The 63,997-nt window shown below is 45.8% G+C and overlaps 2 protein-coding genes across 7 annotated transcripts in view; both read left to right on the forward strand.

The window, feature by feature from the left end:
• The window catches only part of LOC107213207 (1,25-dihydroxyvitamin D(3) 24-hydroxylase, mitochondrial), an 8,968-nt gene extending 3,287 nt beyond the window's left edge, over positions 1-5,681 (forward strand). Inside the window, exons 6-12 of the mRNA XM_015647332.1 lie at positions 66-177; positions 1,518-1,663; positions 2,467-2,633; positions 2,821-2,899; positions 3,297-3,491; positions 3,572-3,683; positions 4,521-5,681. Of these exons, the coding sequence (XP_015502818.1) occupies positions 66-177; positions 1,518-1,663; positions 2,467-2,633; positions 2,821-2,899; positions 3,297-3,491; positions 3,572-3,683; positions 4,521-4,534 (825 nt within the window). The 3' untranslated portion in view covers positions 4,535-5,681. The remainder of the gene's footprint in view (positions 1-65; positions 178-1,517; positions 1,664-2,466; positions 2,634-2,820; positions 2,900-3,296; positions 3,492-3,571; positions 3,684-4,520) is intronic.
• A 17,092-nt stretch (positions 5,682-22,773) lies between these two features.
• Positions 22,774-60,509, forward strand: BCAS1 (brain enriched myelin associated protein 1). 6 transcript variants are annotated; one of them, XM_019008714.2, is made up of 15 exons: positions 22,775-22,923; positions 23,492-23,652; positions 26,946-27,018; positions 27,110-27,191; positions 33,030-33,544; positions 37,927-38,079; positions 38,565-38,609; positions 40,934-41,074; positions 44,011-44,046; positions 44,302-44,502; positions 48,730-48,897; positions 51,458-51,523; positions 55,475-55,615; positions 55,728-55,976; positions 59,450-60,509. In XM_019008714.2, exons 3-15 carry the CDS (start codon positions 26,950-26,952, stop codon positions 59,522-59,524), a joined length of 1,941 nt encoding a protein of 646 aa, XP_018864259.1. In that variant the 5' UTR covers positions 22,775-22,923; positions 23,492-23,652; positions 26,946-26,949; the 3' UTR covers positions 59,525-60,509. The 6 variants fall into 6 exon arrangements, with proteins under 6 accessions (XP_018864262.1, XP_018864259.1, XP_018864261.1 ...); XM_019008716.2 differs by having other exon boundaries at positions 33,033-33,544; XM_019008717.2 differs by lacking the exon at positions 40,934-41,074 and having other exon boundaries at positions 22,774-22,923.
• Positions 60,510-63,997: the final 3,488 nt, after the last annotated feature.

Genomic DNA, 63,997 nt, shown 5'->3' on the forward strand with positions numbered 1-63,997 from the left:
AGGGATTGCAAATAGATGGACTAAAGAGATTAAAGAGAGGTTTCCCCACCTCTTTCCCCCCACAGATGATGGCCACTTTCGGGATGATGATGGTGACCCCTGTGGAGCTGCACAAGGGGCTCAACACCAAAGTCTGGCAAGCTCACACCAAAGCATGGGATGATATATTTAAAACAGGTCATTATTTAACCCAAATTGATCTCCTTTCCTTTTATCTCTGTCTCCTTGCTGCAACTGGTTTGTTCACACTTGCTGCTGTCCTGTGCTGCTGTTAATTCCCGCCTTCAGCACGGATTAAAACATCTTTGCCGTACCTAAACTCGGATTTATTCCCATGTGGGAGCAGTTTGCAGTGACTAACACCCAGCTTGTGGGGCAATATTCAATTCCCAGGGAAATCCCAGGGTTCTGGGAGCCAGCAGTGTCACAGCACCACTTTAAACTATCATAAAAGTCAATTAAAAATGCATAATCTCTTTAAAGGTGAGGGTATGAACAAAAAGGGACTTCCCTCAAAGACTCATTTTCTTGAGAAACAAGAACTGTACATGCAACAAAATCCTGTCTGCTAAAAAGAAGTTATAGCTTTTCTGAGCAACCTGCAACATAGCTGGAAATCTTAAAACCAGAAGTAATTAAAATCACAAGGTGCAGTTTGACTTTTTGACGACATATTTTGACTATTTAAAATGTGTTGGCCTTCCAAGTTTAAAAATTACTCTAATTTCAGATGTGAAGTTAAATTTGTATTTTTAATATTTTTAAATGTCATTGATTTAAACAGTGAGAGGCATAACTAAAAGTTGAGAAAGACTTTTTTGAAAGGTTGTAACACTGAGATATTTCCCTTGGGTATTTGAGTCCCAAGCCTTTTCATCCTGCCAGCCACACACTCACTCATTTTATTGTTTCTTAGTTTATGAGCTTTGGGAAAGACACTTTAAACCAGCTTTGCTCAGAAAAACCAGTTTGACACCTTCACTTAAAATGAATTATTCCTTACAGGAACTGGTTTTAACAGCTGGGATGCTCACGAGCAATATCTGTTTATTTTTATTTTAAAAACCCCAGCATGCTGAAATTTGGCATCTCTTTGTGCCTTCTCCTGGTAAATCCAAAGTTTACATTTCCCCTTGGGGGTTCTGGGTGCTAAATCCCTTTGATTTTTTAACACCTTGATCCCCTTTGAAAACCCCAGGTAATAAATTTTACACGCTCGTGTTTGCTTGCTGAATATTTCCCTCAACGTGTCACCCATTTCCTCCCTAATTTAAGAGACTAGAATTCCTAAGAGTTCACAGAGCTCCTCTGTTGAAAAGTGATTTTTGAGACTGCGTTTTTTGTTTGAAAAGTGCAAATACCATTCTTTATTCCCCATAAATGCACTCATTATTTACCCACCGCTTGGAAACAGAGCAAGGCTTGGCGCTTCTTTCAAATCCCGCCCGAGGAACGCGGGTTTGCTGTTGTTTTTATGGGATTTTGAGGGATTTTCCCATTAATCCTGCCCTCCTCAGCCAAGCACTCCATCGACTGCCGGCTGCAGAAGCACTCGGCCAACCCCCAGGAGGATTTTCTGTGTGACATCTACTCGGGGGGACAGCTGTCCAGGAAGGACCTGTACGCTGCCATCGCGGAGCTGCAGATCGCTGGAGTGGAGACGGTAAAGCTCGTTTTCCAAGGCTTTGGTTCCTCCCAATTCCTTCCTTAGCTCCAGATCCCTGTGTAGAGATGGTAAATCTCATTTTTCAAGGGTTTGGTTCCTCCCAGTTCCCTCCTTAGCTGGAGATCCCCATGTGGAGATGGTAAATCTCATTTTCCAAGGCTTTGGTTCCTCCCAATTCCTTCCTTAGCTGGAGATCCCCATGTGGAGATGGTAAAGCTCATTTTCCAAGGCTTTGGTCCTTCCCAGTTCCCCCCTTAGCTCCAGATCCCCGTGTGGAGATGGTAAAACTGTTTTTCCAAGGCTTTGGTTCCTCCCAGTTCCCTCCTTAGCTGCAGATCCCCATGTGGAGATGGTAAAACTGATTTTCCAATGGTCTCAAATCGTCCCAGTTCCCCCCTTCCTTCCACAATCCAACCACTGGCACACCTGGAAATGAGTTAATCCTAAAGTTGCCTCAGCGGCCCAAGTGGAAATGGATTTTTACCTGGAATCCCTGGGTTTGTTTTTTTTTACCTGAAATCCCTGGGTTTTCTTTTTTTTTTACCTGGAATCCCTGGGTTTGTCTTTTTTTTACCTGAACTCCCTGTTTGTTTTTTTTTTACCTGAACTCCCTGGGTTTTTTTACCTGAAATCCCTTAGTTTTTAATTCTGGAGGACAACTGAGACTGCTCATAATCCACCAGGCTGTCAAAATTCCATAAAGCTGTGCCCAGCCATAAATGTTGCTTTGAACTTTGGGCAACTTCTTCCTTCTGTCCCTACAAAAGGAGGACTCAACCTTTCTTTTCGCTTTGTTCCAGACAGCCAACAGCTTGCTGTGGGCTCTGTACAACCTTTCCCGCAATCCACACGTCCAGCAGAAGCTTTTCCAGGAAATCCAGAGAGTTTTGGATGCTCAGAAGAGCCCAAATGCTGAGAGCCTGAGGAATATGCCTTACCTAAAAGCCTGTCTGAAAGAATCCATGAGGTAAAATTCCCAAATAACTTGCAAAACAATCACCAAGTTTTTTCCCAGCTTCCTTGTACAAGGGAGAAAATTGTCCAGAATTATCCAGCACACAGAATTTTGTTCATCTTGCTGTTTGAGGGGGAAAATGAGAGATAAAAGAAGGAAAACTGCTGGGAATTTCACCCATTGTTCTCTTTCCCTGCAGGTTAAGTCCATCAGTGCCTTTCACCACTCGCACCATAGACACAGAAATGGTTCTGGGAAATTACGTCCTGCCCAAAGGGGTAAGTCAATTAATTCAGTTTACTGGGATGTTTTTCCATTTATTAATTGCCCTTTAAACCACACAAGTTGCTCATGTTTCAATTTCAAACTGACATTGCCAAAGTGCCAGCCCCAGGACAAGGAATGAGGGATTCACCCCAAGGTCTCCCATAAACACAAACCCACACCTGCCTGTGCTGCTCTTGGACAGAAATATTTGCCTGAAATAATTTTGATGTGCTATTCCAACTCTTTTTTCCCCAAACTTTCCCATGATTGTCTGAGGAAACCACGACCTTTTCCATGTTCCAATTAATTTGTCGGGATTCCATCACCTCTCCAGGGGAAGCTGCTGTGCGATGTTTTTCCATCCCGGAGCCGATTCCCTCGGTGATTCTCTCTCTTTCTCTGCTGCAGACGGTGCTGATGATCAACAGCCATGCCCTGGGCTGCAGTGAGGAGTATTTCAGGGGCTGGGCTGAGTTCAGGCCCGAGCGCTGGCTCCAGAGGGGCTCCATCCATCCCTTCTCGCACGTCCCCTTCGGCATGGGGAAGAGGATGTGCGTGGGGCGCCGCGTGGCAGAGCTGCAGCTGCACCTGGCCCTCTGCTGGGTGAGCCCCCCAAAAAGGCAATCCTGGGGGGGTTTCTCTCCTCCAGCTGGCCAGATCCTGATGGGAATGTTTCATTCCAGCTGATCCGTAAATACCGGATTGTGGCCACGGACCGGGAGGCGGTGGAGACGCTGCACTCGGGAATCCTCATCCCCAGCAGGGCGCTGCCCATCGCCTTCCAGCCACGAGCAGGTTTGTGCTGGGGCTCTGCTGCTCACTGCAGCTCCCTGGGAACCTGCTCTGGGGCTTTCCAACCAGTGGGACTGCGAGAGAGCAGGTGTTTGTCTGCTCCTCCTTCCCACACTGCCACACCAGCCTCATTCTTTATTTTAACAAATTAAGTGCTGCCCCAGTTCAGTATTTTAACAGGAAATATCCTGTGTTTTGTACAGCTCATGGCTCTGGAGTTAATTTTATATCCACATTTCATTATAAATTTATATCCACATTTTTTGATTTTATACCCACATTTTTTCTGCATGATGCAGATCACAAAGGGGGAAATGAACATATACCCACTGCTGCAGGAAATAACAGCCAGTGTTTTGTTAGAACTTCTCCACTGCATTCCCAGAAGATACTTCCTGGAAAAGTGCATTTGATCTTGAGCATCAATTTGAAGATTAAATAAAAGATACCTTTGTGAAGGAACTTCTCACTAAGAATTCAGATAACAAAACTTCATTTGAGGCAGGACAAAGAAAAACCTATTTGTAAATGGTCATGCAGCGTTGCAACTTTCGTATTTTGAATGTAGGATTTTCCCTCTCACAAGTTTATGCAAACAACTAACAAAATAATTTACTTGTGCAAAAACCTAAATTGAGAAAACAAATCTCTGATCTAGAATTAAATCCTCCAATTAGAAATCAAGGACATTTCAATACTGGGGAAGATTTTTTTATTATTTTTTTTTGCCAGCCAGCATCTCCCAGTATAATCTGAATATTCACTTCTTTAACTGAAGTTTGCTCTGTGCTCTTTGCTTTGATATAATCACTATAAAGATTGTTTTTTTGTTCAATACAGGTTGCAAAAAATAAAGGACAGTCCTGCTGCTGCCTGCTCCTAAAAGGGAGACAGTGGGAAAAGCTCTGGAGGCTCCAGCAGAGAGGGAAGAACAGCACCACATCCCCTGAACAACTGCTGAGCCTGGAACAGCACCAGGAAAAGCTCCCAGACTGTTTTATTGGGAAAATGTGCTCAAAAGGAGAGAAAAATACCAAGTGCTTTCATAGAGCTGTGGCAATCCAGGGATTTAGGGCAGGATGAGGAGTCCTGGGGGTTGCTGGACAGCCCAGTTTGGGGAGAGCAGCCTCCAGTTGGGGACCAGTCCCGGCTGGAATGGTCCTGGGAGCTCAGAATGGGAGAGCTTGAGGGAGGGGAAACGGCCTCAGACATCCCAAATTAGCAATGCCAGGAGAAGGGAGTTGGGAGTCTGGAAAAAGGCTAAAAACAGGGTTAGAAAACTGGGCTAATTAAAGAAATACATTTCCTTGGCATTCTTCACTGCCTGGATAGGAGGGAAATCAGGACAAATGCACCTGACAGGATTGACTGCTTTGCTCTGACAGTTCCAAGCTTGTGCCTGACACACCCTCTGTTCTTCCCCATGGATTTCCATCCCTCCAGCTCCTCCACAGCCCATTCTATCTTTATTTTATTGTAAAAACTTAGTGGCCTTTCGCTGCATGAAAAGGCCTGACCCAGAAATGGAGCCACTGGAATCCTATGGGTTCTGCCTCTGCGGAATGAAGATTATCCTAACAGGATAGTGACACGAGATTAATAACATAAAACTGTGTTTCCAAGAACAATTCCACAGGAAATGAGGACCCTAAACATTTCCAAGGGGTCTGTTTCTCGTGGAGAATGCAATATCCAAAGGTTCAAATTGCCCTGCATGCAATACTGGATTTTGGCTGTTATGGTCACTGGTTTTACACTTTTGCAGTTTCAAGTACAGCTTTATCTCTATATATAATCCTGAATTTATTTTTTTTTTTTACATGCTGAAATGATGCAAGTTCTTAGTATTTGTTGGTCTCTTGTTTTTCATTTGTTCTCCTCTGTTACACTCAGACATGTAAATGCATCCCTGTAACAATGTATAAAACAGTTTGTGCATTATCTGAATATTTCTAGGCAGTTTTGTAAGAAAATAAAGAGTTCTATTTTTTTTCTCTAGAATTAGTCTTGCATTATTTATTTTAAAGTCTTTGTAGTTTTACAAAAGAGGCTTCTGCATCCTTTTCTCTGCCTGCCATGCACATCCCAGGGCTGGGAATGGGACATTTCTCAGCCATTAGGACAAGATAAAATCCAGAGAAAGTTCTGAGGAAGGAAGGATGAAAATAGCTTGAATTTTTTCAGAATCAGAAGAAATTATGCATATTTAAGAAATGCCACTCTTCCTGGCGGGGTGAGGGTGCCACTGAGAGCAAAGAGGATGGGACATCAATCCCCAGGGAGATTTGTGTGAGGGCTCTACCCAAAATCCTGGGACAAAAACCCACACCAAGCCCCTCTTCACAGCATTATAAACCCATATGAGAGCCAGTGGAGCTGTGCTAATACAGCACGAGCACTAAGAGAAAGAGTTTGTTCAATTCTGAGCATCTCTGGCTGCTCACAGTGCTCTGATGATTGAGCTTCCAGAGGCAGCCGGAGCACAGCGCTGTTATCTGCTGAACTGACCTTGGCAGCCTCGTTATCAGCTCTTTCGAAACCCTCGATTGCTCCTGGGCACTAAATCACAGCCTGATATTTACTGGACTGCTGAGGATTTTTGCTATTTAAATGTAGTGGACTCAGAGATGCAGCCGGGTGTTGCTGTGAGGGAGGTTTTGATTGATTTTCTACGAGCTCAGGTACAAATCTCTGCTCTCTGCTGGGTGACCAAGGGTCCAATAACCACTGACCTGGAAAATTGAGTTCCGGAATCTTTGGAGCTTTTTCAGGTTCCTGAAGTTTGCAAAGAACTTCATTAATCTCCTACCTCCAAGTAAGTGTCCAAAGCAATTTACTTAGGAAATAGGTAATTATCAAACTACACAGATAATGAATGACCAAGCCAGACTTCCACATCCAGAAACCAGCAGAGCTTTCTTTCCCCTCGTATTTCCAGAGCAGAAACCCAGCAGGATGCCCTGAGATTAACAAAAATCTGGGAAACCTTTTGCCCAGCAGGATAAACCCAGTGCAGTCCTTTGAAACGAGTCCCTCAATCAGAATTTCCATTTCAACACCACTTCCCTGTGATCATTTCCTGCAGTCACTCCTCAGAGGAAGGATCAGAACTTTAATGGAATTAATTCCCTGTCTCAACAAGGAAGGGAGTGAGGTTTACCTGTCCAAAAGGAAGTGAATCCTGTTCAGGTTTTGGGCATGTTGGAATTGGAAAGGCAAAGCTGGAGCCAATAATCCACGCTATTTTTATGGATGAGAAGTCTTTAGGTCTGACAATCTGGAATTTTTGATGTGTGCTCTGCTCCTGACAAGCTTCTGTTCCTCAGCTCTGAGTCAGTCCCTGCAGAGGGATTTGGGCACCTTCCCCTGCTCTCACCAGTGACAGAAAATGCTCAGGTTTGTCCCCTCCAGCCTGAGAAGGAACTTTGTGCTCAACAGCCAGAGGCAGAATTCACATCTCAGTCTACACTTTAATTAATGGTGCAAAATAACCCAAAATCAAAAAAACGAATTCTGTGCATTGTTCACAGCTGAAGTTCATTTCAGGACAAATGTTCAGAAAATTCATCCCATCTCTCATTTTAAAGATGTGAAACTTCATTTTTAATTCAGTGGTGCTGCACGTGGGTGGGTGGGTTTTTAATGCATTATCACTCCTCAAAAAAAGAGAAAGTTGGACAATTTTCAGTCCTCTGTGGCAAATATCTTGAAAATTCATGGAAGAGTTGTAGCTTTAGCAGAAAAAAAGCTGGTTTTGGCTTCAGATAATTGAAACAAGAGGTTTATTGAGATTGAGGCTACCAGCAGCTCATTAATCCCTTACCCTGGATGTGTGAATTCCCCGGAGACCTCAGGCATTGATAGCTCAAGGTGTGGGTGGCTGCATTCAATTTATTTTAATGTCTCCTTTCAGGCAGGGCTTGGAGAAAAGTGTGAATGTTATATTATGAAATTGAACATGGTGCCTGTTCACTTTTATTTATTCTTGGGTGTTTTTGAGAATCAGAGTTGAAGAGAGTGAAAATCAGTTTTTCTTTCTTGTCTGTTCACCTAGAACTTCATGAATGCCTCATCCAATTCCTGCATGGATTTTGTCTCCTACATTCCCGTACTCCTTGCTAGCAGAGAATGGACTACATCGAATTTCAGCTCTTGTCCACGGCTTTTATCTCAGTTCTGTGATCTCTGAGGCTTTGGAACAACCTAACAAGTTAAACTTCATCTGGAAGACTTGGATCCAGGAGGAATTTTAGAGAACTTTACATTGTAGGCTTTGGATGGAGCTGAACATTTATGGAGCAATAATTCCTGACAGGAAAAGCAACAGTGAGGCCTCCCTATAAAGCAAAATATTTTTCTCTGAGGGACAATGTCAAAACAAGTGTGGAATGGAATGTGGTTAATAATCAGGGAAAATTATCCTGTGCTTCCTTGGGCATGTTCCTCTCAACAAGTTCCAACTCTTTGCCTCTAATTTTCCATGTGTTGAGTGAGCTCCAGACAGTGGGAAGGGAAGGGAAGGGAGAAGGGAAGGAGTCAGCTGCTGGCAGGGACAACAGCAGGGCAATAAAGGGGAGCCAGGAGTACAAAAATTACCCCAAATTGAAATCTGCACGTCCATGGTACTTTAACCCTCCACTATCAACTCAGGTGTCCTGAAAGTGGAATGGAAATCAGAGTCTCATCTGATTCATGCTGCTGGTGAACTGTGCTCCACAGAAAAACAGGAGATAGGAGAGGAGCAGGGGAATGCTCCAGGCCTTGTTTACCTCTCTGCAGATGGGCTTCCAGCAGCACAGAGCTGGCTGAAGGGGAAGGAAGGAAAGAAAAAGGTTCTCCAGATTTAATGGAAGTGATGGGAGGAATGTTTGAGAAGCCTCAGGCAGAATGGGTTGCACTTGCCCAGACTTCCAAGCTCCCTGAAAAAAGCCCTTCCTGTTATCTCAGTTCCACCACGGGAATCACGGGCAGTTTTGCAGTGAGGTCAATGCCTGGCTGAGGCTCTGTCCCATTTTTCTCCAGGGCAAAGGTACCCAGATATCTGCCAGGGGTCAGCCAGGAGCCAGCTCAGCCGTGGGCAAAGGCCACCCCCTGCCCAGAGCTGGGATCAGCCTTGGTGGCTCTGCAGGGACCTCCAACCTGAGCCTGCAGACCCCAAACGCTCCTCAGACTGCTGGGCTTGAACATCTGTGCCACAAAAAGCACAGCAGAAAACTCAGCTGAACAAATTCTGGTCATTTTAAATGGGAGCTGAAGTAGAGCAAGGAAGAGTTTGGAAGCGAGGTTCTGGGCAGTTTGAGAGGATAACTGGGATCATCCACACCTTTTGCTCTGCCAGGTTTTGGTGCTCTGGAAGAATCCTGTCTTCCCTCCGAAGGAAAAGCTTTAATGCACGTTGCTCCTTATGACATTCAGTATTTCAACACAAGTGAAAGGCTTCAAAGCACACTCCTCTAAAATGAAGGGAACAGAAGAAAACAGGAGATATTTGAAATGCTATCAATGATAGAAAGGTCTCAGGTAATTCAATAATTCTTATTGGGAGCTTCCACTGCAGCTGGGGTGGCACTCAGTGCTCTGGTTTAGGTGACAAGGTGGAGATTGGGCAGAGGTTGGGCCCTTGCAGATCTTTCCTGATCGAAATTAATCTGTGATTCTGTGATTTGGGACATACAAAGGGAAGCTGGCTCCATAGGAGATCAGGCATTTGGTTTTCCTACGAAAATTTAATATTTCAAAGTTCACCTCTAAGTGCTCATTCCTGGAAGGGCTGATAAGAAGTGCAGGCTGAGGGAAACATTTGCAGGGTGGTGAAATATCATTTTATCAGATTTATTGGTTCCATCAGGAGTGGTGCATCCTACCTGCCTATTAAATACATATTTGTGTGCAGGCTGAAAAGGATTTTTGGGGACAGAAAGAGCCATAGAGTTACAAAGAGAATTCAAGCCCGTAATTGTAAGGATATTTCCTTTATTGACCTGTTTGTAGATGATGCTTTCATTTAGACACCTCGAGCAGCAGTTGATGGGAATCAATGGGAGTTAAATTCCCCTGAAATGGAGAGAGCTGATCCCCTGGAGCTGCTCACACCAATCCCAAAGAAGAGGGTAGCTGGGGGAATGTTTTAGGTGTGGTTTGCTCGCCTGCAATAAAAGCCCTGTGGAGATTGCACCCCAAGGAACTTTGTGGTTCACAGACCGATTATGAACCCTTGTCCTTCACCCCCTTTCGTGAGCAGGGATCCTGGGACTTTGATCCAGACAAAAACCTTTTTGTGCAGGGCTGGTTTTAGTAGGATCACAGGGCTGCTGTGACTCAGCTCTTGGCTGCAGAACTGCTGCAGTCAACAGCAGCCCTGTGGCACCAATTCCTACCTGGGGATGAGACCCTGGAGCTGGAAAGGGCCAGACCACCCCCATGTGCAGCCAAAGGAACCAGGAAGATCCCCAAGGTCTCTCTTAAGAGAACTTCAAGTACTGAATTATTTAGCTGGAGATGCAGTCCCTCAGGTCCTTAAATATTAAAGTGAAATTAAGCCACCTAAAACCAGCAGGACTTTAGTTTTTTATTCTAAACACTAAAATTTCACTTTGGATACACAAGAACCTCTCAGGACTTCCCTTCTGGTTGGAAGGAGAAAAGAACTAATTGCACAAGGTGTTTTTTGTTGCTGAACAGTAGCAAAACAACTTCCCAGCACAGGGCCAGGCTCTGAGGGAAGCCTGGCAAGGAAGGTGTGCCCCAAGACATTTTCCAGGCAGGACAGAAGCTCCAAATGCAGTTGATTCATAACTCTTGCAAATCCCCTCTTGCCCAAAGGCAGAATTGAAAGGGAAACTCATTGCTTAAAGAATCAGAGTCAGCTGGGAGCCAACAGCAAACCCCTGCAGTGGGGAAGTTTTATTTGTGTGTGGATACAAATGAATGGAATAAAAGTTTAAAAATAGCACATTATGCTGCCTGCAGGAGGGGTTGTTCAGGGAGGGACGTGGCTGATGCCAAATGTTTGATGTGTGCTTTGATCCAGCAGCAGGGCTCTGGGCAGGTGCCCTCAGAAACACAGAGCACGAAGGGGTTTTTATTGCATATTTTACATATTCAACATCCCCTGGGGAAGCTGCTGCTTCCTCCCAGCCCCTCTGGGGTTGTGCTTGGCACCCAAAGAGGTGCCAGACTGGAAAACGTTTGTTTTTTATCAAAACATTCGTAAAAAAAAAAAAAAAAAAAGAAGATTTGTGACAGGGAGAGAGAGGAGCTTGCTATTTATAGAAGTCAATGGCATCCAGGGGGAAAAAAAGAAACAATAGCAGGAGCAACTGGAATTTCTGGGGGAAATCAGAGCCCCTGGGCAAAGAGAGGAGTGGAAATAGCATTTTCCTGAGGGAGGTTAGAGCAGTGTCAGTGCCCTGCTGCCCCACACTGGCTGAAGGACAATGGGAACCAGGTTTGACATTTTTCTAGACAATCCTGGAATTTAAAATTCTTCTGCGCTTGAAAATCTGATTGAAGCAAAGGTGGCTCTTTAGCAAGAGTTTGGGAGAGGCAAAACACATCAGCTGGATGCAAATCTTATGGGAAGGAACCTTTTGGAAAACTTGGGGTTGTTTTTAAGATTAGCGGGGCTGCTACGAGAGCTTCCTCCAGGACAAAGATTCTTCTTCCTGCCAAGCTCCAAACCTGCAGTTTTCAACATTATTATGTCAACAACTCTTCATTTTCATTTTGAAAGGGCATTTCATGAAAGCACCTCAGTGTCACGGCATGTTTTGATTTTTAGAAAGCAGCTCCACCCAAACACCTTCAGGCACAGCATCATCAGGCAGTGCCATTAAATGGTGTGAAAACCTTGCACTGCCTCGGTCTGAGCAGAACTTCTGCCAAAAACTGAACATTTTTGGTGCATGGATAGCACTTAAAATTTCAGCAATATGCAGCCATTTCTGCCTTGCTGCTCTTGTCTGGGCAGACAGAGTCAAGTGATTTATGTTCAGTTGTTAATGCAGAGATAGAGCTTTGCTTATCTGGCACGAGAGCCAGGCTGTAATCAGTGCTGGGGAAAAGCTGCTCCTGAGCCACTTCCAGCAGTCTGTGCAGGACTTCATCACCTCAGCTTGCACAGAAATCATAAATATGACATTAACAGTCAAAGATTTAAGAGCTCAGGGAGCAGCACATAACTCAAAGTTAATTCTGCCATTATCAGAAGCAGGTGGACTCCGTCTCCTCTGCTTCCTCTCAGAGTTCTCTCGATTTGTGCTGAACCTTTCCACATTTATCCCTGCTTAGGAACTGAGGCTCCATCGATTCTCACCCTCAGGGCTCAGCTCAGCCTGTCAGAATCCTTCCCCTTCCCTCCTGGAATCCCCCACCCACCCAGCTTCTGTCATTCCCAGAATTTGGGCTCTGTTTTCTCAGCCTGCCCCAAATCTTGCTTTGGGCAGGGGCAGGCACTGCAGGTAACACTTTCAGCTCATGTCCATCACCAGCCCATCCTTGATCATAGAATAAAACAATTAATAAAACACATTGAAACATCCTTGAGCTTCATTTCCCCTCATCAGCTGAAAAGTAAGGGAAAAAAAATATATATATATATTAATTTAGAAATATAGCTACAAGAGATATTGTAAATATAACAGATGATGGGGTTTCTAACACATTCATTCCACAGCTCCTGAGGAATTCGGACCTGTCAGGGATCAGTTAGTTAGTATAGTATGTGGGGTTTTTTACTAAAAATAGTTAAAGTTTCATCAGGGTTGGACTTTTGTGTGTCTATTTTTGGCATCCCTGGGTAGGAGAACGCACTGGCTGAACCTGCACTCCCACCCTGTGCTCTGCTATTAATAGCAGGGGGTTTAATGAGTAACCAGTGCCAGGGCATGGGGTGAGGGGGGAACCTGGAGACCTTTTCCACCAGAGACACAAAAAGCAGCACAGGACACGGCCTGGGAGGCTCCAGGATGGGAAATGTCCCCAGCTGGGGACAGAGCAGCCCCAGCCTGAGTGCCACAACTGGTGTTGCCACTGGTGACCTCCCAGCTGTGAGGGAAGTTTGGGAAAATTGGGATTGTTCAGCCTGGAGAAGCTTTGGGGTGAACTCACTGTGGCCTGAAGGAGCTGCAGGAAAGATGGGGAGAGAAAATTTATAGGGATGGAGGGACAGGACACAGGGAATGGCTTCAAACTGACAGAGAGGAGGGTTAGGTGGGATATTGGGATTAATTCCTCCCTGGCAGGGTGGGCAGGCCCTGGCACAGGAATTCCCAGAGCAGCTGGGGCTGTCCCTGGATCCCTGGCAGTGCCCAAGGCCAGGCTGGATGGGTTGGGAGCAGCTGGGACAGTGGAGCTGTCCCTGCCAGGGCAGGGGTGGGATGGGATCAGCTTTGAGATTGCTACAAACCAAACCATCCTGGGCTGAACTGTGGCCAAAACACCCCCAGATTCCCCCTCAAGCCCCCAGGGGATGTAGGAAAGGGCAGCACAGGGCTCAGGGAATCTCCTGGGAGCAGGGATGGGGCTGACATGGGATGCAGGCTCACGGCTCTGCACATCTTCCCACATTTCCCAAATATTGCCACGTCAGGAACTGTCCTGAGGCTGGAAAGCAGGGCAGAATGGTGGTGTCAGAAGAAGTAAAAGATCATTTTAAGATACTTTGTGAAGAGAATGAGGGTCAGGATGTGAGCCCAAAATGTCACCACGGTGCAGCAGGGGCGAGTGAGTGCCGGGCTGTGGGGAAGCAGCACTCTGCAGCCGTGTGACCTCGGGGTAGAGCAGGAAAAACAGCAGGAACAGCAGCCCAGGAGAGCTGCAGAGCAGTGTGAGACACCCTCATGAGTAATGGCACTTTTACTTGAAAGGTTAAGTGAGAAACAGAGCGGAGTGGTCATGGCTCTGTTCCAAGGATAATATTTGGACTAACGCAGCAGCTTTGATCATCCCACCACACATCATGTTATTGGTGAGAAACACCAGCCTTTTTCGAAGCTCATGTGGATTTCCTCTCTTTTTGATCTCTCAGCACCCTCAGCTTTCCTGTAAATTAATCCATATTTATGATAACATGAGAAATAAAGTGTTCTTTGTTTTTACATTTTCCAGACTGGACGGGATTGAGGCAAATAATAAAACCAAGCAGAATGACTGGTTGCTCTTCCCTGCTCTCACAAGTTAAATATTCTCTGTCACAGGCACACTCAGAGCAAGATTTCCACCAGCTCTTAGCAGTTCAGAGCACAACAATATTTCCTGCTCTGGCAGTGATGGTTAGAATGGCAGAATAATGGCTGGCTGTGCTGGAAATGACCATTTCCCTTTTCTAGAGAGATCATTAAAGCTCCATTAGCATTCACCTCGAGGAGTTTGTTCTAGCAGAGAAGCTGACATTAATTTTGTGTGTTAATTACAGGGGTTTTTTCAGCCAGAACTGTCAAAAAGGAAAACTGTGGACATTTGGTCCAGCAGGGCTTGAATCGAGACCACTTTGTTTGTACAGAGGACACCAAAAATATTCAGAGATGTAAAAGTCTTTGTAGCCACTGTTTTTCCTTTGCCATGAAAATGTCTAGAGAAATTATCTCCCAAATTTCTTCTCTACAATTTCACTGAAAATTTTTAGCTAGAACTGCTTCTGTGTTGAATTTCTTTCTCTTTTACTCTCCCTCTCTGTCTCACCCAAAGCAGAAGTATCCTAAACCCTGAGTTTGCTTCTGCATTTTCAGTTTTTCCCCCACCCACCCATCCCATCTCCACATTGCTCAAACTTTCAAGCCTGGGTTTGCTGCTGCCAACAAAAGCATTGGGATAAGTCAGTGCTTTGAAAAAGTCTCACTGAATTTTCTTTAATATTCTTGGGCAACCTGGTAGGAAAAAGCCAGTAGCAAAGGATGATTGGCTGGGAGGAACATATTGCAAAAGGTTGTTCCTCCTTCTTACCAGCAATGAACTGCGTGGTCTGGACTGGAATAAATTCCTCTTGGAGAAGGGATGAGTGAGTTTGCTGGGATTATCAGGCTTGCCCATGAGTAAGAGCACTGCCCTGGCTTTCAGCAATTGCTGATCTGAAGGAAAATAGTTCCCATCTCTTTTATTGGACACCATTAAGGATGGAAATAAAGCCCATTGGAATTTGAGGTGTCTGAATCTCGGAGCTACATCCTCAGTAGTGTTACAACCCATTCTGTCAGCTGGGTGATCCACCAGAGCTGCAGAAAGCTCACAAGGAAGTATAAATATATATATTTTATCATGGTGTGGCTTCTCTAAACACTGCTTTCAGCAGAATTCCCTCTGGGACCAGGCTCAGCCCTCAGGAATGCAGAGCCTGGAGCATCAGGGCAGCCTTGGGAAGGCACAGGGAGGCAGGATGGACCCTCAGCAGCAGGAACAGCCCAGTCCTGGCTGTTCCCAGCCCTGAAAGATCTGCTGAGTGAATGAGCTGCCCCAGCTTTGGGGAAAACACGGCTCAGCAGCAAACCCAGCTCACCCCGAGCGTGCAGAGCAGATCTCCAGCAGGAATCCCTCCTGTGATAAGGGAGAGGCCAACGAGGGCAGCCCATCCCAGCCCTGGGAGTACGTGACCCACCCCGTGGGGTTCAAACACCCCTGCCCTCCTCCCCTGAGCTCCAGCACCAGCCAGCAGCTCCAGAAAAACTACTTTGGTCATGTCTTCCCCTTAATTGGAAATCTAGAAAAGAATATCTATAATAGTGGGGTTTTTTCTCCCCTGAGAGTGGCCCCAGACTGTGTAAACTTTCAGGTTAAGTGCTCAATTAAAAGGTCAAATTATCCAAATAGAAAACTGAAGTGTCAGGCAATAATTGTCCACTGGACTCCGTTACCTGAGGAGTTCATTGCACACTGACCTGCATTAAACATTACCCAAACTAGTGGTACGTGTAGTACTTCCTAGCAGTTATTTATAACTCCTCAAGACCTGGAGTCAGGGAAGTGCCAGGGTCGCTTTTCGGAAGTGTTTTCACGTGAAATTTGCAGGATACACAAAAACAATAAAGATGCTTTTAGAATTGCCAAGCAATTTTTTCCTGGGGGAAAAAATAAAAGTCTCTATCTCTCACCAGCATTACAAAAAGTGACATTTATGTAACAGAATATTTAAGCTGTTACTAATACTTGCTGAAGAAGTCTCATTTTAAGGAATGCACCCACAATTTTCCTTTGGGATTTCTGTTCTGACTCAACGCTTCAAGCTCATTCTTTATTTTTGACCAAAAACTCAGCTTCTGTTGATGCCAGGTCTGCCTCCAGCAGGGGATGGTGACATATGGAAATCATTCCCTCTGTGATCCCTGCTCAGCACCATTGGGAAGGAATTCCTGCCTGGGAGGGGCTGGGATGGAATTCCCAGGGAAGCTGAGGCTGGAAGTGTCCAAGGGCAGGCTGGGCAGTGCAAGGTGTCCCTGCCATGGCAGGGGTGGAGGGACGAGCTCTAACATCCCTCCCAACCCCTGGTTCTGTGACTGTGCACCACGTTCTCCTTGCTGCTCCCTGTGCACGTTAAAGGTGCTTTCCAGAGCTGACTAAAATGGGTGGGTTCCTTTTCCTGGGGTTTGGACGTGTTCAGATGAGACCTGGAATGATTCTGCCTCTTGCACTCGGCAACCCCAGCGCTGCCACATGATGCAGAGATCCCCTTGTCCCTCGTGTGTCCCCTCTGGAAGTCACATGCCAGCTGCAGAAACATTAACCACGGTGTCCTCTGCAAACCCAGACCCTGCTGCTGCTGGGGGATGTGGGCTAGCCCTGATATGAGCTAATCTCCTCACAGAGTTACAAACTGATAGTAGGAACACCAAAAACAAACAAAAAAAAATAAGCTGCTAAAATATCTATGTCTCCTCTTGGAATTGTGTGAGCACACATCATCTCAACACAATGGTAAAAAAGCTTCCTGAGTCACTGCTGGGTTTGTTGTGAGGCTCCAGTGAGTGAGCCCTGACATATGAGTCACCTTAAATCATTAACCGCACCTGAAAACACCAGCACGGACTCTCTGACCCCAGGGAACAAATTTAGCAACACAAAAACTTGATCTGAGAAAAAAAAAAAAAATAATAAATGAAGCTAACTTTAGAATGAGACTGGCTCAGAGCAAACAGTGGCAGCTGTGTGGTTTGAGACACAGCCTGAGTCATGTGCTGGCATTTACCCTGCCCTTTCTTTTCTGAAGAAACATCTTCAGAAGCTTTCTCATGCCTAAATTGGGTTTTTGGTTCAAAATGGGAACAAAGGGATGAAGCTGGAGCAGGAATTAATCACACCAGCCAGCTCTCTAGAGAGAGAAATTTGATAGTTAAAGAAATATTTAAGTTACTCCTAATTACCCAAATATTAATGTTCAAATCAGCTTTTCCACGGTTTGGCTTGCATTTCTTTATTTAAAACACAATCGCCATGATAACCTAAGGATTGTGTATATCCTTAACCTGTTGACACCCACATGTTATTTTCTCAGCTGGGACTCAGGATTTTAATTTTAATTTCTAAAAACAAACCTGCCCACGAGTCTGTCACGACAAGAACAGCTGTGGTGCAGCCAAACTCTCCCCTGGTCACCACAGCCCGGCTGTTTTAACAACACCAGGACAACAGCACGGAGGAAACAAATTGTCCAGAGTAGAATTAAAGAGTAGAAATGTCACTTGCAGTCTGAGCTGCACAAACACAGCTCATCAGCCAGCTTTGTCCTTGGTGGTGAGAACTGAAAATTCCTTTGCAGGAGGGGAGGAAGTGGCTGGAAGTACCTGGAAAGGGTTGGAAGGCACAAGGCTGCTTGAAAGCGCCTCCTTTTGAGTCCCAAGCGCTCAGAAATTTCAAACTGAGGTGAATTATCAATTAATTAATTGCTCATTGTGGGTAAAACGCTGGGCTCAGCTCAGAGCGCACTGAGCATCTCCTCGCTGAGCGCGGCTTAACTCCGCCACCTGCTGACAGCTGCCGGGCATCCCGGACCTTCCCTGGGCATCCCGGACCTTCCCTGGGCATCCCGGACCTTCCCTGGGCATCCCGGACCTTCCGTGGGCATCCCGGACCTTCCCTGGGCATCCCGGACCTTCCGTGGGCATCCCGGACCTTCCCTGGGCATCCCGGACCTTCCGTGGGCATCCCGAACCTTCCCTGGGCATCCCGGACCTTCCCTGGGCATCCCTGAGCTTCCCTGGGCATCCCGGACCTTCCCTGGGCATCCCGGACCTTCCCTGGGCATCCCGGACCTTCCCTGGGCATCCCGGACCTTCCGTGGGTATCCCTGAGCTTCCCTGGGCATCCCGAACCTTCCGTGGGCATCCCTGAGCTTCCCTGAGCATTCCGGACCTTCCCTGGGCATCCCGAACCTTCCGTGGGTATCCCGGACCTTCCCTGGGCATCCCGGACCTTCCCTGGGCATCCCTGAGCTTCCCTGGGCATCCCGGACCTTCCGTGGGCATCCCGGACCTTCCCTGGGCATCCCGGACCTTCCCTGGGCATCCCGGACCTTCCGTGGGTATCCCGGACCTTCCGTGGGCATCCCGGACCTTCCGTGGGTATCCCGGACCTTCTGTGGGCATCCCTGAGCTTCCGTGGGCATCCCAAACCTTCCCTGGGCATCCCTGAGCTTCTCTGGGCATCCCGGACCTTCCGTGGGTAGCCCTGAGCATCCCGGAGCATCCCGGAGCATTCCGCAGCTTCTCTGAGCATCCCAAAACATCCCGAAGCTTCCCTGAGCATCCCGGAGCATCCCGGAGCTTCTCTGAGCATCCCTGAACATCCCTGGCCATCTCTGCCAGGTGATGTTGAGAATGTGGTCAGAATTGAGGTGTCATTGCTTTTTACAAGTGGGTAAAATAAAGGGAAAGGTTAAATGTGACATGGGAAGTGCAATTCCCAAGCCTTGGCCATGGAGGACAGGTCAGGTCCTGCTCAGGAGTGTCACTGCTGGGGAGGGGCCCTCAAATGAGGTGAAACTTCCCCATTAAAACTCAAAAAGTGATATTCGGGGTTGAATCCAGAAGCAACTACTCCAAGCTGCAACATCCCTAAAAATCTTCTATTTTTTTATTTTTTTAGCCAATTTTGAGTTCAGACGTGATGAGTTAAAATGAGAGGTTTTATTTCCTTGCCTTCTTAAGCACAGCTCCCACTTCTGCTTTTGAGGATTTGCACTTTTAAATGTTTAATTGAGTCACAAAGTTCCTACCTGGCAATTTTATCCCCTTCAAAACTGTAGGATATTGCTGGATTTGGGTATTGTTGATTTTACTGCCAGTGAGGTAAGTTAGGCAGCAGATCCTCGAGTTGCACTATGAATTCTGAATATTTGATAATTCCTCTTTGCCTCTTTTTGCAATACTGACAATTTTCTAACCCTGATAATTATTCCTTTAAACCCAAACCTATCAAAATGCATTCAAAGCCAGGCACCACTGATTCAATAAAACAACAAAATCCTCAGGTACATAAGGTTTTTTTTTCATGAAAGAAGCAGTTTCACAAACCCAGGAGGATTCTAAAGATCCCTGTGCTGCATGAAATTCCTGTTTTGTCTCTCCCGTGCTGGTGTCACCTGAGGGTGCGCTGCTGTAATGTCACTGCTCGCCAGGGAGCTGTGCTGGAGGACAGGGCTGCTCAGGGAACGCTGGAATTCTCCTGGAATAAAGCTTTGGCTCTCAGCAATGCAGAATTGCTGAGTAATCCAGAGGGTCACAGAGCTCAGACCAGGAGTTGGGAAAGGGAAAAGGAAAAGGGAAAAGGGAAATGGAAAGGGAAAAGGGAAATGGAAAGGGAAAAGGAAAAGTCCAGGGGCTGGTACAGCTTCTGTCCAATATTCCAGTAGCAGCAATAAAATGATATCAAATTCTTATCCCTCACAAAGATTAATATTTCCTCCTGTAGCTGAAAAGCTTTTATCCCTTCAGTGGGCTGGATGAGGGATATCCATCCTTGTGAAGTTCAGCAAATCGCATTTCTCCAGGGAGAAAATCTGGCTGCAGCTGTCCTGATGCTGCAGTGACCTGAGGGGTGTCTCCTGTGTGAGGAGGAGCTTTAACCCCGTGCTGTGGGACAGCTGCAGGAATTCACAGCTGCAATTGCAGGGACCCTTCTCCAGGGTGATCCCGGTGAGCAGACAGGGACAAGGTGCACTGAGGCCATCGAGGCCTTTTCTTGGGAGAAGTGCACACAAAATAGAATAAAATTTGGACTTTTCCCTCAGCCCAAAGCCACGAGGGTGGGGAAACAAAGGTTTCAAACCAGCACCTGGCAGAAGGGCAGGAGTGTGGACATTGCTCCATCCGTGTCCAGCTGGCACCAGGAACCTGCCAGGACAAACCTGGCTGTGGGGACTCTGCTGTTCCCAGCTCTGCACATCCATCAGAGCAGGCTCAGCCTCGTGCCTGGCTCCTCCTCAGGACAGGAGAACATCCTACACCTGATCCACAAAAATCCCCCCAAAATCATCACTTTCCCTGCTGCAGGTCCATGCTCATGCGCTTGCTGCTTCCTCACCAAAGGCAGGAATTAAATACAAGGCAGGAATTAAATACAGAGTTTACAAGGCTTTTTTTCACTCCTTCTTCTTTGCAGCAGCTGCAGCTCCTCAAATTTTCCATATTTCAGGCTTGGGAAGAGGAAGGGTGAAGCACTGACAGGGGAAAGCAGATCCAGGGGGTTCAAAGCAGAGCCAGCTGGGGAAAGTCGTGACCCAGAAGGAAGGACTTGCATGAAGGAGGTGAATATTTAACATAGTATTGTTATCATTGCTGCATATTTGATAGAGACTTAAAATGCTCCTACAGGAGAGTAATTGTGGTTCAAATGCCTGTTCCACCCACTGAGGCACCACGTCTACAATAACTCTCTGTCTCAATCCTGACACAGGAACCTTTTATCTGTTCTAGAAGCTCCCACATGGAGAAATAGCTGGTGTAGAGTCTGTAATTCTCCCTCTTTGAAAAATAAAATAGTGGCAGCAGGAACCTGGGGGGGTTTTGTGATGGGGGAAGAAGAGACAATCAGATCAGCAGCTCCCTCCCCACATCAACACCGTGACTCACAGTCTGCAGGAACTCGGGGCTGAAATAGCATTTAGAAACGCTGTTCAGGCATCTCTGGGAAGCAGAATGAGGGAATGTTTCCCATTGAGCTCCAGCTGGAGCGTGTGAGCCAGAGGCTGCTCCCACCCCGGCGTGGATCTGCAGGGATTGCTCTGGGTTTGGTGGAGCTGCTGCAGGAATGAGCTGCAGCCTCAGCCAGGGCCTGCTGAGAGGCACGGGCAGCATGGAAACAATTAGGGGTGGTGCTGCTTCCCCAGAGCTCCTGCACTGCAGCAATTATTCTCTCCTTTTCACTACCCAGTCAGACCACATTGGTCTGACAGATCCAACCATTAATGGGAGCTCAGAGCCAGCGGGGAAATCCCACTTGCTGAAAACACAACTCTGGGGCAGCCACCAGGAGCCACCAGCTGTAAAGGAGCCAGATCCAATAAAGCCTAGAACTTAAGCAGAACTTAAACAAACAGTTTCCCCTGGAGCTCCGAGCCAGGCTTTTCAGGTTTGCAGGAGCATGAGTTCAGATGTGCTTTCCTTTCTCAGCTCACAGCAGCACCTGCTCCCCCAAAGAGGAGGATGTTTGTGGTGCTGGGGTGATGGGGATGGCTCCACCTCTGCACCAGCTTTCCAGCTCGTGTCTGTCCCAAGGACTGTGGATTTTGTAAGGGATATCAGGAATTCAGGAGTGCCAGCACCTTGTGTTGGGGTCTGAGCTCCAGCATTGGTCACTGCACTGCCTCTGATTTTTTGGAAACCTCCTCCAAGCGGGTTGAGCTGCCAGGGTGATCCTCAGAGGTGTCACTCAGGGTTTCAGGAATGCAGCCCCACTTGAAGGACCAAACCCTGGGGATCTCAGAGGCCCAAGGGCTGGGCTGCATCTGGGATTCAGGTGGCTCCCGTTGCTCTCCCAGGATCCATCAATCCATGCAAATGTTGGGCTCTCTCATCTGAAAGAATCCGTGATTCAGTCCATCCGTCCTCCTCAGAGTGAAACATCAAAGCTGAGTCAAAACCTCATTTATATTTTGCTCCAAACTGCCAGAAATCCACTGGAGTTATGCCTAATTTTGCTTTTTGCTCAGCTGTTCTCCTGCAGGTTCCTTCTGTCCTCCCTTTCCTCGTTTTGCTGCTCATCCCTCGTGCTCTGCTGAATGAACCTTGACAGCAGCAGCCAGATGGAAACCCTCACCTCCAACCCACACAGCAGCCCCCTCCAGCCCACGTGGGCCAGAAACACATGCAAATATAGCCAGGAGTCATCTGCTCCTCCATTGTCAATATTTGAATGCTCTTGGCTCTCGTTCTGGACAGTCATAAAAGAAGCTGGTTAATCATTGATAATTGTTGGGAGCTCTGTGCCATTCATGAACAGGAAGTTTTGTGCAGCTGTCAGATGCACGAGCTGAGCATTTCCTGCAGGGGAGGAAGATTTATTTGGTGACAGCTTCATTGGAGATTTTTAGAAAGAAAAAAATAGCATTTTGGGTGCTGAAAAATCATGAAAGCAGAACAGTTTCCTTTGCTTTGGAGAAGATTTTCTCTGACTGCCACCCAGCTAAATAAGTTTGGTAAAACAAAACTCATGGTGTGCCCCTCTGACCTGTCCTTGATGAAAACATGAGGTGGCTTTGAAATTACTGGAAAAGAATATTAAAGAGTTGAAAGCCACCTCAAAGGATGGATGGTTCATTGTCCACTGGGAAAAATGATTCAGGATAAGGCTCAGGGTGATGGCTCAGATCAAGAAAAAGCCATTTTTTGAGGAAAAGGAGCACTGTTATTCTTATATTCACAGGTGAAGGACATGATAATCCAAATTACCTCCTTCATGATGAACATTAAGGTTTTGAGGCTGAATTTGAAGACATTTGAGGAGCAAACAGAACCATGGAAGGTGAAATACGGTGCAAACATAGAGTGAATGTAATGATCCAGAGGTGCCTCGGAGCAGGCTGGGGTGGCCAGAGAGAGCAGAAAGCACCTGGAGAGGGCTGGGGAGGGGCACGGGGCTGCTCCACCCTGGCTGTGTTTGCACCCAGTGTTTGTGAGCACTCCCTGGGCTGACTGTGGGACACAGCAGGGACACAGCAGGGACAGGGACACAGCAGGGACAGAGCTGTCGGGGCTGGCTGAGCAGCACCTCACCTGGATCAGCTCTGGCTCCCAGAGGCTGTCCCAGCCCCTCTCCCCAGGTAACTCCTCCATATCCTTCCTATCCTCCATATCCTCCATATCCTCCATATCCTTCATATCCTTCCTTCCCTAATGTGCAGCTCTGCTGCTGCTGGCTTGGCTTTTCCTGGGTTTTGTTTTTGCAAAAGCATTTTTTGCATTTGCTTTTGGCTGCTGTGCTCCAGCAGTGCTGCTGGTGCTCTCCTGCTCAAGGATCTTGGGATCCTGCAAGTCTCGTTTTCTTTATTTGTGTTTAAAGCAGCTGCTCTGCCTTTGTCCCCGCAGTGTCCTGGCTTTTCCTGCAGGAGGACAGCAGAAAGGGAAGCCCAGCTTTGTGGCAGAGCCTTTCCCCTGGCCAGGATTGACTGTTCAGCTGGTGCCATTGCGGAGCTGTCCCCTCCCTGAGAGCCCAGGGCGTGAATGTTTGAACTATTTTGCTTTTCCCACTTGGCTGCAGTGTGGAGTGGCTGAAAGAATTGTATAAAACTGTCCCAAGAGCCTTAAGGACCGTGAGGCAGCACGTCCTGCGTGCCCAGCCCCTGCCAGGCTGGATTCGAGCTGTTCTTGGGTGTTTCTTGTTTGCTGTAGGTGACTCATCCCAAACCTTCCTCCTGCTGTCCCTCCTGCTGTCCCTCTGTGCCACTGCTCCTCCTCAGCTGTGCCCGGGCTCGGAGCCACCTGGCTGTGCCCTCCTCATCCCCAGCACGTGTCCCAGTGCCTGTCCCTGCAGGACCAGAGCTGCGCTCCAGGTAAGCTGAATTTCTAAACTCTGTCCCATTATCAGCCCTTCCTTCACTCCAATCACAGCTGAAAATTCTGCTTTGCCACCTGCACATGGCCATGTCCTCAAGCTCAGCTGGGTTCCAAGGGCAGGAAAATGGATTCTTTAATATGACATTTAAAGATGACATATGGTAAGTTTTAGTGAGGATTTAATTGTGGACTTTTGGCATTAATAGACAGGGTGACTGCAATATTCCAGGCTGGTCAATACATCGGGAAGGTGAGGCTTGGCTGCCTTTAGCAGTACTCAGCAGATCATAGATTTTGCTGTAATTTTCTCTCCTATTTTCAAAGTTTTTACCATTCTGCCAGGAACAAACCAACGATTTTTGAGAGAGAGAGAGAGAGTGAAAAAGGAGAATTTTCCCAAGCCTTGAACTTGGCACACTACGGTTCACATAACATTAAAACCAATTAAAAATACGTTTATTTTCCTTTTGAATTATTTTCTGCACTTACAATGGAAGCAGTGAAGCATAGTTTGGAAAAGGGATTGTTTCAGAGCTGTAGAAGCTGGTAGTTCATGTTCCTTTTGGAACCAGTCGGGCTGGATTCTGGCTGGCCTGAGGGAGCCCCCCACAAGGACAATATCCTTGGAGCTTGGTGAAAAACCTGTACCTAGAAAGGAAGCCTAAGGAGAGGAATTACTCCAGCTCCTCCTGATTTTTTAGGGCGTTCCGCTCATTTTGAAGAATGTTCTTGTATCAGAATCATCTCTTTTCCCCTCTCAGTCCTTAAAATTTGTCTTCTGTAAAAGTTGTCCCCAGCCCCGGTTCCCAGTCCCGGCTCCTGATCACGTCCTAGACTCGGTCCTAGACTCGGTCCTAGACTCGGGTCTAGATCACGTTCTGGACTCGGTTCTAGACTCGGTTCTAGACTCGGCTCTAGATCACGTTCTAGACTCGGTTCTAGGTCACGTTCTAGACTCGGTTCTAGATCACGTTCTAGACTCGGTTCTAGACTCGGTTCTAGATCACGTTCTAGATCGCGTTCTAGACTCGGTTCTAGATCGCGTTCTAGACTCGGTTCTAGATCGCGTTCTAGACTCGGTTCTAGATCACGTTCTAGACTCGGTTCTAGACTCGGTTCTAGACTCGGTTCTAGACTCGGTTCTAGATCACGTTCTAGACTCGGTTCTAGATCGGTTCTAGACTCGGTTCTAGATCACATTCTAGATCGGGTTCCAGACTCGGTTCTAGATCGGGTTCCAGACTCGGTTCTGGATCGGGTTCCGGTTCCGGTACTGACCCGCTGCAGGAGCAGCCCGCGGGCGACGGAGCGTGCACAGAGCGCCAGGGACAGCGAGCACACGGCTGTCACCAACACGTCAAACGCCAGGCGCCGCGAATTGTCACCTGTGGGGACGGGGACAGCCGGGGACACCCTTGGGGACACCCTTGGGGACACCCTTGGGGACACCTGGGGACACCCTCAGGGACACCCGGGGACATCCTCGGGGACACCCGGGGACACCCTCAAGGACACCTGGGGTCACCTGGGGTCACCTTTGGGGACACCTGGGGTCACCTTTGGGACACCCTTGGGGTTACCTGGGGTCGCCCTCAGGGACACCTGGGGTCACCCTCGGGGACACTAGGGGTCACCTTTGGGGACACCTGGGGTCACTTCCCAAGGCCTGGGGACATCCGGGGTCACCTTTGGGGCCAGGTGCCACTGTGGTGTCACCTCTGCCAGGCATGGCAGGGTGGTGGCACTCCCAGGGGACACCCCCACAGCCCACTGTCACCCATTGTCACCCATTGTCACCTGCTGCCACCTGTGCCAGGCAGCGAGGGGTGGTGGCACTCCCGGATGGCCGCGTGGGTGTCCAGGCGGATCCGCACTCGCCCGCTGTGGGCGCGGTTGTCAAACGTCACCTGGGGACAGGGGGTGGCACTGTCACTGTCACAGGATGAGTCCCGAGGGTGCAGGATGAGTCCCGAGGGTGCAGGATGAGTCCCAAGGGTGCTGAGCGCCTTCCAGAAGGTGCTGGATCTGTCCTGTGGGTTTCCAGACTATCCTGACCATCTCTCAAGAAAAGAGGAAGAAGTTCCCACAGAGCCCTGGAACAGCTCCAGGGAGGGCGTGGAGACACCCCAGACCCACCTGGAGGAGCTCTGTGTCCCCTGCTCCAGGTGGCCCTCCCTGGGCAGGGCTTGCACTGGGTCCCTTCCAACCAAATTCTTCTGCAATTATCCGTGATTATCTCATTCACAAACACACCGTGAGAGCTCCTTAATTTCCTCTTTGCCCTCACATTGAACAACTTCAGCTTCAACACACGGTGTATGAGATGAGAGAAAAACGGGTGTGACCGTATAAACAGAAAAGCCAACCATGGCCTGGGAATGCCGGAGCTGTTGTTTGGCACAGAAGGGACAATCAGCTGGAGCCAGGGCTGGTCCCAGAGCTGTGCTGGCAGGAGGGCAGGGCTGTGACACCAGCCGGGAGCGCTGCCAGCTGATCCTGTGTTTGTAGCGCTGCTGTCTCTAGGTGGCACTGACCTGTCATTTTTCCTTAAAATAGGGCAGACTAGCGCACATGGGTATTTTCAATATCATAGAGGGCTGGAAGGGACCTCAAAGCCCACCCAGTGTCACCCCTGCCATGGCAGGGACATTTCCACTGTCCCAGTCTGCTCCAAGCCCTGCCCAACCTGGCCTTGGCACTGCCAGGGATGGAGCAGCCACAGCTGCTCTGTTCCATGTGCACAGCAGAGAACAGGCTTTGGTGTTTGGGGATTATGTTTTGGGTTGTGTAGAAAGTTTTCCCATTTTTAGCAAAAATGCATTTGAAATTAGGAAGAAAAGAGAAACAAAGCAAACCCCCAGAAGATTTCTGTGAATTTGTACACAGGCTGCAGTTCAGAGTTTCCATGTGTGGTGCCTTTCCACGCTGCCTCTTTTCCTCTCTCTTTTATTAAATAAAAGCCAAACAAAAACACAAAAGTTGTTGTAATTTCTGCACAGATTTCAGCCTTGTTCTGCTGCTCTCTCCTGAGCCCTGAGGAGTGCTGCAGGTGTGACTGCAGCCAGCTTACCTCCACAAACCAGAAAAGTTTGTTGCTTTGTGCCATTTTTGGGGAGCAGCCGGGAGCCCTGAGCACCAGGGGATGGGGCAGGTGTCTTGGGAAGGCAGGTGGGATTTTAGGGATTTTTACAGCCTGAACCCATTGGCTGGCTGTTAACTGGAATTAGGCGGTGCATTCATCTCAATGACAATAAATGGGTTATTTGGGGTTTTTCTCTCCACCTCCCAGGAAAATGGGGAATACCCTGAGTGTGCCAGAGGAAGCTGAGGATGACAAAACCTGCACAGTGAAGAGTTACCAGGTGAGAAATCCCACTCCCACCTCCCCTGGCTGCTGCCAGTGCTATTTTCACCCCTTTGGTGTCCTGAAAACTCTGTTCTTTGTTATTTCAGGCTCTCTCCGAGTCTCCTGACAGTATTAAAAATGGATCTGTGGTGTTTGTTCAGAGCCCTCCCCTGGCAGGGAATGGTGAAGGTATGGACTGGGAAGGGGGGTTGGAGGTTTGTGCTGAAGGAACAATATTTAATATTAATTAAATTAATGTAATAAATTAAATTAATTAATATTTAATATTAGGGAGTGGCTTTGAATTAGGGGATGTACCCATGTTCCTGCTCTTACTTGTAAATGTGTTTCTACTGAAGCTGGAAAGTTTAAATACAACAAAAACAAAAAGAAGGAATTCTTCCCAAAGTTCTCTGGGTGCTGGTTGATAGTTCTGGGGATTTGGTTCTGCCCTGGCTCCCAAAAAGTGGATTTACAGAGGGAAGGGCTTTGTGTGGAGCATCCTCAGGCTGGGTGGTTTGGTGCTGGTCCCTGCTGGGTTTGTGACAAGCTCTGTCCAGGCTCCGGGGGAATTCCTGGTGGAATTTGTGTCTCCAGCAAGCCTTGGGGGAATTCTTGCTGCAAGGAGGCCAAATTTAGGCTCTTGGAAAGGACAAAATGCAGCAGCAGCACCAGTGCAGGGGGATTTTGGCAGTTTAGGGTTTTAGAAATGCCTTATTCATGTTAGAATCCTTATCCATCTGAACATTTCCATCTTATTCTCTCTTTTCTTGAGCAGGGGCATTGCTTTCACTTGAAAGGTACTCAGCAGTTATTTATTAACAATTAAATATACATAGGGAAATTTTTCTGTCTTGTTTTTAATTTAAAAAATAGTGATTGGCTGGGGAAAACACCAGAAAGTGGCAGGGATTAAAGCTGCAGTGAAGTTGTTAAATCAGAATTATGTTTGACCCCTTCTGACCCTGAGCTGGGCCTTAGTGAGTATTTAATGTACAAAAACCAGCCTTGCTCTCATTTGGAGGTTCCTGAAGAGACCAGGGTCCGTCTAACAAAATGTAGCAGTTTAATAAAATTTAACAAAATTCAGCTCCTGAGCTTGAATCCTAGAGAATTTAGAATAAAGCACAGTCATTTATTCTTTCCCTGCACGCTAATTAAATAAATTCTGTCCCTTTATACGGAGCAGCTGTGAGTGCAGAGCAGTTGGTGGGGTGTGAGTAAAGCTTTGTTCCGTGAGCTGATCCCATTTCAGCCCAGTTTGGGTGGGCTCAGAGGGGACTGGGTTTGCAGGTGACCCCCCCAGGGTGCAGCTGAGCCCCACTTCCCAAATCCTCAAATCCTGCCGGGAACTACATGGCCTGAGCATGAAAAATTCCTCTCCAAATAGTTTAGAGAAGTTTTTGCCACATATTCAAGGGCAATTGCTGTCATCCACAGCCACGTGGCTCCTCTTGCTTTTCAGCACCTCCTGAATTCCTCCTCCCAGCCCTTGTTGGCTTTGGAGCTTTTCTGAGCAGCTGCACCACCCCTGCTCCCAGCTCTGAAATTCAGCCACTCTCATTACCACTGCAGCTTCTTTCATTTTCAGAATAAATAAAGCCCAACAATCCCTCTTCCATCTTATAAGGAAAGAAAATACTTTCTAATTCAACGCTGAGAAAAACACTTCATGATATGTTGTTAAGAGAGCCCTCCCAGTCTGTCACAGGCGCTTGAAAAATCTAAATTTAGGTAAAAATAGTCAAAGGCTGGTGTGGGGATGTGCAGATGGTTCTGATAAGAGCTCAGCTCCTGTTCCATGGCCCAAATTTCCCAGTGCCATCCCACCATAAGTCACTTTAAGCAGCTGCCTACTAGAAAAGCCTCTCTCTCTCTGTGTTTTTTTCTGGTGTAAACCAGCAGAGTTCTGAGGAGGAAATAAAAGCCAGATGATTTACACTGCCTGAAGACCTAGAAAATACATGTACATTTTATTCCTCATACGTAAAATGAAGCATATGGGACTGCTTTACTTAAACAGATTATCTAATGAATGTAATTGCTAAATCAGTTTAAGTAGCAAGTTGAAAAATTAGACATTTCTGTGTTGATGTTTCTTCTATTTTAACTTTTTTCCTGTTTGAAAAGCAGTTAAAATCATTGAGATACAATTGAAATCTCCACTTTTGTGCAATGTAATCAAGGTATTGGAGAAATAAAAGTGATGGAAGTTATTACTATGGGAAAAAAATATTTATAGCATTTCTAAAACTAAATACTGCAATAAATAGCATTTTTGGGGTGTAGAGTGAGGATTTTGGGGGAGCTAGAGCTGAGAAAAGGGAACCTTTTTGTACTTTCAGTAATAAAAGCACTTGGTGAGCAGCAGGTGAAGAGGGGAGGTCGGAACTGGAGTTTTCTGTCTCTGACTGGAACTACACAGAGCAGAAATGCAGCAGGAGGACAAAACAGGAACAATTCAATGTGGGATTTGGGTGGTAATTCCATGCAGATTGAAACAACAACCTGCTCCTAAAAAGAATTACAAAGGAGTTAAAAAGGTTACAAAGGAGAAAGGTTGAGTGAAGATGCAGTTCCTTTGTCCCAGAGGATAAACCCCATTCAGCAAATGCAGCTTGCAGCCAGAACCCATCAGAAACCCTGACTGAAGCAGCCCTATGTGCCTGGAAGGCCTGGAATGGGAAGGATTTCAGGGAGGGTTTTAGGGAATGATCATTGCTATTCTTGCTGCTGGCTCCTCTCCTCCTATTTCCATTAATTTCTGGAGGTAAATAACAACACAATTTAATTAGTGAAGCAAGATGATTCTTGGAGGATAAACTTTATTTGCATGGAGCAAGATGGCTAAAGAATATTAGTGTGGACTTGATTTTCTTTAAAGACAGGGACAATGTTTTATTTTGGATTAGTATTTGCTGCAGAAATTCATTTAGGGCAGTCATACCCACTGTGCTGGTCTGCACTGCTGGAATTCTTGGTGCCAAATGTTGCCTTGTAGCAACCAGAACCCAACAGAAATCCTGGTTGCAGCAGCTCCTTGTGCCTGGAAGGCCTGAAATGTGAATTATCTCAGGAATGTTTTTAGGGAATGATCATTGCTGTTACTGCTGCTGGCTGCTCTCCCCCTAGCTCCATTAATTTCAGGGAGTCTGTAGGTAAATAACAACACAAGTTAAATTAGTGAAACAAGATGATTCTTGGAGCATAAAAGTGATTTGCATGGAATAGTGGAGTAAGATGGCAAAAGGATATTAGTTTGTTCCTTCTTTTTTTTTTTTAAGGAAGGAGGAATGTTTTATTTTGGATTAGTATTGGCTGCAGAAATTCATTCAGGGCTGTTGTGCTCTTTGCTGCCTGCACTGCTGCAATTTCTGGTGTCAAATGTTGCCTTGTAGCCATTAATGGTTTCTTCATGGCCATTAAAATATTTTCTCCACAATTACCTGAACACCGGGAGAGAAAAAAGTGCTGTGTGGCTCTAGTTCCATGGCTAAGGAAAATATCTCCTTGTGGCTGGCTGGTACTCAAAATAGAGGAATGAGATGAGCTTTAAGGTCTCTTCCAACCCAAACCATTCCATGACTTTGTGATATTTCATTAACCATTGTTCTTCTCTATTTTTTTTCTTAAGTCAAGAAGAAAACATTGGTCTAATTTGCCCAATTCCAGAAAAAAAAATCTCCTTGAGTGTGCTCTAATAGAAGAGGGACTTTGTGTAGCCAAAAAGTTCCTTTTCAACACACCCTGGTGAAGAGAAGGGGAAAGAAAGACAAATCTTCTGGAGTGTGACTGTCTTTTGTTAAAGAGTTGAAAGGCAAATGCCCGAGCAGGAGGAGCCTGAAACACAGTCTGTAAATTGTGTATTGATTTTCATTTCAGAGCAGCTTTAATCTCAGTCACAACGAGCAGCTTTGATCTGCTCAAAGACCTGGCCTAGAATCTGGGGGGGTTTTTGCTTATCTTTGCAATTCTGCCTCAGGATTGAGGAATAAATCTGGAAAAAATGGCACTTGAGTGTCTTTAGAAACAAAAATATCACACTTTTCACCCAAATACCAGAATTTCAAGGGTTCTCCCCCTGAGTTTGCTGTGCCTGTTCAGCGAGCCCAGTGCTGGTGGTGGGATCTGCTCTGCCTCTGGCTTTCCTTGGAGCAGCTGGAGCTGACACAGCACAGCCCATGGCAGTGACATTTTCCAGGGCTTCCATTCCTTCCATGATAACCAGAGATTAAAGGAAGCTCCATGGGTTCCTGAACTGGAACTGGTTTTCTTAACACTGAGCTTCTATCCCTCTTTTTATGCTGTAGCCGGTTTTCCTGGGGTTCATTTCTTATCTGTTACACAAAGCCATGGAACGAGGGCTGTGGAAAAAGGAATCTCCTGGCTGGGCCCTGGGCTCGGTTCTGCTGTTGGATGTGCCCGGGATCCCTGGTGCTGCCACAGAAAGTCAGAAGCTGATGGATAAAATCAGCCCAGGACCTGCTGATGTTTTATGGCATTATCCAGAATCCCTGGGGAGGTGGGAAGCTGGGGGAATTTTGCTGTGAAAAGCCAAGGGGTAGCTTTGAAAGTTGGGATCTAAAATTGTTCTGTTTTCCTGATCTCAAAGAATTTCAAACTGAAGATCTGTGTTGTGTGGAAGACAAGTTTCAGTCAGGATTTTTTTGGTATCTGGGGTTTTCTTTCTCTTAAAAGAAAATGTGGAAGGCATAATATTGACTAGACTATTACAATTATAATTTGAAATCGTTTCAATTTTGCATTGAAACTGACAATTTTCCCGCTCTAATTCAGCAAGTTGGTTTGAGCCTGTCAGTTTTCCACAGTTATAATTAAATAGATCTAAATTCGTCCTTGAAATGTGGTGATGACTGACAGGGAAATCAAATTCATATTCCAGTCCAAGTAGGGAAGAGAGGCTGAAGCTCAGGGGGAGCTGTGAGATTTACCTCTCGACAAGACCCTTTTTTATTGGGGTTTCACACCACATCATCTGTGCCTTCTGCCTCCCAGCCACAAAACAGATCCAAGCAAGATTATTTTCCTTTTGTCTCTTGTTTCTTTTGTCTTGTGTAAAGCAGGAGCTGCCTTTTCCTGTCTGTGCATCCCATACCAGGGATTTTCACCTCAACTGTGTTATCAGAGCACCATTGTTTTATAAAATCATAAAACACAATTTTAAATCAAAAGGGTCTTTGCACCTAAGGTGTGATGATCATGTGTATACACTGAATGATTTGTGTGAATTTTGGGGGAGGAAATGTGATTCTGAGCCACAGTTTGTGGGTAAAGAGAAGAAATGCAAAGGGAAATGTAAGGGTAAGAAACCTGGCTCGGATGTGATTTATCAGTGTTCAAATCAGGCTGAAAAGAACTGCAGGCAAAGGAGAAGTGCAGGTAGGAGCTGTACTGAGGCAGCAAGGCCAGGAGAAATGCATGGAATCAGTTCTGACAGCACAGCCCTGCTGGGAGTTTGGTGAGCCAGGAAATGGGATCAATCCTGGTGCTTGCCACTGCTTTTGTTTCTTTAGCTTTGATAGAGGAGAGGGTGATATATTCATATATAACTGTCTCAGGTTTTACTGGGATGGGTTTTTTTGCATGTCACTAATTTTAATTTGCTGTCCACTGGGCTGAGTAGTGCCAAACGGGGCTGGTAGCTGATTTTGACACTGTGAGGGGGGTGTGAAGAGAGGAAAATTTGCACTGATTTCAGTGAGGGATGGCAGGGGAGCAACAATCAGCTCTGAGGGACGAACAGAGAGGAAAATTTGTACTGATTTCAGTGAGGGATGGCAGGGCAGCAACAATCAGCTCTGAGGGATGAACAGAGAGGAAAATTTGCACTGATTTCAGGGTGCAAGGATGTCAGGGGAGCAACAATCAGCTCTGAGGGATGAGCAGCAGCACTGGGGTCCTGCGTGTGCTCTTCCACACATCAGGACCAGCTCACCACAGCCCGAGCGGCCGTGGCTGAGGGTTCCCCGTTGCTGTGGGATAATTCCCTTTATCCCTCTGTTCCAGCAGCTGCCGAGGCGGGTTCTGGACGGGATAGCGCGGCCGTTTCCCCGGCGGAGCCAGCGGAGCAGCGCGGCGCTGCCCGGGCGGGCGGGAGCGCTGCCAGGAGGGCCGAGCCGGCTGCCAGGCCCCGCTCCGTGCTCGCCTTTCCCTGGGCTGTGCCAGGGCGTGCTGAGCAGCCAGCGCAGCCTCCAGCCCCCGCACAGCCCGCTCCCGATGCCACCGGCCTGAACAAAGGTCCCAGTGAGGGCGCAGAGGGGCCTGGGGCGGCTGAGGCCCAGGAGGGAAGCCATAAAAACCTGGGCCAGGCCCCGCTCCAGGACGTCGAGCTCGAGGGGACACCTGAGGGACACGATGTGGCCGCCCCAAAGGCCAAAGCACTGACGCTCTTCGACAGGATCTTCAGGCCGGAGAAGGGCAAGGGAAGGACACGAGGTGACCCTCAGGAGGGAAGGCAGGGCTTGGACGTTCCCAACGGGAACCCCGCGGCTGGCGCACCCAACGAGATCCCGCTGGACGAGGCAAGTGCTTCCATAAAATATCCATTCATTTCATTTTCACTAATGAAACCTCTCAGGAATGTGGGATAACTCCATGTGGGGCTGGGAATGAATCAGTGTTGCCTTTAAAGCAACCACAGGTAACACCAGACAGAGGTGTGGAAGACGAACCTGTGGCCAAGGAGTGAAGCTCTGTCTCATGACCAAATCCTGACCTCCGGTTTAATTTAATTTATAATTCCCTGAAAGGTTTGGGCAACACAGCTCCAATTGCCAGGTGGAACAGCTGCCAGCTGCAAATGAAAGCAAAAATACCTGAAACTAAAACAGTTTCTTGTGCTTTAAGACCTTGGAGTTTGACATGGGATGGTTTTCTAAAAGTCCTTTGGTGTGTTTTGTGCCATTTTTAAAACAGTCCTACTTCTCGAGCAATAGATGCTGGATACCTTATTCATCAAAATAAGGGATATTATGCAGCAGTAATTACTGTACTCACTGTGATGTTTCAGTCAAAGAAAAGTGGTTTATTGGAAATGATTTTACAGGATGAGAATGTGATAGAAGAAACTACGGATCGTAACTGAAAGAGCACTCTGGTCAAAGGAGCTGAAAGTTAATACGAGTTTAGATATTGTACTTCCTGCCGAGACTGATGTCAACGAGGGTATTATAAAATTAATGTTTAGGGAATTAACTACAGAAAAAGCCTATCCTCTGAAAGGGAATACTGGTGTAACTCTGAATTCTTCGAGAGAGGCGGAATACAGGAATTGGGGATCAAATTGAAATCCTGTCCAATGGCAAAGCGGGAGGGAATCTATATGTAAATACCATTTTAATAACAACTGCTTGTATTGGCCAATTCAGGCTTACAGATAAGACTGTGCTCACTGATGCCTTGGGTAGTGTTAAGTACCCATGAGATACTCCCTGCTTACACTGCCAGCATTGCAAGTTGTCCCAAAATTCTTTTCATTTTAACCTACCTTGTCTTCTCTATTTTAGACCTTCTCAGATTTGAAGATTTTCTTGTACAAATTTACCCATTGTAATATTTTTGAGCTTCATTTTCAAGAAAAAAACAGTCTCATTTTTCATGCCTGCCCTTCAGGAGTGCTCCCATCGCTGGTGTTTCAGATGGCTCAGGATGCACATTTAAAGAATCCATAAAGGCATTCAGCACCTAAGCAGAACAGGGTGGATAATTTGAAATGAATCCTCTGTTCAGGGCACACTGGCACTTCTGTGTTCAGCCTCTTAGAATGAAGCTTTTCAACACCCCGAATTCCTGCAGATATTTTGACTATCATACAAGTCTTCCCCGTAGCTTGCAGGAATTTTCTCTTTTCCCACCAAATGCCAAATCCTCGTTTCTTATTTTTCTGTCATTGCAGTGTCACTGCTTTTATTTACACAGTGGGGAAGGTCCCAGCTGGTGCTGCTGAAGGAATGGTGTGAAAGAACAATTTTGAGCAGTTTTAGCTAAAATTCAGAGTTAGACTGGGAGCAAACAGTTGAAAGCTCAGGTGGGGCAGTGCTGTACAAGCGTGATCAGGGACAGGAAAATAAATCAGTTAAACACTGCAATGTGTTGCCAAATTTAACTCAGTCCCTAAAACAAAGGCTGTTGCTCTGCCTTGCACCACAGTTGCCTTCTGTTTTCTCTGAAGTCCCAATTCTCCTGTTGGATGGGAGAATGACCAAGCCTAATTTAATTACTGTTACTCTAGTAACTACAAACTGTTACCAAATAATCATACTAAAAATCAAGATATCGCTGCCAACAGCTCCTTTTTTTACTCTCTCTCTCTTTTTTTCTCTTTGTGGATTATGACTTGTAGTATCTGTAAATGCTAAAAGCAAAGTTTCCCTGCACTGAGTGCCAAGACAAAACAAACAGCGTTGCTGGTGAGTAAGAGAGAGGCTCCACAGTTGTAGCTTAAGAGCTGCACAAACATTCTGTGTTTGCTGAGCCACTCTTTATTTTTGTGGTCTACAAAACTACATTCAGAGCGCAGCATAATTAAAACAAGGGCAGAATTCATGAATTCATGAAGCATTTACTATGTAAGCCAAAGAAAAGATAAATTATATGCCTGAAATGTTTCACTGAGCCATGATTCATGCAAACAAAAGTGCTGGCAGGAATACATTCTTTTGATATGTTTGGGGTTGTTTTTTTTCCCTGATGACTGAACTGAAACTACAGTATATTTAAGGTGTTTATTGCCCCCAAATTTAGCTTCTCAAAGACATGAATTGAACATTTACATGGCATCTATTAACTCCTAATACTGATCTTCTGTTATTCCTGGGGTTTCTTTCATTATTTACCCCCAGGGCTTTGAGCAGGGAGCTGCCACAGAGGCTTTTGTGGTGATTTTGTGCTAAGTGATGGTGTAGGGCTGTGCATTGTCTGTGTCTGATTTCTGTGCTGGTGGCCAGAGCCTGTGTTCCTCCTGCAGGAATATTCCCAGGAGAGCACAGGATGGATCACAGCCCCTCTCCAAGGCCAGATTTGAGTGATTCTCTGTAGCCAAGGGCTTGGAAATCACAGAGGGGGATTCTCGAGCAGGACAGGGACATTTTTAATTGCAAAAATTAGAATGAAAGCATTCTAAAGAACCTTTCTGTGTCTTGGATGATTAAAATACCACAATAATTTTATAATATAGATTTATTTATGTCACCACTGGAAGGAATTGACTTTAAATGCTTTAAAACTTCAGAGGGATGAGGAGAGCTGGGTGTGGGGTGAGCAGCACCAACAGAACACAGGAGTTAAAGTGAACACTGAAATGGGCACATCCAATGGGGCACACCTGAGCAGCGAGGTTGTTCAGGGAATTTGGGATGGCCCCAGTAATCGGGATTTCTCTTCAGTGTGACTTTGTCAGGGAGATGTCCTGGATCAGCCAGTGGTGCTGGAAACAGCTGTTTACAGCTCTCTGCTGAAGGGCATCCCAAAACCAGCCTTTTGTCTGTGAGTCAAAAAGGTCATTAAATCTGTTTCTTTTTCTTGATAACATCCAGCTCCAAAGAGTTTGATGGCACCAAGCACTTGGGAAGCTGGTTCTGTTTAGCAACACATCAGCCTGCTCCTCCTTCTCCTGCCTCAGTTGTCCCTTTAACACCTGGAGCAGAGCCAGCCTTTTCCACAGCAGCAGAGCTGTGTGGATGGCACCCCTGGGCTGGCGTGGCCACGCGTGCCCTGCATGGGACAGATTGTTCTGGGGCCACTCAGGGGCTGGCAGCTGCACAAAGTGCTGTGTGACACCCTCCAGTAGCTGCTGAGCATTCCAGCACTGCTCTGCTGCTTCCTGGGCCAGCTGGAAACCTCGCTGCGTGGGGAATTACACACAAGTCCCTGCTGGTATTTCAATGTTCACTTTAACTCCTGTGTTCTCTTGGCTCTGCCCACCCCACACTCAGCTCTCCTCATCCCTCTGAAGCTTTAAAGCATTTAAAGTCTATTCCTTCCACTGGTGATATAAAGAAATTTATATTATAAAATTATTGTGGTATTTTAATCACCCAGCACAGGGAAAGGTTCTTGAGAATGCTTTTATTCTAATTTTCCCCACCAAAAAAAGCACTGAGCTATAATGGGTTGGTGAGGGAAAAAACGTTTGATGTCACTCTGGCACTCTTTGATGTCACTCTGGCACTCTTTGATGTCACTCTCTGCTGCACAACACTTTGCTGAGTTTTCCTGTGCAGCCACAAGGCAAAGATGGCCAAAATGGAAGGGAAATTCAGTGTGAGAGGTGCCAAACTCTCCAAAACTAGTTCAAGAATAGTTTTTTTAGAGCCAGATCCTTGTGCAGTGTCTAAACAGAAAAGAAATACCTTAATATTACCTACTTGTGAGTGCTTGAGCACTGGAAAACGTTTTGGGTCTCTGGGAACTGTAATTCCATGAAGAGAAGAGACAGCTCCATCTGCCTAAGGGGAATTTCTTTGATTTGTTGCCTTTTTCCTTCTTTTAATGTGTGTCACGTTTGTGTTTGAAAGATAAAAATTATTCCTGGTGTGGCAAAACAGAGAATCAGAAGCAATCTTTGTATGGTGCACTCTGACACGGAGCTGGCAAATGCCAAAATCTCAGCATTTGCTCCCATTTTTCACAAATTCAGCCTTGAAAAGAGAAAAGTGAAGTTTGAGACTCGCCCTGTGCTTGTAGTGGCTGAGAACAACACTCCCCAAGCAGCAGCAAGCACTGAATCTCTGAGGAAAGAGGACAAGGAGAGGGATAAATGCTGGATTGTTCTGAGCCGTGGGCTGGGCAGGAATGGCTGGAATTGCTGTTGTGACGCCGAGCAAGTCACAAAAGTCACTTTAGCATTCCACAGGGAATCGGGCAAGCTGGCACCGAGCAATCTCTGTCCACTTTTATCTTTTAGGAGATAGATGAGTGCACCCAAAAGGAGCTTGGGCAGGACTCTGCAGGTGAACAGGGCCCGGCTGCTGCAGCCCCTGGGAGGACACAGGTAGAGCAGGACAGTCCCCAGGCAGCTGCAGGACAGGGCTCAGTCATGAGCTTCCTCAAAACACTGGTAAGTTTTACCTTTCCATCTCTTTCTGTTTCAATTGCTTCCAAAAATCCCCTGTGGGACTGAAAAAATTGTGAAAATAACACAAAAATGATGTACAAAGAAATGTAAAATGTTCTCTGTCGTGGGCACTGGAGGGATGAGGAATGGTGAGTGCCACCTGCTCTTCAAACTTCACTTCTACTCAGATACTCACAGATCTTTACCTGTCTCAAAGATTTTCTGCTTGATATTCCTTTTGTACCACCTCTAAAAGTTCATTTTTTAAATTTATTATAATCTCGAATAGTAAATATTCAATCCAGGCGTTTTTCATTTTAGCCTTTATGTTATTCTCAAGAAATATTTGCATTATCAATTTTCCTGCTTGAGACAAGCAATATTTGTATTTTCCCTTTGTGCAAATAAAACCTGCTGATTTCAAACTCATCTTTTTGATCCTTTGAAAGGCTGGGTTGAGTGACTGTTTCTTCTCCAATTCTTTTAAGGTCTCCCCAAGCAAAGCTGAAGCCAAAAGTGATTCTGAAGACAAGGTAGGCAGTTCCTTGTTCACTGGTCATTGGGTGTTTTTCACAGAGATTTCCTCTTTACTTAAATATAAATTTTATTTATTTCCTCTTTAATTGCTGTTTTTTCCCCAACTGATGTCATCATTTGAAGTAATTTAAAATATTTTTTTCCCCTGGATAAATTGAAGAGACCTAACAGTGCAATTCTTAATATCATCTGTTGCAATCAAAATCTGTTGTGTTTTCTGCAAGCTTGGTGATGATTTGTGACACTTTTGGTTATTTCTCTGACTCGTCCTTGATGTAAAATTTCAGTGAAAACTTTGAGTCTGCAAAAAAATTCCATTTGCTCATAGAACAGTTTTCCCTGTGCCTTGAAATAACTTTAAGAAACAAGGAATTACACCCTAAAAATGGAAGTGTTTTGTCCATGTAGATATTAACCAAACCCACAACGGTTTTGGGTTTTCTCCTATTTTTTTATTCTTTTGTCCCATTCAATGATTAGCCTTTGCAGCAAGCCTGGGAGATTTAATTCTGAATAACTCTGAAAATTATTCTCAGTAATTCCGAATAACTCTGAAAATCACCAGATAGGATAAAGGTTTTCCAAGCTATGCAGAAAATTCAATTATTAAAGCTCCCTGGCTCAGGAAAACTTGCAGTTCTTCCCAGAGGTGGTGCCCAATCCTGCTTGGATGGAAAGCACCCTGTTCCCATGCCTGTGTCACCTGTGCCAGGTGACTGCTGCTGTAACTTGGACAGAATATTCTGGGTGGGTTTGGTTTGCTGGCACACCTGGCAGGGCAAACAAATCCAGGTGACTCGCAGGATATGCAAACTCCTTACAGGAGATTAAGTGGGAGTTCTCTTGTACTGGGAATTCCTTTGTCTGATATGGCATTTCTACTTTAATAAAGGGGAAATATCTATAGGAGGTTAATTTATCAGCTTCCAGGTAGAAAAACTGCAGATTTTTTTGGCTGATAGGAAATAATGGTCTTTTTAATTATTTCCCAAAAAACAACTCAAATGTGTTAAAGATAAAGCTGATAAATTAGGGTAATAAAATAGAAAAATGAAAAAATAATAAGTTGGAAAATTAGAAAATAATAATGATATAAAATAGAAAATAAAACAAAATTAGGTGGTAAACAACCAGGTGAAGTTTTCCCAAGTGCCGTGGGGCTGTTGAGTGGCTGCTGTGCCTTCAAATCATAGAATCATGGAATATCCTGGAGCTGGAAGGGATCCCAAGGATCATCCAAGGCCTGGCCCTGCACAGACCCCCAACAATCCCACCCAGAGCGTTGTCCAAGCGCTCCTGGAGCACTGGAAGGTTTTGGAGCAGGGAACAACCCCTGGGGAGCCCGGGCAGTGCCCCAAAACCTTCTGGGGGGACAGAACCTTCTGGGTTTGGAGGATCAGGCTCTGAGCAGCTGCTGGGCCACGTGTGCTTCCAGCAGCCAGGCACACCTGCAGGGTGACTGTCCCCTTGGGGTGGCTGTCCCTTGGGGTGGCTGTCCCTTGGGGTGTGTGGCTGTCCCTTGGGGTGTGTGGCTGTCCCTTGTTGGCTGTCCCTCGCTGGCTGTCCCCTCAGCTGTCTCCACTCCACCTCCTCGGGCAGATCCTACAAACCAAGAGGTTGTTTGCGCCCCAAATCACTGCCCTGGCCCTCCTGTGGCAGACCCCGAGCTGCTCCTGTGTCACTCTGTGTTTGGGAATTGTGAGGATTTTGCAGGAAAAAGGGTCAGCTTTGCTGTGGGATTTAGGAAGGAATAATCCTTCATCCTCCTCCGTGCCAGGTAACCAAAGGCATCTTCCTGCTTTAAAGCCTGAGACCTTGAACAATCAATTAATTAATTTCAAGGACATTAATGCAAGCTTGAAATATTTTAGGCAATGTATATCATGAATATTCACACTGCCCTTTTCCTAAATAATACCTTATATAAAACATTTTAAAGTCCCTATTATTCTGCAATAAAAAGACTGAAGGTTCTTCCGAAGATTTATATATTTGCCTGTTTTAAAATTATAAATCCTAAATTGCTTCTTCATTACTTGAAAAGACAGAAGTTTATGGGATTAGGTTTCAGTTTAGTGGAGATTATGGAGGGAAAGTTGTGGTTTAATTTGGAATCGGGTGGATTGCCTTGGCTGTTATTTTGCTGCTCGTGTGAAAGAAGCTCTGAGGAGAGCTGAGAAATCACTCAGGGAAAAAACCTGATTTGTCCAGGGCTATGAGGGAATGTTTTCCTTTAATCCCACGTGTGAGTGATGGAATTATGTCTTTGATAAAGAAAATATCTGCAATAAACTCACCTGCACCTGCTGTTGTGCACAAGGGCTCCAAGGCGGAGAAGGGCCCAGGGGGGCAGCCGGGCCCGAAGGCAGCGGCAGAATCCCCCTCCAAAGGAGCCAAGAAAAAGAAGGCAGAGAGCCCCAAGCTGGGCCACAGCACCTTTAGCAAACTCTTTAGGCACAAGGTCGGTATGAAGCTCCAGGAGGAGCAGAACCCTGAGAAATCACAGCTGGCTCCTGGCAGAGAGAGAGAGAGAGTTCTCTCCCAACATCTGGCCAGATGTGCAGAGCTCCAGAAATCCCTGGGGGAGCATTTCTGTGCTGGGGATGGAAACCATCCTGAGCTGCAGAGTTCCTCTCGTTGGGCCCTCTGTGAGCTCGGGGTTCTGGAGCAATTCCTGGAGCAATTCCTATAACAATTCCTGAAGAAATTCCTATAACAATTCCTGGAGCAATTCCTATAACAATTCCTGAAGAAATTCCTATAACAATTCCTGAAGAAATTCCTATAACAATTCCTGGAGCAATTCCTATAACAATTCCTATAACTATTCCTGTACCAATTCCTGCCTGGTTACTAACATGGACTAAACCACCCCTGGCCACTCAAAACCGAAATAAAATCAGAGGTGCTGACAAACAATGAATTGTGTAGAGGTGAAGAGAGCCTGAAACCACAGAGCTCTGGGAGCTCAGCCCAGCCACAGCTGGGTTTTATGTCATTAATGTGCACCAGAACTTGGCTAAAATTGGTGTTTTGGGGCATCTGGTGTGGTACAGAGGAGGCTGGAACATGGAATTTCCTGCAGAAATAGGGATCCCTGCAAACAAGCAAATTAATTTATTTTAGTCCTAGTTTGAAGTAGAAAAACATCTGGGATTGATGGGTACTTTAAAGTGCTTAAAATGCACAGTCAAGCAAATGGCTGCTTCAGAGAACAATATTAAAACACAAAAATCACCAAAACCTTTTGGTCTCAAGCTCTATATTTGGGGATTTCTGCACTCTCTGAAGATAATCATGGCAGGGAAGCAGAGAATTGAAGCTTTTCAGGCCAGAGAATGCAGAAGCAGAGACCCTTCCAGTGGGGGAGGAACCTAATTAATATTTCATTCTCCCTCCAGACACCCACGTGGAATTTCTGGTGAGTAGGGGGCTTTATAATCAAGGGCATAGGCCATTCTTTAATACATTTTAAAACCAAGAATGTTCTTTCCACTATCTCACTTCTGAGAAAAAAAAAGTCATCTGCATATTGCTGAAGGAATAATAAGATTCCAAATAAATTAAAGTGTGCTGTTCTTGCCAAAAACTTAATTTTGAGATCTCAGCTTCATTTATTAATCAAATTAAAATATTAATTACTTGTACATAATGAGTTAAGGCTTCCTGGTAAAAACCAAACCTGGCTGGCATTTTTTAAGATTCAATGCCAGCAATTAATCTTGCAATAAGTTATAGGGAGAAAATTCCCTGGAACATTTAATGAAAGTTTAAAGAGCTTTTTGTCTGGAATGACAACACTTCCCTTGAAGGAATGCAAGAGCAATAAGTTTTTACACCAGTAAAATCTTTCTTATAAAATATTACTTTTAAAATAGCTTTTTCTTTTTTCACAGTTTTCTTTCCACATCCAAAATACAGAAGCAGGAACTGAGATATCATTTATGACCTTTTAGAAATCAAGGAGAGGGATTAAAATGGTGCCAACGATTTGCTTGTAAAGCTGATTGAAAGTGGGAATTCAACTCAGAGCAGGGATGTGACAAGCAGGCCCTGGAGTTACCACTTCTAGTAAAAAAAAAATTAAAAATATAGTTTATATCTTTAAATTTGCAAAGCTTTCCATGCTGTATGAACTGTATGGATAGATAACCAATTCCTTAATTTGAAATGATCATTTTAATAGATATATTTGTGGTTAAACACCTCACTGGCTCCTCTGACAGTGCTTTCTCTACATGTCCAAAATACACTTCTCTGCCTCAGTCCAGCTGGGGTTGGCTGGGAGTTAACAGGAACATTGTTTTTCAGGCTCCTGTGTTACAAAATCCTAACTTTAAAGCAGCTTGTGATGCTCTTCCCACCCATGCATGTTTGTCCCTCATTCCATGCTAATTTTGCAGTATCACCGTGCTGATTTATGGAATTTTCCCTTGGAAGAGAAGGGTGAATCCCTCACTTCCAGCACTAACTCTGAGGCCAGCCCATGGCATCCTCACCCTTCTGGATGTTGTTTGTCAGGGCTGACCACAAAAAAAACACAATTCTTGGTTCTTGCAAAGTGATTCCTCTGCAGGATCTGTCCCCTGTTCTGTGGGAGCTTCCCAAAGGCTGTGCCAGGCTGCTGCAGCCTCAGCCTGCGGCTGGGTGATGTTTTTTCACAGCTCAGGTAATTCTTCAGTGTGAGCTCTGCTGGGTGGGGGGTGAGAGAAGCAGGGGAACATCCCTGGCAAAGGAGGAATTTAACGGGATCCTCCTGGGTTTGCGTGTTCTGATGAAATCAGGAGCCCCGTCACTGAATGTTTTTACAAAAATCCCACCTCATGGCCAAAACTATGAGAGGATGTGTGGAACCAGCCTCCAGCACCTGCAGAGCTGCAGCTCTGGCCGAATTCCAAATCCAGGGCTGCTCCCTGCCCTGGCTTTCCAGGATTTCATGTGCTGCCTGTGTTTTGGATGCCAGAAATCCAAGCCTCCTGCTGGAAGGCGATGGGAGCACATCCCTGAGGATGGTGCAGGATTCCCATGGAAAACACCCAGCTCTGGTGTCCAGCTGGAAGCTGCAGACACAGAAAAATCTGTTAATACCTTTCAATCCTCTGTAACAATTTACCTGAGCTGAATGGGAATGTGACTATGGGAATGCATATATAAATCTGCATATTTTTAAAGAACAAGCACAAAGAATGCAGCACCAAGCCGGTGCAGCACCAAGGAGGGGACCTGGCATTCCCTCCACTCTTCCAGGGATCAGTTTCCATGGCTGCAGGAGCCAGGACTTGCACACACACTCACTAAAAAGAAAATAATCGGTGACACAGACAATTCCTGGCCTGTGGAAGTGCAGCTCTGCCGTTGCCTCAGACAGACTCATCTTTGTGTTTTGTTTCCCTTCAGGCTGCAAAGGAAACCCAGCAGACAACCAACACCAAAGTGAGTAGGAGGGTTGAATTATCTGTGCAGTGCAGGAAAAAGGGGATTCTTGCTGGCATTTTCAGTCTCTAAGGGGTTTAATTTCTTTATCTGGGTGCTGAGTTTGCTGTGTCTTTTGCTTCCTCTGCTGCAGGAAGCAGGGATGGAAGGGCAGGGATGCAGCTGAGTGGGGAGAGGCGGTGCTCACCTGCCCCAGGTGATGCCTGAGCGTGCTGGATTTGTTCTCCACAATATCCATGTCCTTTTTATTGCCAGAGCCCTGAGCAGCCTCCTGTCACCTGTGTAAAAGCAGACAGAAATGTCCCTCCCTCCCAAGAGCCGCCGGCCAAGCAGAACCCGAAAGCTCCGGAGGCCGCGACCCCTGCGCAGGGAGTGGGCACTGAAACCCCCCGAGAGGCCACCAAGGACAAGGGCTCGGCCACTCCTCTGCCCCTGAGCAAGCTCTTCTGGAAAAAGGTACAGGATCTGGGAGCTGGGCAGCTCCCTGCAGAGCTTGGAGTTCATTCCAAGGTGCAGCAAACCAGCCAAACCCACCATGGGCAGCGGCTCCCATGTTAAACATCAGGGGCATGAATTGATCTGTGGTATTTTTCTTGTTTTTATGGAATCAGGAACATTATTCTCAGTTCAATGCTTCTGTTAAATATCCCCCAGAGATCACAATGTTCTTTACTAAAATTTATCACTGATAAAGTGCTCAAACCTTTCATTTTTTTGCTGTAAATGTCTGAAGAGCTGGGATCAGGTGGGTCTGTTCTTACCCAGCAGAAAATGTTCTGTGACAGAGCAGATCAGGCTTTAAGTTTGGGGTCTCAATTGCTTGGGAAGAGAACATTGTTCCTCAGGTTAAATAAAGATTTTAACTAAAATTAGGGCTAACTCTAAAACCACAGTTCCTGTTTCCATGATCCTTATGGCTTATAAGCTGAAGTTTATTCATTCTTAATTTCATTTCATAGAAGGGCTGTATGAAACTTTACTGAGTCACTGGATGTTAAATAACTGCATTTCTGGGCTTCTGCTCAAGCTCAAATCCCAGAAATTTGCTGCTTCCAAACACCCAGATGCCTTTGAGTGGCTGCTGCTCCTGCAGCTTCTTTAGCTGTGTTTTCCCACTGGAGATGCAATTTGGATATTTTATTTATGTTTAAAAAATGAAGGTGTTTAGATATTTACAGAGTAAATATCTATTTTACAGCATAAACATGCTTGAAAATAATCAAAGCTTCAAACATTTGCCACTTGGGACTGAATTTCCTGGGGAACTGAGTAAATCAGGTGCTTGGAACGAGGGGAAAGTTGGGAAGAAGAGGGAGAGAGAGGTTTTTTTCTGTAGCTGTTATTGGTACAGAATTGCTCCTCCTCTGAGAACTCTGGCTTATTTGAAAGCAGAGCTGGGACACAGGATGTGTGCTGAACATCAGGATGAAATAAAGGAGAGGCTTTCTGGCAGGCTGCTGTGTGGAGTTTCAGTGTAAAACAGCAATAAATCTGAATTCAGTCATTTCATAATGAAGTATCAAGATCTTTTTAAAAGAGAGAAAAAACGTGCAAGAAGAGAAACTTCTCAGAGCTAAAAATTGGATTTGGTACCTGCCCTGAGCATCTCTCACCCTGTAAAAATCTTCAGTTCTGGGGTCTCCAACCCCTCAGGCCATAAACCTCGGACCAAAATTGTCTTTCACTGATGATGGTGATAATTAGCTGATAATGCTGGGTTTAATTCCTCCTGCATCACCCTCAGCTCTTTATGTCAGGGGAGAGAACGTTTTGTAGGGAATTCTCCACGACTCCAAGCAGATTTTGTTGCATCCAGAAATCCTAAGGGCTGATTAAAGCTTTTACACAAATGTGCTGAATTACAATAGCCTGTGAAATCTGAACTTTCTCAAATGAGCTCCTTTCTGCTTGCTTAGAACTTCTTGGCTCTGGGATCCTGCTGAGACCAAATGTTTTTGCACAAATTCCCTCCAGAAAACTGCAGTAGAGAACTGAATTTGGTCCTAAGAAATTTATTTTTTAAAAAAAATCTGCCTGTTTGGGCATTGAATCCTTTACCTGTAAAAGGCTGATGTGGCTTTACTGAGTTTTCTTGGATGAGAATAATATTTTATATTTCTTTTGTTGAAAGACCCTGGTGACCCAGTCAGCTTGAAATTAAATAAAATTAAGAGAGATGTACAAAAAAACTGAAAGGCAACAGGTTGGCCTCGAAGTCAGCTTTGTTTGAAGATTCTGGGGGTATTCTGCAGTGAATTTGTCTTTTTCTGGCACATTTAATGCACTATCCTTTTACTAGGACAGAGAATCCAAACTCAGATAGGTGGAGAATTCAGAGTCAGGAGCAGCTTTGCTTTTGAACTCACAAACAGCAACCACAGCACTCAATAGACCCAGGATTCAGCTCCAGCTCCTCTTTCCAGGCAGTCTCTTAAATATCCATCTTCTGATGAGCTTTCACTTCAGAGTGCAGCTAATGAAGTGCCTGTCAACACGTGGCTGTTAATGCTGCTGCTCTGCCTGCAGATGAATAAATATGGAAAAGGAAAATGAAAAATTCCTTATTCAGCCTCTCAGCTGGGAGCCACTTTGTATTTGCCCCATTTCCTGATCAGTTTTCATGAGAATTTTCGGAAGTGTTACTCAAATATTTGCTGTGCCAGCAGGTTTTTTTCTTTTTTTTTTTCAGAAGGAATACTAATAGGGAATTACAGCAGGCAATTTCCAATATTTGTGTTGGAAAGCTGCTTTGAAGGCCTTGTAGATATCTGATCAGGGCACAGAAACATGATGCTTCACATTTATCTGATCAAAGCAGGCCAGGCCAGGGTGGAAGGTGATCAAGGCAGAGTTATTTCGACTGCTCTGGGATCTGTCTTTAAAAGCAGATGTGTTTGCTTAAAAACCTTGAATTTTAAACAGCTTTTGGCATGCAACTGCAGTAAAATCATACACATTTTACTGATGTGCAAACAGCAGACTGGTTAATTACTGGGTGAAGCAGAACATGGAATCCCAGAGTGGTTTGGGTTGGAGGGACCTTAAATCCCATCCAGTTCCAGCCCTGCCATGGCACCTTCCACTGTCCCAGGTGCTCCCAGCACCTCCAGCCTGGCCTTGGGCACTGCCAGGGATCAGGGGCAGCCACAGCTGCTCTGGGAAAGCCTGCCAGGCCCTCAGCACCCTCACAGGGAGGAATTTCTTCTGTATATCCAACCTAAATTTCCCTTCTTTCAGTGTGAAGACATTCTCCCTTGTCCTGCAGAAGAATTTCCTGAAGAAATGAGCAAAAAAATCCCTGGAACTTTAAACAAGTCAATCTCTGAATAGCTGACTAACCCTCATTTAACTGAACAGTGCTTTTTGGAGGCTGGCATTTGGTCCCAGGGTGCTTTTGCTGCTTTGGTGCACCAATTCCAGTGCAGAACCAGAGCTGCAGAGACAAAACTCCTTTGGGATGCAGCAGCGTGATCCCAACTTGCCCCCTCGGAGTGATGAGATCCCAGGAGCTGAGCTCTGCTTTACTGAGCCACTGTTTCCACTCTGCTCTGAATCATTTCCTTCCAGCAAATAGATGGGGAATTGATGATATGGATGTGGGAATAGGCAGAGATCCAGAGTAAAATTACTATAGATTGATTATCTGGAAGCTGTTCATAAATATAAATTAAATCTACAATTCCACAGGGAAGAGGGATGTGCTGCAGCTATCTCAGGCAGCAGGGGATAAGGAATATTTATTCCCTCATCATTCTTCTCCCTGCTGCCCCACCCCCAAAATGTTTCTTCCACAAAAGAGGAGTCAGGAACAAAACAAAATCTCTCCTGCTGCTGTAGGAGTCCATGGTGAGTCCCCTTTCCTGAATGTGGAGCTCCCTGCAACTTAAAAATATGACAGAACTAAAAGGTGTAATAACAAAACTAAAAGAAGTAAATACATTGGATGGCTTCTGGATGAAGGACTAAATAAATTGGGATTTTATTTGCTCAGAAGGGGAAATGACAACAGCACACAGAAAAACTGCAGTAAAGGAGAATGGAAAATATCACCGTTCACTATAAAAGTGACAGAGTCCAGATAAAGGAATGTGGTGACAAATAAGAATAAACAGGTGGCAGGACAGGGGGAATGGCTTCAGACTGACACAGAGGAGGTTTGTTTGGGATATTGGGAAGGAATTCTTCCCTGGAATCACCTCAGGAGGTGAGGTCCTGACACAGATTCCAGAGAAGCTGTGGCTGCCCCATCTCTGGAAGTGTCCAAGGCCAGGTTTCAGCAGTTAATAGTGTCCATTAGTGTTTTAAAGAATCCTAATTCTGCTTTGAAGTGCAAATTCCTGAGTATGATTTTTCTCCTATTTTCTGGATTTATTTTGGCCTCATCTCCTCAGGACACCGCTGTGTGTAATTTCATGTTCATTCTTTTTACTTTGTAATCTAAACTCGATTCTTCTGCTTGGGAACTGCAACTCAAGGAATTTCTTTCATTTATATCAACTGGTGGGATTCTAACATTTATCTCCTCATTTTCAATTGGGATTAATCAAATCCTGAAGCAGCACAAGGAGAACAGTGAAGCTGAGGATGCTTTTATGCCCTGTTTGATTGTAAAATTTTTAAAAATCAACCAACTGCTCAGGGATTGAGTGTGGATGTTTTTTCCACTTTGTTTCCCAACCACAGAACTCCTCGGAGGAAGCAGAGGCCGTGAGCAATGAGAAGGCAGAGGCGGCTCTGGAGGCGGTGGCTCCCGACAGGGACGAGAGCAAGAGCTCCGAGAGCGCCGAGCTGAAACCGCGAGGGGCGGAGAGCAAAACGCCCAAAGCAAACCTGAGGAAGTTTTTTAAGCTGGTAAGAGCAGTTTATCCCTTCTGAAGCTCAGAGGGCTCGGGGCGAGGCTTGGGAAGCACTTTGCCTTTGGGAGGAGGGCGCAGGGATGCTCGGGGTGGATGAGCGGCGCTGGGGATGCGCGGCTGGGGTTTCTCCCCGCATCCCCCCGCGCATTCCCCGTCCTGCATCTCCCTCTCGCGGCTCCTCCCGGAACGGCCCGAGGGCTCCGCTGGCCCTTTCCCCTCCCAGGGAACCCCAAGGGTCGCCACACCGAGGATGCTCCGTGTCACAAACCGCATCCCCCGGTGGGATGCTCCCGGAGGATCCCATCTCCAAAGCCGCCTCCAAATCCATCTCCCGCTGGCCACGGCACTGTCGGACCTCCCTGTGCTGTGTCCTGTCCTGTGCTGGCTCCGGGGACTTGTGTTCTTAGTGGCACAACTTTTTCTGCCAGTTTAGGTAGGTTGGGTAAACTGGAAGGTGAGAGGAAAGGAGGGAATCACTCCTGCAAAGCTCCATCAGGTGGGAAAAAGGAAAGGCACAAAGTAGAATCTGATCCTGCTTCCTTTTACACAAATGTGCTGAATTACAATAGCCTGTGAAATCTGAACTTTCTCAAATGAGCTCCTTTCTTCTTGCTTAGAACTTCTTGGCTCTGGGATCCTGCTGAGACCAAAGGTTTTTGCAGAAATTCCCTCCAGAAAACTGCAGTAGAGAACTGAATTTGGTCCTAAGAAATTTATTTTTTAAAAAAAATCTGCCTGTTTGGGTATTGAATCCTTTGCCTGAGGAATTCTGAGGAACCTGAGGAATCCTTTACCTGAGGAATGAGGAAAATTGTTCCCAGACCATCTGCAGTCCCTGTGCTGCCCTTCTTCCCAACATAATCAAACTTTTAGGCAACAAATAGCATTTAGAATCGAGAATAACCATTTTATGTTGTCACAACTCTTCATGGAAAGGTGTCAGGGTACTACTGGCTGTTCCCATCCTCCTCCATTTCAAAACATCCCAATCCACCCTGCTTGCTGCAGAAAACTTTTTGGGAAGCTTTGGCCAGCAGCGAGCCCAAGTGCCCAGAGGCAAGGATAAGAGTTCAGCAGTGCTCTGGAGAGAAATCCTTGGGGTTGTTTTGTCCTTGTCTCACTGGCAGCAAGAGGGAGCTTTGTCTAGACCTCAAGGTCTTTGCTCTGTTATTTTTGGTTAAAAATAGTAATAATGATAAAAATACCAGGTGGGTTAGAGAGGCTGGCTAAAGCAGGACTGTTTTTATCTGGGTCTGGAGTGTTTACAGGGGGAAAGGTAACACTGATTGCTGATAGAGCAGAATTTTTTTTTGTTTTCTAAATGCATTTCAGGACTTGCTAAAACACAAATGCAGAGTAGATCTTATCAGAGCCCATCTTTGTGCACTCTGGACGGGTTTGTCCCCAGCACAGATCACACTCCTCCCGTGCAGATAAAGCTCCACCAGCACAAACACACACCAGGCTCAGCAGTGGCACCTTCCAGGGACAGCATTTTCCCCACAAAAGCCATCAATTGTCATGGAGTGGTTTAATTCTCTCTCCTGCTGCTGCCACGTATTGATTTTCGTGGTTTCATAGGAAAATCAGGCTCTGGGTTGCAGTAACCCCATCTGTGGGATCAGGCTGGTGCTGCTGTGCCTCACGTTACAAACACAGAGCTGCAGCAAACCACAATTCCGCCTGAGATAAATTTAGAACAAAAGTCACATCCTTTCATTGTTTTCATTGAACTCCTGCAATGAAAAATGACATTTAAATTTGGGCACTCTGAAATCCTGCAGTTTGTTTTACGCTTTGCTGCTGAGCTCTGTGGTTTCTGTAGCACCCAGGAGAACACCCTGAACCCTCCAACACATTTTTAAACACAAATGCTCATTCCTGTTGTCTCTTTTGTAGCACTAATTGTAACTTAAGCTTAAGCCAATTCTCACAAAGCTTGTACTATTTACTCAGTTTGGTCAAATGGGGGTTTCTCATCTTTGTATCTAGATGGAAATGGGATTTTACCTTAAAAAGATATTTCAGAGTCAAGATTTGCTCTGAGTGACCTTCCAGTGCTGCAGCCTCAGGCTCTGCTTGTATTGTCCTGGCTGGGAAGAGTGGGAACCGAGGAGAATTATTGTTCTGAGATTTAAGGACTGCAGGAATAAACTGGAAAGCAAAAATCAGGATTAAAGATGAAAACATCTTTCTAAAGCTGAGTGGGCTTTAATTATTCACAGCACATGCATTGAGTAGGGTGGAGAAATAGAAAGCAAGTCCCACTAGGTCTTGAAGGACAGATTTGGCTCTGAAAAGCAAGGAAAAGCTCTTTCTAGAAAATTCCAGCAGCAGGGCTGACAGCAGGTTCTTGTTTAGTGGCTGAAATGATCCCTGCTTTTCTTGATGGGAAACCTGACTGGCAAGAGACAATCCACAGAACAGAACCAGCAAAATCCACCCTGGAGATGGGGATATTTCCAAAGTGGAGCTGCTGAAATTCCTTCAAACTTTAATTCCTGGGACTTTTCATCCTGACTGAATGCCTCAAACACGACCCTTTGTTATTTTAGTCAGTCAAAGGTGATGGAGGGACCCCCAGTTCAGAAGAGGGAGATGGTCCCAGCCCCAGACACCACGTAAGTGGATTTTTTCTTTTTTGGCCTGGATTTTTCATCCTCTGGTGGTGGATTCCTGTCACTTTCCACACAGCTCAACCTCTTGAAATGTAAAAGTCTCTGAGAGAAAAGTGCTGCACTCACTGTGCTTCATATATTTACACACAACTTACATGATTCTTTTATCTATTCATAATATTAAACAAGATTTTAAAGAGTCAGCATCTTTTCTTTTTTTTTAAAAAAAACTCTTTTTCCGGATATGTTCCTTTTCTTAAAATAATTCATGTGTTTATGGTCAGTCTTCTTCCTCTTTTGCTGCTTTTTGACTTTCTGCAAGTACTCAGGCAGTGGAACTAAATACAGAATTATTTTTACTTTGTTGATTTACTTGTCTTCTGAGGAAAGAATTATTTAAGTGGAAACTCTAAAGAAGAGAAATGAAAGTGAGAATGAAAAGTGTTCACTGCAGTGTAACAAAAGCCATGAAAATATTTGTTTCCTGATCTGTTTTTGTTTCTTTTGTTCTGTGTTCATAAAATCTAAACCCAACCTTCGGGTGTGGTATTTGCATTCTATTCTTGATGGCTTTTAAAATGTTTCAGAAAAAAACCATATTTTCATTAGAAACACAGATTCTGTTAATTTGAGAGCCAAACCCTGATCTGCTGCAAGTGAAGATATCCAGAATTCATCTCTCAGTAATGAGAGATAAAACAAGGTTCTGTGTATAAGCAGTTTCCTTGAAGAGCAGATCTGAAGCTGCATTCAAAACTGACATTTCAGAATTTCCTGTTTCAAATAGCTGTAAAATTATATCTCTCTCTTCTTATTTTCACAACATCTGATGACACCAAGGTTAATTTTTGTGAATTATGTCTCTAAAAACATCCTAAATATAGAAGGGCCTTGTCTTGTGACACTTAATCCTTATTTCATCCAGGAGTTTTGTGATCTGGGTAAGACACCAGAAGTTTCAGCCTGGATCTATGTTATTGTTTTAAGGAGCAGCCAGCTTCCTTCCATTTTTGTAAATCAGTTTATTGTTCTTCCTCCTCTCCCCTGCCCTGGTGTAAAGTAGAACAGTTTTAAACCACAGAGGAGCCCAAGGAAAACTGGATCTGCTGCTGACTTCTTCCTTTTTTGGGGATTTCTTTGAAAGGAGTTGCTTCAATTATGCTGCAGTGTCTCTGGAATGCTGTGATTCTTCTCCCCTTCCCATCCCTGCCCCTCTGCGCCCTCCAGAAATTTCAGCACCGCTCCAAAAACCCTGCACTTAAAAATCAGCCTTGGACCAAGGTCTCCTGTGAGATAAGGAGGAAAATGCTGTCCATTTTTCTGTTTTTTTTATTTCAGTGCAGTGCTAATGTCGAGGGAGGCAAAGCAAACTGCCAGGAGCAGCTCTCCCTTGGAATAAGGAGCATTAACATCTTTCATTATTCATAGGCCTCACTCCGCATTTCCTGAGCTGCTCCCATCAATATCAAATATGCCCATTTCCTGCCTTTCAAGGTTAATATGAAACACCTCAAAGAGATTATCTGATAGGGTTTGAGTTGTTGATTTTTTTTTTGCCTGGAAAATGCATTATGAATATTTTTTAAAACGTGTTTTGTCTGCCTTTCATCAAAGGCCCCACCTGCTCTCAGCCATGGGGACCGTTCTGCTCTGGCTGCAGCGCAGTCTCGGGCACGTGTGGGGAGGGAAACTCTAATTTTACACCCACAGAGCAAAGCCACAGATTTCACAGAGTGTTTCTGAGGGTTCCAGGCTCTTCTGGCCCCTTTGAACTCATCTGTGTCTGGGCTCAGTCCCAGAGCTGTGGTTGGTGCTGCAGAGAAGGTGAATGTTTACAATTTCACCAAAGAATCACTTCAAAGGTCAGCTGAGGCAAATTCCAGTGAGAAACCAACAGCTGGGGCAGCAGCTCAGAGCTCCCAGAGTTTAACTGAGCAGAGACAACATCAAATTCCTTGTGCTGGGAGAGCTCCTGCATCCCCTGGGTACTGCCAAGTGTTCTTTCCCAGGTGGGGTGGCCAGGACACAGGTGGGGTGGCCAGGACACAGTTTAGGTGGCCAGGACAGAGTTTAGGTGACCAGGACACAAGTAGGGTGACTAGGACACAAATAGGGTGACTAGGACACAGGTGGGGTGGCCAGGACAGAGTTTAGGTGACCAGGACACAGTTTAGATGGCCAGGACAGAGTTTAGGTGACCAGGACACAGGTGAGGTGGCCAGGACACAGTTTAGGTGGCCAGGACACAGTTTAGGTGGCCAGGACACAGGTGGGGTGACCAGGACACAGGTGGGGTGGCCAGGACAGAGTTTAGGTGACCAGGACACAGTTTAGGTGACTAGGACACAGTTTAGGTGGCCAGGACACAGGTGGGGTGGCCAGGACAGAGTTTAGGTGACCAGGACACAGTTTAGGTGGCCAGGACACAGTTTAGGTGGCCAGGACACAGTTTAGGTGACTAGGACACAGTTTAGGTGGCCAGGACACAGGTGGGGTGGCCAGGACACAGTTTAGGTGGCCAGGACACAGGTGGGGTGGCCAGGGCACAGTTTAGGTGGCCAGGACACAGGTGGGGTGGCCAGGACAGAGTTTAGGTGGCCAGGACAGAGTTTAGGTGGCCAGGACACAGGTGGGGTGTGTGTGGTGTCTGTGCAGCCCCAGAGCTCCCCTCTGCTCTCCTCTGACCCCACTGAGTCTGCTTTGATGAGCTATAACTCTGCTGATCCCCTCCTTCATGTTCTCCTGCACAAAGACCAGCTGCTGACTGGATTTTTTACAGAGAAATCCAGGTGTGAGGAAATATTTACCCACTTATATCTATCTTTGGAAAAAGAAATAATTCCAAAAGCTCATACTCAGTGGAGGAGTTGAGTCTGAATGTATTAAATGGGTTCTGTGATTTAAACATGGAACTTTTTTAAGATTGAGTAGCAAGAAAAGGTGAATTGAGTGAAAAAGGCAAGCAGTAGGATTGCTGTCCACTCTCATTCTTGTTTCCCCAGAATTAGACAGGCTTGAACATTTTTTATTTTTAAATACAAGAGGTGTATTTGCATTCTGTTCCTCTAGAGTTTCTGCTTTCAGGGTTTTCTCTGAAATCATGAGATGTAAAAATGTTTTTGTTTTGAATGAAAGCTAAGCCTGGCGTGTGAGCACATAACCCCAGGCCTTCAGAAGAACACCAAATATTTCAAGACTAATGGTAAAATTCCCAAAGCTGGAAAAATACACAGCATTAAGCTAGGGCCATGGCCTGAGGGCAGATGTGAGATTTCCAGCTTTTCAACATGGCAAATTTGTGCTGTTTTAATGATGGTAATAAGTAAAGCCATATGGGTTTGGTGGAGGTTTGTTTGTTTGTTTGTTTTTTGTGGGTTGGTTTGTTTGTTTGTTTGTTGGGTTTTTTGTTTTAATAAGAAAAAAGAAAACCCTATTTGCAAACAGATTTCCTGGCAAAAACACCCTTATTTACTACTTCCCAAATAGTGACAATTTCATTGTCTGATCCTTTGTTTGCTATGGGGCCTTTGATGTCAGGCAGACAAAATCCTGTGATTTTTCTTGTGTGAACTTCAAATATATCCTGAACTTCTCTGAGTTCCAGAATCTTCCCCTTTACTCTAGACACGTGCTTTGTGATTGTGTTTTTTTGGAAGATTTCCCATCTCTTCTTTTGCACTTGTACATGAAATTTTCTATGATGTTCTGGCCTTCCACAGCCAAACCCTGTGTTGTTAATTTTTGGGTGGAGTGTTGCTCATTCACAGGCAATTTGTTTTCATTCTTTGCTTTATGGGGTCTTTTGATTTTTATCCTCTCTCAGATCTTTTCCTTGCACTTTTTGGGTGCTTTCCCTGCTTGGGGTGCAATCACTGGGGGTATTTCAGTGGGCAGTGACTCTGCAATGCTCTCTGCCTCCTCCAGCAGACACATCAGTGAATTTGTTCCATGCAGGGATGGTTTGATCTCGCAGTCTTTGCTCATGGAATTCCATCAGCTCCCTGGGATCCCTTCCCTGAGCCAACACTGCAGGAGCTCATCCCAACCCCTGTAAATGAAAACCTGCTGGGCAGCAGGACGATTCCTCCCTGCCAGGTGGCCTTGCAATTTTTTAATTACTTTTTATCCCCCCTAACATATTTATCCATCTCCTTCTGATCTCTTTCTATTCCCCACTAAAAATAACCCCTGCTGGAAACCTCTGCAGACTTTAAATGCCACAGAGAAGCCTCTTGCCCCATCTGAGAGCGACCCTGGGGGCCAAAGGAGCAAAGAGAGCTCCAAAGACAAGAAGTTCACGGTGGAGCTGGGCAAGCAGAAGGGCAGGGAGCAGCCAGAGCCCCAGGAGCAGCCAGCAGCCGACCCCGACTCCATCCAGAACGGGGGAGACGCCAAGGAACCCTCCTACAAGAAGACAGAGAAGAGGCAGTCCCTCGGAGGCTTTTTTAAAGGCCTTGTACGTTCATTTCTCTTCCTTTTTTAGCCATTTTCCAGCTGATCCATGGGGGGTTTGTGCATCAGCTTGACCAGCAGGACTTGGGCCAAAGAACAGCAAGATTTTGGGGAAGGAAGGAAAATTCAGGCCTCGGGGTGCAGATGGAGGCAGGGATTGCCCAGGGAGAGCTGGAATTGTTGCCACAGAGCTGGGTTTGGGGTTCAGGCCTTGGCTACAGGGATGAGTCAAAGTCCCTACAAATTATAGGGTGTTAATTAAGGGAAAGTGGAGATGGGGCTGGTTTACCAGAGGAACCTGCCTGCCCCCATGGGGGTGCAGCTGGCACATCCCTGCCAAACAAAATCCCTGCCAACCAAAATCCCTGCAAACCAAAATCCCTGCAAACCAAAATCCCTGACAAACAAAATCCCTGCCAACCAAAATCCCTGCAAACCAAAATCCCTGCAAACCAAAATCCCTGCAAGCTCAAAATCAAGGGAGGGGATCAAAATCCAAACTCCTTCGTGAGTTTAACAAGAGACCCAAATTCAGAATTCTTCCAGAAAGGGAGATCTGAAGGAGTGAGGAAACACCTTCAAAATTCATGAAAGACACAGAGAGGCAGGAAAGGTGGCTCAGATTGAAAGGGCAAGAAAAGCTTTTAGATCAAGGGAGGAGATAATGAGAGATAAAAAGACCATTTGAGGAATGAACCAGAATCAATGTAGAGGAAGTAGAGGTGTTCTGTAGGATTTATTTGTTTTCTGCTCACCTCAGTTTGGCAGTCCCTTATCTTCTAGAGATTATAGAGAGTGCTCCTGCAGCTTCCCTGTCCCATTAACTCTTAAAAAAAAGGAATTTTTGACAACAGTAATGTTGATTTGGTCAGTTTATTGTGCTCTCAAAGTGGCAGCAAATCATGTAGCAATGAGGTCTGAGTATGGGAAAACTCTCATGGAAAATTATTACCTGTCTTTGAATATCCCCAAGATTACCAAGAGCTAAGAAACTCATTCTGCAATGCTAAAAAAATAATCTCCTCATCTCCTAGGTGATCAGAAGGTGTAATCATTGATCTGAAAGTGTTAGATCATGCACACCAACCCATGCCAGCATGGCCAGTTCAAGACAACAGCTCGATTGTCTGGGAACAACTCAGCAGAAAAATCCAGTTGTTTGTTGATCAAATGGGAGCAGGAGGGATTGAAGGGGGGATCCAGCAGCTCACCCAGCCTGTGCTCACTGAACAGCTCCTATTCTGTATTTTACCATCACCCTCTCCTGGATCCTGATTCCCCTGGGAATGGCACAGAGCAGAAATGCAGATTAGAGCACTGCAGCTCCAGCCTCTGCTCCCAGCTGGGCTAAAAATGTGACATTTTGGCTACAAATGCTGGAATTTTGGCTACAACTGGAGCCATTCACGCAAGCAAACAGCATCACTGCCCAGCTGCAGGCTTTGAACACAGATAAGGTTGTTCCTATGGTAAAAGAGATTAATTTATAAGATGTAGCAAATGTATTTAGGGAGTCTTTGAAAGATTAGATTAGAAAGAAAAAGAAAGGGGAAAAAAAAGGATTATTAACATTGTTTCCTGAGCTGGAATAACTCACAGTCCAGTTGTCAGAAGCTGGAAGTGCTCAGCACATGGAAAGTATTTGGATTTATTCTGAGCAGAGTACGTGCTGCACTGACCCAGGCTTCTCCTGAGCAAAATTTGGGGAAGAAAATTCTCCTGTACCACGATTTTGCTGTGTGTGCACTTTTAAATGCTCTGCTCAAACCAGCAGGTTCCAGCTTCACTGTCACAAACCCTGAGCTGGTGGTACCTGAGCTCCTGAATCCCAGGGCAGAGCTGGAATTTGTCCGTTAAATAAGGCAGAACAAAGTTCTTTCTATCACACCGGGCTTGGAAATTCCAGTTCAACAAGAATCATCAGCCAGTCTGATCTTCCTGCTTTAATCAGCACCAACCTTGAAAATGGGTGCAGCTGGAGAGTGCAGTGAGAAAATAATGTAAAATGAGTGGTAAATGAGGCAAAATGGGGATTATCTCCCACGAGCCTCTCCTCCCTCCAGCCCTTTACAGGGGGAAAGGCAAATTGTATCAGTTTATTCCTAAATAATAATGGGTCTGGCAGTGACTTCATCCTGCTGGGACAGGAGCTGGAGCTGGCACACCCCATTGCTCCTGTGATGGGGGAAATCTTCACCTGATGTGGAAGCTTTCAGGGTTTCTGGGTAAATTTGGGATGAGTAGCTCACTTAGTATTGGTTGATGGATAAAAGTTGGATTTGTTGCTACCTATAAATGGCCAAACCCTTTTATTCTGCTCTAGAGCACCCTCCAAAACTCAGCATCAGGGGAAGCAGAAGCGAAGCCACTGCAGCCAGCTGAGCTACACAAGGTTACAATCAGTTTTAGATGGGATTCTTCAGTCCATTGTGATTTTTGGCTGCTCTTTTTCATCCTTAGATCCTTCAAGGTGAAAAATTAAAAGAAGATCAGTGAGGTGCAGCCTTATCAGTGTAAAAGCCTTGCTGATTTTACTTCCCTGAAAGGGACGAGGAAGTCAAGACCTTTCACTCTCCATGTGAAACACAGAATCATCATGAAGTGGTGACTCAGGTTTCCAGGAAAGGACAATTCACACATTATTCTGCCTGGTTCCTATCTTAGGGAAAGCACAGAGTCACCTTTAGCTTGGTCATGCTGGATTTTCTGCTTAGCAAGGCACGATTTGGGCTACAAACAGCACTGACACCCCACAGTGGAAACAGTGACCTCAAACACTGTTTGTGGGTCCGTGTTGCTGAAGTTTTGGCAGCTTCAAGGCCAGCAAAATTGGGTCAAGCACTTTAAACCAGAGCCAAGTTTTTATCAGTTAATAAAAAATGTAGTTGGTATAGTTAGAGCTATACATTTCCTTCATCTAAGCTGGATTAGTGTCTTGGAGCGGTTCCAAACCCAGAATTAGGTTTGCAGTGTAAAAAAAGCTTTATCACACAAACATTGTCGAATACCTGTCATGCATAAAAGTATTTAATGTTCCTTTAACCTAGAGCAGAGCAGGGCTGGCTATAATACACCATTCATCATGCTTGAAGGACTCTTAGCAGGCTTGCAGTGAAGCGTTGAGGGCAGGGAAATTTTAGAGAAAGTTATGCCAAAACTCCAGTACTACAGACACGCAGCAGCCTGGCTCTGGTATGTGAGCCCAGCTCCTGAAAACAATTGTTTCCATGCCAATTGAGACAATTCTATTAAAATAACCCCCACATTTAGGCAGAGTCACAGGCAGGAACTTCGTGTGGTTCTCATGATGCAGATGGTGCTCCTATATTTGTGCATATTAAATAAAGGGTAAATGAAGAGGAGCAGGGAGATGAAATCAGTGGGAAAGATCTGGTAGCAAAAGTCCAAGACACCAATCCAGAGATGACCATTCTGAAACGCCCAGAAATGTTTCTAAAGGCATCTCTTGTTCCGCAGGGCTCCAAGAGGATGTCGGATGCAGAAGTGCAGACAGATCCCGTGTCCATCCTCCCCGCTGGGAAATCCAAGTAGTGCCAGGCTGTGGCTGCTGAGGGGAGGCTCAGCAGCTCTCTGGGAGCTCCTGGCAGCAGAAATGCCTCCTTTTCCTTCCCACGGCTCTCAGCAAACGCCTGAGGCTGCAGCAAACACCGGGGTACCATTGCAGCTTGTCACTGGCAGGTTTGTTCCTCACCTGGAGAAAGCAGCTCTAAAGACCCCCAAGAAATGTGTTTAATGTAAGGTGGTGTGGGTGGTTTGAAGTGTGGAGAGGGGAGAGTAAGTCAGGCACGAGGGTGGCAGAGAATTCAATAAATGGCAGAAAAACAAAGGATGTGACAAAGGAGAGCAGCGAGGCACAGGCAGAGAATCCTCCACTTTAGAGAGCTTGAAATCAGCCAGGAAAAACACAAATCCCCTTGGATAAATCTTCTGCTTCCATGGAACAACAGCCAAGTCACTTCTGGTGGGGTTTCGATGGAGCTGAAATCAAAGCTGAACCCTTCAGCCTGAGAGAATCCGTGGTGATCAAGTCCTGCTTCCTGTTGGTTATTAATGTAAATTAAAACGCTAAAATGCAAAGGCTTGAGGTGATTGAGGCAGCTCCTCTCTTGGCCGGGCGAGGTGGGATAACAAATTAAAAGCTATTTAAAGTTCTAATAGGACACAAGAGGGCACCCACGTCCCCTAACGCCGGGCTGTGCCTGCCAGCCGGGAATTAATGGTCCTTAGATCATAGGAAACTTACTTGTTCATCCTGATATTTGTTTATAGTCGTAATTAATCCTAATAAAAACCAAAATCAAAGCTGCTCAGGCAGCTCTCTGCTTCACAAGACTCCCATAATAACTACAGTTAATAAATTTTACAGAAAATTAAGATTTCTGTTCGTTCAATCCTAGCCTGTACAGGGAACCAGGGGCCTGACATTTTAATCAACACTGATCTTAATGATACAATACTGTATATTTTGACATCCTTATCTTTAAATAAACTAATACTTATCCTTTGAAAAAAAAAATCAGTTGCTGCTTGAATTTTCAAACTAAGTTTGTTATTTACATCCCTGTGGTCTGATGATTGGTGTGACATTATGGCATAAATCAGCACAGACAAGCCTTGCCTGTGGAGGGAATAAATGTTATTCTCTCTTTATTTGAGTGAAGATTACATCTGGAAAGCAAGGGAGAATAGAAATTATGATCAATTATATTAGCATCGAATCACAGAGGGACATTAAAACTCACCCAGTGCCAGCCCTGCCCTGGCAGGGACAGCTCCACTGTCCCAGGTGCTCCAAGCCCTGTCCAACCTGACCTTGGGCACTGCCAGGGATCCAGGGACAGCCCCAGCTGCTCTGGGAATTCCATCCCAGCCCCTCCCCACCCTCACAACCAGGAATTCCTCCCCAATATCCCACCTGAAGCTCTTCCCTGTCAGTTTGAAGCCATTCCCTGTGTCCTGTCCCTCCACCCCTTGGAAATCCTCTCTCTCCATCTTCCCTGCAGCTCCTTCAGGCACTGGGAGACCACAGTGAGGTCATTCCAAAGCTTCTCCTCTCCAGGCTGAAAATATGGAATATATATATATTACTGTATTATAGACTGTGTGGATGTTAATTAATGCTGTAATTTGGACAGAGCAGGCCTCCTGTGGAGGAGAACAGCTCTCCTGCTCTGGGAGCAGGCCCGTGCTGAGGGCACTCTGCGTTCCCAGGCGTTCGGGGCTGCTGCTCTCGTGCTCTGAGCCCATCACTGGGCAAAGGGATGATTTGAGGGACCAGGAAATGCTCTTGGCAGGGAACAAGCCAAGGGAGTGTGGCTCTGGGTGCCCTCCGTGCTCCCATTGCAGAACAAATGAAATAACGCTGAGAGCTGGCACTGCCTGGATTTGTTTGTTCCTCCTGCCAACAGCAGCACCAGCAGCTCTGAAGAAGCCACTCAGCCTTCCCACAAAGCAGCCACACGTGGAAGAACGTGAGGAAAAGAGGAAGAAAAGTCTTGGGAGAAACATCCCCAGCCCAGAGGAGTTTCCACATTCCACGCCATAAGAAACATTAAAGTGTGGCTCTCATGTCTGGGCCCAGGAAAGCTGAACAAGTCATTTGGAAATCAAAGTTTGGGATGAGGCTGCAGCCCAGGACAAAGGAAAAGAGCAGCCAAGGCACTACACTGCATTTAGAGCCCTTTGACAACAAATAAACTCTGGTTTTATGCACAGGATCTTTGGAGCAGATGACACTGATCAATGATCTCAGGGTGTGTTTCATGTGGGCATTTTGGAAGGATTTTAAACCTTTAAATATAAAAAGGGTAAATATAAAAGGGACTGGATCAAAATTGCAAGTTTTTGTGTCAGAAATGCTGGCTTAGAGCACACAGAGGTTTATTTGCCCTTCAGGAAGAGCAGGTTCCCAGTGAGGTTGTCAGTGCCCGGTGTCCATCCTGCTGTTCCCAGGAGCTGAGTTCCCATTCCCTGCGTTCCCAGGGAGGGCTGCAGAGCCACAAACTCCTCTGGGAGTGCCTAAAACCACAAACTCCCTCCCTGCTGACCATTCCTCCCTCAGAGCAGGGAGTCTGAGCAGGATCTTGCTCCTTGGGAGTTTAAGATCCTTGGCTTTAGGAGCTGAGTCTGCTCCCACTGAGGCAGGAGCTGACTTCCAGGGTTTGTGTTTCACAGCTCTGCCCCCAGAACAGCACCTGAATACCTTTTCAGATGTAAATGTTCACAGCTGGCTTTGAAGCCACTCATGCAACAAAATGCATGGTTTCCTGCATGGAAGGATGAGAAATACCTGCAGGAGATAAACACAGAGGGGTTGTGGCTTTGGGGACTGACCCCAGGGTGAAGCTGGAGCTGGAATGGCTCTGAATTCTCTTTGAGAATATCAGTGAAGAATCTGGATTTGTACAGACTCCACCTCTTCTGGATAACACACCCTGGGATTTACTGGCAACTTCAGCAGCTCAGCAGTTCTGAGAACACAAAAACAGGAAATTCTGCAGCAGCCCTGACAGAGGCTGAAGATGCAGACAAATTCCTTAAAGTGGTGTCATTTTCTGACAACAAATTATCAAAAGCCTCGAAGAAGAATAAACCTCTTATCACCACTCTTTGCTTTTACTTAATCATTTCCTATTAAATCTGCCACCTGCTGAAGGGCAGAGGAAAGAACCTCCTGCACAGGAAACACCAGAGATTTGAGTTTAAACCGGAAAGGGACAAAGTCCAAACTCTTTCTTTATCACATCCCAGAGCGAGCAGGTGATGCAGAACCCACCACTGCCCCTTCACCTTTACACACAGCAAGCTCCTTTATTCTCATCACAGGGCACAGGGAATGGGGAGGACAGGCTGAACACAATGGCATTTAAAACACAATTAGAATTTTGCAGACTCATCTTTGTCCACCAATTCCAGGGATGTCTGGGATTGCTTCATTGGAGTTGTTTGGAAAACAGAAGGGAAATGGGGATTAAGGTGCAGAGTTTTCACTTTTCTTTGCTGTCAGCAGTTTCGAGTCCATTGGAAAAATAGATTCTGAGCTGGTATAGCTGAAATTTTATTGCTTTGGTAAATGAAACTGAAGTAGCCCAGAATGTTGGGACTCTGTCATCACAGGAAACTTTCTCTTTTGAGCCTTGGCATTGGCTGCCTTGAGTGAAGGAAAAGAATTGCTTGTGAAAAATTTGCTTGTAAAATTGAGCTGAAGCAATCTTTTTTTATATATACATTTTTTTTTAAATTATTATTTTTAACAGCTGATTCACATAGTGAAAAAGACACATAATTATCAAATGCCCTGTTCAGGAACCCTTCATCAAATTCAGTAATCAGGACTAGATAACTTTATTACTCCTTGTTTATTGCCACAAAAGGCTGTATCAATATTCACAACCCAAGTCACAGAGCAGAACGAACCTTAGATGTTATAGATAAAATTCTCTTTATCCCAAGAACCCAGGATTGGGCCCCACCTGAAGGATTTTGGTGCTTCCAGCAGTGAGTGGGGCAGCCCTGCCAGAGACATGGCTGCACAGATTTCATTCCAGTGTCACTAAATCCATGCAAAGGCTTTTACTGCCATTGTGACTACACATGAAAGTAATTTTTTGGCTCTCTTCTCCCACTTTGTTGCCTCCACACAGTCCTACCACAGTCAAAGTGCCAAGTCAAAATGAGGTTTTGTCCATGTCAATCTGCTGAGTGGGGGCTGCAGGTGCCAAGGGGCACAGAAGGGGTTAAGGACTGCCCTGGGGTCAGCCCAGTTGGGTTCCTTTGGGAGGTGATGAGAAGGTTTAATCCTCTGAAAGGGATGGGGAAGGGACACAGAGCTCCCAGGAGCTGCTGGAGGAGGGACTGGCTTTCCACAGGAGCAGGTAAGAGCTGTGCCCAAGCAACTCTGGGCTAGATTTGTGCATTTGGTGCCTTTTCAGTCTTTTGGTGGCTTCCCAAGGAGACAGCAGTGCTTGACAAGGTTTTGTGGTTCAGGTTTATCTGGAATTCCCC

Source organism: Parus major, chromosome 20, assembly GCF_001522545.3.
Source record: "Parus major isolate Abel chromosome 20, Parus_major1.1, whole genome shotgun sequence".
NCBI lineage: Eukaryota > Metazoa > Chordata > Aves > Passeriformes > Paridae > Parus > Parus major.

Coding starts and splice junctions, on each gene's coding strand:
- BCAS1 (XM_019008714.2), top strand. CDS start 26,950: ATGGGGAATACCCTGAGTGTGCCAGAGGAAGCTGAGGATGACAAAACC. Junction 38,080..38,564: donor TGAGCTTCCTCAAAACACTG/GTAAGTTTTACC, acceptor AATTCTTTTAAG/GTCTCCCCAAGCAAAGCTGA. Junction 51,524..55,474: donor GTCCCAGCCCCAGACACCAC/GTAAGTGGATTT, acceptor TGTTCCATGCAG/GGATGGTTTGATCTCGCAGT.